Source organism: Psittacula echo, assembly GCF_963264785.1.
Source record: "Psittacula echo genome assembly, chromosome: Z".
Taxonomy (NCBI): domain Eukaryota; kingdom Metazoa; phylum Chordata; class Aves; order Psittaciformes; family Psittacidae; genus Psittacula; species Psittacula echo.
Window position 1 is genome coordinate 10145013 of NC_137742.1, and position 60948 is coordinate 10205960.

Here is a 60948-nt window from a genome sequence, read left to right on the forward strand (position 1 = left end):
GTGCAAAGGCACCTGACACAGCAGGGCCAAGGCCGAATTAGGCCATACTCATGTCAAAACAGAAATCCATGGAGATGAGCAAAAACTCATCTTGCCAAAGATCCAGTTGGGAAAACAGATGTTTAGTAATGCTTCAAATGTTGGAAAATCATGTAGTGAGAGAGACCATGTGCCACAGAGAATCAGAATAGTCCAGGCTGTAATAAATGGCTGAGAATGACTTAAAAGTTGTTGCAAGCACCATCCGTCTTCAGTGTGTGTGAAAACCTCATTGTCAAAGGTAACAAAGGACACATGAGGGGCAGGAGAGAAAAAGGCAGGGAGAACATCAGGAAAATGGGATTTACTTAGCAGACAGATTGAGAGGAAACTGAACTTAGTATTTTGTCATGTTCTGTTGAGTTCTTGCAGGATGATGTGAATGAGTTTTAGGTTGGACTTCGGACCAGCTGGTGATCAGAGAACTGGAGCAAGGTGGGTATTCCACAAACAAGGTCCACGTAGGTGATATCCTCTGATTAATAGGTGTTTAGGGCCGACCATGCTGATGTAGCCAAACAGATAGACTCTACTGGAAAACAGACAATTCCACGCAAACTGCAGTGAACAAATTTAGGAAGGGCCTGAAGAAGGATGAGGGGCACTGAAGGGCACTCAGCACCCCTCTCAGAGTAGGGGTGAAGGGCTCACACTGCTGGATCAAGAAGAGTTGTGTTTTGCAAGAAGTAGTGGGGAAGGGAAGAGGAGAAAATATGCAGAAACATGGTTTTGAGAAAAAGATGGGCTGGGTCCTAGAGATTCATGGAGGAAAGAAGAGGTTGGCTTTGGGAAATGCATGCCACGGATGATGAAGAGCTTTACATTACAAAGGTTTTCAGGCATTTACAGGTGCCTCCAAATTACCATTTGACCTCAGAGGACCTACCAAACCCCTCAGGCATTCTAACGTCCTTAAACACCTCAAACTGCAACCTAAGATTTATACTGACATGGAAAATTACCTTCCGTATGAGGGCTTGAAAGAGCGACCTGGAAGCCTGGGGCTGTGGCTCCTGCTTGGCCACTTGCAGAGCACCAGGTACCTCTGAGCCATGGTGACTTTCTCTGCGGGTCAGTTCAGAGCCAGGAGCATACACTGCCGGCAGCCTGGGCAGCTCTACTCACACCCCCAGGGAAGCTGGATAAACTTCCCTAAATAGGTCCTCAGGAGAGCAAGAATAGCTCGGACCTACAAAAGCAGGATCCACAAGTCCAAACCCATTTGCTTTCAGGGGTCTTTAGTTAATGTAAGTGACTATAACATACTAGTTCAAGGGAGTTATGCAAGTTGATCACTCAGTAAAGCAAAAGATGGGGCAGCTGATATGCCATGAAGCCAGATGAGGAGCAGGAATGTGCACAAGTCAATGGCAACAGTCAACAGCTTGCAGGACCCAAGCTGTCTTATGGCCTGGGGCTCATGGGGCCCTCAAGCTATTTCCTCTCTTCCAACCAGACCCCAAAACCAATCAGGCCTAATCTAAAAAGTGCAGTGACACAATGTCCTCCACAAACCACAGAACAAAGCCAGAGGACTCCCTAGAGCCCATGTGTTGCTGCCTCGAAATGGTGATGCAGGTCCCAGTGCAGCACTATTTCTGAGCAGTCCTGCATTTCATCCAGCATCCACCATGACAGAGAACAAATGTCAAAGCAACCATCAAACACTTTGTTCTTTTTTATCTCCTGCTTTGTAACTTCTGCCTGGCTCCTCAGAAGAGACGCACAGCAAACAAGCCGCTCCTATCAAATAATCACTGCTCTGCTCAGAGACAAAGTGACATAAAGATGTCTCCTTTTCAATCCTGGTGTTAGGATCTAGTTCCTGATTCTATCCCCACCTCAGACAAAGAGATCTAGCCCAAGGAAATACTCTGGAAGCTTCAGGATGTCTCTGTGATATGATCAGTCTGGAAGGCCACAGTCTGATGGGGAAGTCTCCTTCTTATACTGCAGATGAAAGTTCAGAGGAGTTAGAGTATTTGCTTCAAGCTCTTTAGTCAGGCATTCAAATGTCTTTTATCTGACACCTGAACCACCACACTGATACCTTTTGAGCCTGTTGTGCCCATTCTCTTCATAAATTGCTTCCCAGTGACTCTAGGCAATGGTGGAGTCAGTTTGTGCAGCCTGAACATCACAGAAGCTGAGACATGTTCTTTGGTGGCTGTGGTTCTTTCAAGAATATTGTTTGCCCTTCGTCACAACATTGCTTTTAGGAGCAGTACTCTTCCTTATTACTTTCCAACATCCCCGTGAATTCTCCTGAGTCTCTCATACTCTCAAGATCTCATTGTTCATCTGGAATGAGCTCAACCATTCATGAAGAACAAACAATTTAAATATGGACTGATTTTTCAGAGGTACTATTTTACACAGCTACAGCCCTTTTTGTTCCCATCCCTCAAGCATCTAAAACATCTCATACAACCAACTTTCAAAGCATTGCCAACTATGTCTGAGCCCAGATTTCCAAAACTGACCCACATTTATTGCATTGCTTTCTTACAAAAATCAGCTGCTTACCTTCATGCTTAGTGCTTTTACTAGCTTTGGCTGAAAAGCTCAGACTTAACAAGCAGAATTTATTCTTACATCCTCTTACCATACCTGTTTTGTAGCCATGAATAAATCTGGGTCATGTCCATATTATAACACTAGCTCAGTTATAAAACGTAAATAAACATATTTAATGGCTTCAGTATAAATAGGACTAAAGTGTGATAAACAGAAGTAAATGGATTTAAAGTTATGTGTTGTGCCCCACTCTAGGCTTGCAGTCTGACTCTCTTCTGTCACTTCTGCCTGGAGGTCCTGACAGGAGACATACCAGTGGCCATAGACACTACTAACTCATGGGTGTTGAACTTGAGATTATAGCAGGGATCATGAAAGAGAGAACTTGCCTGGTACCCCTGTGAATGCACAGTCAAAAAGTAAATTGCAGACATCCAATCTCTTATTGTCCAACAAGAAGTAAACATAAATAAATTATGAGTTACAGCATCTTCCTGTTTACGCTTTTTTAGCTAAGAGGAGGTAGATTTCCATCTGACCAGCTCCACCCCATCTGCATCTATTGTCTATTTGTGCTGGCTCCCACAGTCACTAATTTTACACCTTCTCACACCCCTGCATCATCGTATCTCCTTCCCTGTCTCTATGTTTGCTGAATGGCTGACCTCTCTTTGTTGCAGAGAAGCTAAGTCCCCTAATGGCCCATGCAAGACAACCCACCAAAAACAATGTCACACCAGTGCTACAGATTCAGTCCTAATAGTGGACCTACTTTTAGTGTTTCTGCTTTCCCCAGCACAGATCTGCTTATGAAGGTAGACCAGACCTAGCCACATTTTTCAAATGGCATCTGCAAATTGTCCTAGACCCTTGGATAAGTTGAGATCATGCAAACATCTGAATTGTTCATGACATGGATCTCTGCTCTAGCTGGCTTTCCTGCCACAGTGAAAGTTGCAAGGTAAAGGCACACCAAGATGAGGAAAGGAGAAAGAAGGAAATACAACTGTCCTTGTGAAGGTGAGGCCTTGTGAGGTGAATCCTCGCCTTCCACCATCGATCAGATCCCATAATTTCTTTCTCCATGACACTCGTACTGGCTTTGACCAATGACTTCGCATGGAAAGATGCCTTTATGCCAAAGGGAGAGGACTGACAGCTGCCCTCAGGGTGTCAGGTGGAAACTGTCCCATGTTCTGCAGGTTTGTTCTGTTGCCACAACAGAAAAGACACAGTGAACTTGGTTTTGATTCACACACACCTCAGCTCAAACTGAACTGTCTTACACCGGCCTTCCCATGGCACTTGAACTATTGGATCTTGTGTGGCTGTAGCGGAATAAGGACCATGGGCTCCAAAGAGTAGACTTCAAACATGGATAATGGGTTTCAAAAAAGGAGTAGTCACCAAACTGGAAGGGAAAACCATCTAAATCAATAACACAAGCGCAAGAGAGCCCGTGTGCTACTAAAAGACATTATGGATGTGTTTACTCATCACAAGAGATAAATTAATACATCGGAAGGCATTACTGCCAATAAACTAATGTGATAATTGTCTATGTGATAATTGTCTATTTGCTAATGACTAGTCCATAGCAAATGCGATAAAAAGGGTTTGCTTAATCCAGCCATGATGGTGTTTAAACTAACCCATTTAATTTCATAATGAGGACAGGCTCAAACAGAAGGAGAGAGTCAGCTACTATGTTTCATCTGACAGGTAATAATTTCTTATTATGTGTTGACTTAATTCTCTTGCAACCACATGAACATGACCTTAATTAAGCACACAAAGGAAACCTGTCCTGATGAGCAGGGGAAAAAGGAGTACAGTAAGAGGTGACAGTGATGGCATCAGACGCTGGTTGGTGACCTGGGAATCAAAAAGGAATTGTACAACAATGGAAGTGCTGTCAATGTGAGTAACAATGAGCATGATGGAAAGGCAACCAAGGATAAAAGAACCTGCAAGGATTAAAGATACATAAGGGGCTCTATAGAAGAGGCTGTTCAACTATATTGGAAGTAAAGGGAAGATGAAGAAACGTGGACCTGTTTCTTAAGGGAAAAGAGAATACATAGCAATTGACTTAGTGAAAACTGGGATGTCCCATGCTTCAGATGTAGGAAAAGGTTAACTGGGACAAGCTACCAAAACCAGAAAGTGTTAATAAGGGATGGGAGAAGAGTCCAGTGGGCAGAGTTTAATAAACCAGGGGTGGTTAAGGAAGCACCTGGAGACACTTTGGACCCATTAGTAATTACCTCTGAGATGTCTGAATCCCAGCTCAGTCAAGCCACCTTCTGTACCTGGAAATATCCCTCCTGCCCTGTTAACTTATCCATTTGTAAATGCTAGGACCGTAATAAGGTGATAAGTGCAGCCGAGATGGGTTTGTTGAGAAGCCACATCAAATCAAGCTTGTTTCCTGGCAGATTACCTCATGGTCTGGGAGGGATCAGGAGATGAGATACCATTCATAAACTCCTAATATAAAATCAAGCGTGAGGCTGCAGTTCTGGTTAAAGAAACCCAAACTGTTCTTGGAAACTTTGTTGTGCAAAGCATGCTCTCAAATAAGGGAACATCTCAGAGGGATGACCAGAGGAGCGCTCAGAGAGGCCAGCCTTGGGCATCCTTTTGGTCTGTACTTTTAGTGATTCCTAGGCTGAAAAAGAGAAAGCTTACAAGTGAGTCTGGGAGGACTCTGTACAACAGGATCAGGTGGAATAGAAATGACTTTAATAAACCAAACTTAGAGGCTGTAGTGCCCAGGGGACAAAAAAAGTGGCTATTGTGTGAGTGGTAAGGATAAGAGAGCCAGAACCGGGGCATGGGGAGTAATTATTTTGCTTTTTCCAGTGGTGATGGAGCTGGAGTCCAGCATCCAACTGCTAGCGCTGCACCTCTGAAACAGCACAGACAAACCAAAGAGAGTTAGGACAGATCAGCGTCAAAGGTTTCAAATGGAGAGGTTTAGTGTTGGCTGCAGACTGGAGCACAGCATGAAGACCACAAGGACTGCAGGTGGTATGGACGTGCAGACAAGTAGAATGAGGGCCCTGCAGACATCCCTAGGGTGCTGGTGGCAGTATTCGTGGTCTCCCAGCTCCAACATCTGCTGGCATCACTGACCTCAATTCACAAGCCCTCCCCAGGGTTTCATACCAGAGTCACTGTGTTCACCAGGAGCTGCTGTGTTTTGGGGAAAACAGCACTGTGTGAGCAAGGGCTTTGCATGGCAGAGATCACTTCTGCCCCCACAGATCTGGACTTGATGGTTTTCACCAGTCAGTACCCATTTATAGCACAGACCTTTTTCCCAGTCCTTCTCCAGAATAAACCGAAGAGTGTGATGCCCTGTCTGGGAAGCAGTGATGCACACATTCAGCAGCAGGCACCTAGTGGAGGCTGATGGAAAACCCACTAGAGTAAGACAAGCAGAGTAAACAGAAGCAGCAAGGAGTTACTGTTACCCTGTCGATCCAGTTCCATGACTAATGCCCTGCAGTGACATGATGCGGGTGATTCAGCAAGGAGGGATGGTAGCAGCACCCCTCTGCTCAAGCTTTCCACAGGGTCCCCATTCCCCTTGCTACCCACAGTTCTGCTGCCAGACCCAGCTGGGCTGAGACACCTGGCACCAGGGCCATCACCCACCAACACAGCATTGCCTCAACTTGTCCTCAGTCGTTCCATGCCTGAGGGACCCCATCATGACAACTCATGACACAAAAGCATTGTTCATCAGTAGATGGGAGAAAGGGAAGTCAGGTTTTACTTTCACAGTGGTATTTTATGCAGTTCCCTCCCCCAGGGGATGCCTCCACAGCTGGCGTTGAGTAGGATAAGCCAGAACCATCAAGAACATCTTCATGGGGCTGAAGGACATTTTCCCAGGCCAGGGATGTTCACCAGTCACATCAGGCTGCTGCTGCAATAGTCTGAAGGAGCTCAGCAAGGAGACCTACACAAAAAGTGGGCAGGCACTCAAGGAATAGGTTCATACTGACATATATGACATATATATGACAAGCCTAATGTCATCTCTCTCCAACTTGAGCCACGTGAGCCACCCCACCTTCTACATTTATATCCCATAGCCTGCACCTAAGCTGCTCCCCAGTGCCTCTTGCTGGTGTAGCAGAGTCCTTTGGAGATGAGTCCATCTTTCAGAAAAGCCCTCTCAGCCACAACAGGCCACTCAACTCAAAGCTACATGCTTTGCTGTGCCCTTAATCTCAATTACTTTACAGTCTTCCCCCCACTGTTGGAGAGAGCATGTGGGACATGCTTCACCATCAGCTTCACAGGTCCTTGCTCCTGAGTTTGAACCCTTCTTCCTCATGCTGCCTGAAAGCAGACAGGTTTGATCCAGAAGAAAATTCAATCCTACCCACCAACTAGTACGGCTGCTGGAATTTCTTTCAAATTGAAGAGGTAGGACTTCATGCTGCCAACCCCAATGTCCCCAGCAAACTGCTTGATAAAAAGCCACCCCAGTTTAATTCCTGCTGCAAAGAGACTCCTTCACTAATGCTTCCCAGGACATCCACAGCACCTTGTCTCTAGCTCAGTCCAGCAATAAGGAGCTCAGTGATGCTCCATGAGACCTCAGTGCTGCATCCACTGGGCCCTGGCACTCCCTGGATCTCTGATGCTAAGACCTGTCCTGCTGAGCCTCAAGACCAGTCTTTTCCCAGCTCAGAACTGTGCGCGAACTGGGGCACTGCTGGGACAGAGTTAAAAACCCCAGTCCTGGGTTATTGGTGCGGTATTTTGGAAACCATGAGGAATACAAGCTGCTTTGTACCAGGGCGGACAAGGAAACCCAGACAACCACAGGCTGCTTGCTATGTGGTTTAGGAAACTTTCTGTTAATTGCCGCTTCCCAGATGCGATGTAGTGCTGGACTGTGTAGCAAGTTAAAGGCAAAACAGCAGATCAAGACGTTCACCAGAACTTGATCACAAGCCAGAAAATAACTTTCATATGCAACTTACAGGTTATAAAACCAGGGACCCTTTGGTCCAAAAGGCAAAGAAACAATTAATGCCTTCTTATGGGAAAGCAACTCCTACACATACAAGACATTAGGTTTAGTGTAGCCATGACATCTACATGAGGAAAGCAGGCTTTGTAAGATATTTCTTTTTTCAATGAGATATTATTGTGCAAGAAATATTACATGGTTTGTTGGCTGGGAGCAAAAATGTAGGAGGGTGTTATTAGAGCCATTAGCTATGTTAGAAAAACACGGGCCTATGTTCTGCTTGAGAAAGATGCTAGTTTGAGAAAGATGCTCATTTGGGAAAGACATTTGTTTGAGAAAGGCACTAGCTTAAATATGACCAAAAGGCACTGCAGATTTTGTATGAACAGTATGTTCTTCTAGAGGTGTTTTCTGTCCCCCAAGTATCTCAAACTAATAGATGACTAGAGAAGCTCCTACAGATGTTGGTTACCTTTCTGACTGAAGATTCTAACTAGCCTTGGTTATTCCTTAACTGATTGTGGTGACAAAACTCTTTGCCAAAATTTAGTTAGGATTTTTTTCACCTTATACAAACCTTTGTGTACTTACCCCTTCATTACATTTTTATGTAATTCTGTTGCATGTGGCAAACTCCCTAAAAAAACCCAGTTGTTAGCATGATCACCACCAGAATAAAGCCTGTTCATAAGGATCGGGAAATATTTGTCTGGAAGCATGTAGACAACTTCCTTAGAAAATTCAAAAAGATCTGAAGAATGTTAGGAAGAAAAGGTGGTGGGACTTTTAGAAAGAAATTAAATGTCAAGACTTTCTTCAAGGATTACTATAATTTAAAAGACAGCTTGCATGCTGGAGGACTTTTATACAAATGGTGAAGTTCAACCAGTTTATCTGGAACAAAGTCTCCACTCAGGTAAGACCCTGAAAAATCTAGAATGGCATCTCACTGAATTGAAACCTATTCAGATCAAGAAAACCTATTCACTCAAGAAAAAAAGAGAAACAAAAATCATTTCTCTAAGAGTGAAAGAGTCACAAAGCCCTGAACTGAAAATCTCAGCAAGTTAACTGCACAAGGAGCTGACTCATTCAAAGGACATGGAGGCAACACAACAGTTTGCTTCAAATCCAGACAAGTATAAAAGAATTACATGTTCTTTCTTCTTTGGGTCTTTGGAAAGAAGCAATTGTGAAAAACTCTCTGAACAGAACATGTATATGTGTCCTCTCTCCTTATCCCTCAGCACTCATCACACCCTCTCTGCAAACAACCTTGATAAGAACAGAAATAAAAGAGTTTATCACATAGCCCAACTGTCAGGCTCAGCAAAGTGATATATCAGAGACTTCTGCACTCTGGGTGGAGCAGAGCATTTAAACCACTGCCCAAGAATCAGACTGACACCTTTACAGATGTTAATGGGGATTTAAAACGTTCTGGTTAATTCATTATATCCCTGTTAATCTCGTCCTTGGGACATTTTCCTGGAGATGAAATGCAAATGAAATTTCAATGGGAAAGAAAACCAGTAGGATTTGATTGTGAGCTGGCTAGTTACTGAGATTTGGTATCGCAAGACAAGTCTTTAGATGACTTCTGAATAACAGGCTTAGAGGATTTCTTGGATTTCATAGGACTCATTAGTAGTACCTATGTTTGTCCATTCAATTTAAGACTTTATTCTTGACACGCCCATAAGGATTCCCCAGAAAGAAAATGGTACTGCTGCCTGTGAAGCCTCTAAGCTACTGACAATAAATGCAGCAGCTCTTCTAACAATCTGGACAAAAGGCTGGGCTCACTTAGAGCTGTAATAATCCCTGTAAGGCCTTCCTGCAAACGTATCGCAGATAGCATGAAACTGTTCACTTTCTGCCTACTGTAACACTCTACAGAATAACTTTGCCTTTGCTTATGTTGCCTTTAAGTCCTGGGCAAAGACCTCCAGAAACCCTCTGGAATAGAAACCCCCTCTCTGTGAACCAGGATTGGAAAAGAGGCTGTTAAGAAAAACCAGGCAGCACATGCAAGTGCCCCAAGTGGCATCCGCATTGGGGTGAGATGCGTTTTCATCAGTGCTGTGCAGCTAATGTGGGGCAGTGATTTGTTTCATGACAGAATGACTGCCCCACTTCTAAACCGTGCTTTACCTTAGCAACGTCTTTTAGACACGTCAGGCGAGGATTTGAGAGATGAGAAGCTTTTAAAACTGCAAAGGCACTGCAGTGAATGTAACAGGAATAGGACCAGAATGGCAAAAAACATAAAAAATAAAAAAATAAAATAATAATAATGATAAAAAAAAAAAATATTCTGCCCTTGCACTGCAATTACAGAGGTCCTGAGTCTGCCATGTGAAGTACAAGTGCCTGACCTGGCCTGGCTCATCCCCATTAAATACCCTGTCCTCAAAACACATTCCAAGTCCATCAGCTCTTTCACTCTTTCTCCTGCCTCTTAGTGAGGTCCTCTGCAAGAAGTGCTGCCTGTCTTATAAAGCTACATATACAACAAGGCTTTGACATGCTTTCAGATGTGTTTTCTCACTAGCAAATAGAGGTGTTACAGTGCATAACTGCAGCTTCTGCTTTCTTCAAGCTACAGCAAGCGTTTTAGAGGAATTGGATCCTTATCAAACAGCAGCAGTAGCATAACAGCCCAGGTTTCTGCCTGCTCTTCCTGGAATCACCTTTTGTTTCTTCTTCCAGGTAAAATGGGGGACAGTGCTGATTAGAGGAGAGGTGGATGACGTTCAGGAAGGGTTGTTTGTCAGCACTGTGCAATGTTAGGATCAAATCAGGTGCTGTATAAAAAAACTATCTCAGGGCACCGCATTTACACTCCCAGAATCAACATGCCAGCCTCGTGATGCAGAATCATAGAAAAATAGACCTGAAGAGGTCTGCCTAGCAATTTGTCAATACCTGGGACTGGATTAGTGAGTTAGTATTGCTCAATATACTTTTACTAATCCAGAAAAGGAAGTGAGCAGTTAGGTGACAACTGGTTCATTGCTCACTGCCTTCTCCACTGTGTTTATGAATATATTAAATAACAATAAATTAGCAGTAGTTAGTTACACAAACATAGAGAACTGGGATGCAAAGTTACCTGGAGAGAGCCAAGAAGGGGTCAGCCCTATCCTCGTGATTACAGATAGATGGCTATCTAGCCTGTTCTTTGAGATTCCCCTGCCGGGAATTTCAAGCCTGCACAGATGACACATTCCAGCACCTACTGATCCTACTGTTCGTAAGACTTTGCTCCCTCCATCTCCATTGCTTCCATGCACTCTCCTAACTTTCCACTCCTCTAAATGACACAACAGCTTCTTCCTTGTATTCTATGGATTTAAAAATTGGCACTGGGCCCCTCTCAGTCTTCTGTATGCAAGAGCAGTGCTTTGCTGTCTCTTACTTCACTGTCGGACCCTAAATAAGCTCCCCTACAAGTGCAGATCTTTTTAGAGGTATTTTATCTGTAGACAGCTCTAAAGCACATAGAAACTTGCTTTCCTTAGCTACCCCTTCCAGACCCTTTTCAAATAGACCAGAAGACAATAGACCACAGTCCAAGAAATCACTCTTCTAGACAAAACAACCCTGGTCTCATCAGTCCTTCTCCGTGCGTCATGTCCCTTCACCCTCCAATCAAAACAACCCTGGTCTCATCAGTCCTTCTCCGTGCGTCATGTCCCCTCACCCTCCAATCACTTCTGTTGCATTCTTCTCTACTCTCTCCCACTAGTACATACCTTTCCTGAGGGCTAGCGCCCAGAGCTGGTCATATTACCACTGTGTAGGCATCGTCTACACTAACACATTGTTGGAAATACTTCATGTGTCCTACAAACAATGCTGATGTTTACACATCCCAGGGATATTTAACTTTTCCTTTCTTTTTTGCAATACCATGACGGTGTTGACTTACAGTCAGCTGATAATTACTACAGCCACCTCCAACGCCTTTTTCTATACAGCTACAGTCTATCTGACTGTTTGTCCACCCTCCCCTCTATTTGTACGGAGAATTATTCTTGCATCCATACCGAAACCTGCACCGAATTGCATTCTTTCTCTCCGGTCAGAGCTAACAAATACAACGAGAAAAGGTACGACAGGGCAGGGCATGGTGATGGTACAGTGGTCTATGACACTGGTAGATGGAACTCCATAATGCTAATGCAAAGAAAAACCCATTTTCAGTGTTCCTAACATTGCTTAGTTCACCCTCTCTGCAGAGACCTGACCACCACGGTACACAACTGACTGTCCATATGCAATGAGTAACATTGTTAATTTTTTAATTAAATCTCAGCTCCCCAGTGCGAACTTCCCCCAACACCTCCTGATTGCTTGCTCATGGTCTGCAAGAGCCCAAAAAGAGCATGTCTCATAACAACTTCTGTCTTGTAACAGCTCTGATTATCCAAGGGGAACAAGGAAGTTCAGGCACAGATTCCCAAAGCAAAAGTGCCGCCTCCCTAATGCCCGAGCCATTATCCAGCTCAACCTGCCTCACTGGAAAGATCTCATCTTGGTGCAACAGCCATTTTCACTTCACATTTCACCTGTGAGGGCAGTGACCCTGAGAGATTCCAGCAAGGTCGAGCTTCAACATCTACCTGGGGCTCTACCCCTTGGATGCTTGACAGGCAAGGCAGATAAAACAAGTGATGGAATCTCTCAAGAACAGTGATGGTCAAAACCATCAGACTCATCCTGGCCTTTCATACATGCTTCCATGAAAGCTGAAATTCAATGCAAAATAACAGCAACAAACATGTCCTGGGTTCTGCTGTGCTTAAACCATGACAAAACAGGAGGCTAGATGAAGAAGTATCAGGAATTTTTCTAGCTTTATCAAAAGAATTAAGTCTGGAGACTTTTGACTGAATACCTTTACTTTGAAATGCCCCATGGACAAGAGTTGTGCACGTTATCTCATGTAGGGTTCTGTACAGATCACAGTCCCCAGTGAGACCAGGGCAGTTCACGCCCTGCAGGGGTGCTGAGGACAACCCATGAAGGATGCCCATCTCATGAAATTACCCTCTTCTATTTCTCTTCATGCTGAAGAATATTTTACGTGGCATCAAGCTTCTCAGCTGGTTCAGGTCACAGACTAAGAGAGAGCAAATGCCTATCAAATTGTCTATATATCTTTCTTGCTTTCTAACAAGATCTCCTAATCACTAGAATCTCCCTTACTGATTAGACCTCCACTGGGTGAGGAGTGATTATTTTGGTGAGGACTTTTTGCATCAAAAAGCCCTACATCCTTCCCAGTGCAGTTTTTTGTGCAGGACATTGTTCACACGTCAGGCTCCCAGCTCACACACAGCCAGATATCAGGCTCTTCTGCCATTGTGAAATACTCTCAATTTAAGGGAATGCAAAGGAATATAAAATCCCAAGTTATTCCACATCACAGCTGCTGTAACATGAAATAGCATTGCAAGGGTCCTGGTGCTCAGGTAGTCCCACCTCACCAGGCTGGGTAAAGCCACACTTGCAGCATATTTCTGGAAATCTCAGCAAGAAGGACCCAACTTCTCCTTTAACAGGAGGGAAGGAAGGCTGGAGAGGACTCATAGGAATACAGGAAGGCTCTAGGATGCTGAAGCACCCCATCTGACCACCCTTTGAGACAACTCATGAGCTGACCACAGTGAGCCAGGGGTGCTGCTGAGCCAGACCTTGTTTCATGAGAGGGCCCCATAGCTACTTTTCTTCCATTTGGCATCATCATTGGCTGTTTCCAGCCCATTAGCTGTTCTGTCTTAGCTTGGGTGTGGATGCTTCCACTCCTGGCACATGGATGAGGCCCCTTTGATGGATTAACCACCTCAGCGGGCAGCATGAATGGCAGGCATGATTTGCATGCTCAGGGTACAGCTGCCAGGATGAACTGGGTTTTAATTTCATGCTGCAGGGGTCATATCCTCAGCTCACAGCCTGAACAACATCCTCACCTCCCATTCCTGACCCACCTTCTAGCACAATCCAGCCCCCTTGGCAAGTAAATGGTAAGGGCTATCTCCAAGCACATCACTGTGGCATCAAAGGGGAAAGCCATGCCTGAGGCTCCCACTATACCAGTGGAAAACGGGGGGCAGCTGACCCCACTTTAGACCTGGCCCTCAGGAGCACAAACTCAAACCCTGCCTTCTTTTTCTTAAGAGGAATGGTGAGACTTTATTGGAGATGGGCATGGATCAAAAGCCATCAGACCCACAGCTGCATGGATTTGCTTTCCTGGCCTTCCAACACTACACCCTTCCAGGAAGCAATCAGCTCAGAAACAGCAAACCCATATGTGAAGCTCCGCTTAGCCTTCTCCCATGTAACAGGAGTCAGGTCTGGTCTTTGATTCGGCAAATGCCCTGCAAATAAATTACACAAGAAACCTCTGATTACATAAAGTGCATTGCACAACGCATTATATAAAACCCAGGTCATGGCCCAATCAGCCAGCACTCGTCTCTCTTACCTCAGGAAAGTAATAATCCAAGGAGTAGCAAGGAAGGGAATGAAAGACGAGGATGCTCTCCTTCTCTTAAGGAGGCATGTGGCACGCACACGGCAATGGTGCCCACCGAGTGCACCTCCACCCCTGTGCTGACCTGAGAGGAGCAGAGCCCAGTCAAAACCTTCCTTTCAGCTCCAAGCCCACCTGCAGGATACCCAAATTGAAGGGAAGGTTATGTGTCCTGCAAGAAACAGCCCTATAATCACTACCACCTCACCATTAACCTCGTCTGGCCCTAATCAGCTTCCCCAGAGGCAGGAGGTATCCATCCACCACTGTAACACACCTTGGAGGGGGGAAATTAGAAACTTCTCTTGAATTCCATGTTCAAAACCCCTGGTTTTCTTTTCTGATTTCAAATCAGCAGGGAACAGCAATGGGTAATGTTTGAATGCTGACAGTAACAGACTAAGTTTCACACCACACAGTGGAAACCGAAATGAAGTGGGAATGCTATGCTGAGTCCAATGCCAGAGATGCCCCCAAGTCATACAACAGAAGCCAAAGGTTCCATTTCTGTGCCTCAATATTCAGATTTTTTCAGTAAAAGGATTTGGGACTCATAGATTTTAACACCCGAGGATCCCACAAAATCAGACCCAGCATTTCCAATCAATTCACCATAGGGACAGCAGGTGGGACCTGCTCCTTCCCTTGGAAAACCTTACTCTTGGAAATCCCTGAAGCTACCTGTGGTTTTTTTACAACCCTTTCAATCAGTCTCAACAGGTCTTGGAGAGGATTTTTGGCTTGCAAGCACTTCAGGGCAGGAAGTGTCTGTTAAACTTTCCATGCCCAGCAGGATCAGATCGAGTCAGCAGGGATCACAGTGAAATTCATTTGCTATTGCTGCTGGTTTTAATGATAACAATGTACATTACAAAGGACAAACACTAAGTCTATAGGGAATATACACAATAAATGAACAGTGAGGTTTCAGCCGTGTTTTGAAGTGCCATGGAAGGGATCAGAGGCAAAGAAGGTTTGAGAACTGCTTGGCCCACTGTGCCAGATCTGCAGAGGAGAAGTTCCTTGTGGCAGTGGGGATACTGAAAGGTGTAAGGAGAGGAAATGCCCTCTTTGAGGGCTGGTTTTGCTGCTGGGCTGGGTTTTTAAAAGGAAGGTGACTGAGATACTGAAAAGTGAAATGGGGACATAGGAACAGCAAGGCCAGTGCAGACAAGTCCTCACGCAATATTTCTGAGCCTTGGAGTGAGATAGTTTCTAATAGGTCTTCCCAGGAGAATGACCATAAAAGAATCCACAGGGAGCTGGGATTCTGTGCAGTGGCACATTTCCCTTGGGTCTCGGAAGTTCCAGCTGCACTGGTTCAGAACCCCTGGTTCAACATGGGAACAGAAAGGTGGGCCAGTAACACGCAGACAGAGGGGGTTATACCTCTCTGCACATCTCAACACAGCAGGCAGCAGACTTAGGGTAAAATAGAAACCAGGAACCTTGCCATGAGTAATAACATCAAAAGAGGTGGAAACAGAGCCAGAGCACCATTTCCTGCAACCAGCCCTGCCCAGGGAAAGAGTTCCCACCGTGTCTCCTGCAGAAACGAGTGAGTCAAGGAGAAGTTACCACAGGCACGACAGGGCATGCGGCTGTGCACAGGCAGGGCAGGGAGGCAGCTTTCCTCCTCAGGTGATGGGAATGGGGAGGATAACCCAGGAGACCTTTTCTACAGCCAAGGTCTCCATACTCTGGGTCAAAGAGGTGCTCAGGAGTGGAGGTACCACAGACAGATGGACATGCCAAAGCCTGGCCGTGGCGCCAGGAGAAGTTCATACACTTGGAACCTGCTTGAGCTCAGTGGCTGCTGTGATTGCAATGGATTTGGGCTGGGGGACAGAGGCAAAGGGGCTGCTCCTAGCTATTCCTTCCACCCATCCTCCTTTTTTCCACACAATCATGTTATCTAGGGGTTATTGAGTACACAATGGGTTTTCTGTGCCAAGGTAAGTTCACTGAGTCACTGGATGGAAAGCATATCAGTGCCACTGGGGAGATAATGCACGTAATGCAAGGGTGAGAGGGCTCTTGCACAAGGCGCTGGGTTCCCGACAATGACTGTCAGAAAGCTGCAGGCTTTTACACTCCAAGTAAAACTCCCTGGCAGACATGAGATGCCAACCCACTGGATGCTCAGTCTGGCCTCATGTCCTGCTTGTCTGATCGGGAAACTGGTTTTGCAGCATGACCAGGGGAACCGGGCCCCTGCGATGCTCACACCAAATCCTCCCTGTGTGTGAAACAGTGTTGAACAGGCACTTCCATTCACACTGTACCCAAAAAGACTGACGTGCACCCACACCGTTTGTGTTCAGGAGATCCCTGCTTACTACCAACACAAGTAGGCTTTGCACTACGACCTGTGCAAAATGAAACAATCACAGGGTCATGTTACTCTTTCCTAAGATGAGGCTTGAAGCTCACACTAACAGAAAGCTCCCATCAAAGTCGAACAAAAGGCAGGATTTGACAATATTTTCTCATAGCTGGTCCTGTCAAGCCTCAGTGACAGTCAGAATCCAGAATCCCATTCGAAACACAGGTTGATGCCTCGCAGGGTGCTTTGTTACTATGGGTAGCAGCACACAACTGAGCAGGCGCAGAGGAGAGGTGAGACCCTCTGGCTGCAGTGGAGCCCTCCATGGGCCATGGCAAGGGCAATGCAGACCGGCACCAGCCTTCCTGCACCAGGGACTTCCTGGGTCAGGGAACCAATGGTGATAAATGCACTTTGCACCAAAAAACAAGGCTCAGAGAACAGTTTCATTAGATATTAGGCAGAAGTTCTTCCCTGTGAGGGTGCTGAGGCGCTGGCACAGGGTTCCCGAAGCTGTGGCTGCCCCATCCCTGGCAGTGTTCAAGGCCAGGCTGGACGGGGCTTGGAGCAATCTGCTCTAGTGGAAGGTGTCCCTGCCCATGGCAGAGGGATGGAACTGGATGAGCTTTAAGGCCCCTTCCAATCCAAACCATTCTATGATTTTATGGTTCTACAACACTTCAAAATCTTGGGGTCAAACCATTCCCCAAAGCCAAGCAATGTAAATTACTAATGGTGTGCTCTTGAAGAAGCAACAACTATGTTGTTACAACATAGGCACTGCACAAGAAGGATTCCTGGCAAGACACTGGTTTTGTCAAGACATAATGCAGAGGAGTCAGTGCTGACCTCCTTCACCCAGTGTTCTTCACCTGATGATCAGGGGAATCCATACTCAGACCCCTTCTCTCCCTAAAGAAATCAGACCTAAGACTGAAGAGATCAGCCCCTGTGTTAACAGTCACCCTGACCATCAGATGGTCAGGGGTGAGATATCCATACCTCTCTTTTGGAAAGCTTTCCCGCTTCGTATGAAGTAATCCAAAAGAGAAAGTGCAAGTCACCTCCACCAGAAAGGGCATGGCAGAGGGCATTCAGCAGGAAGAGATGGTGAGACCCCTTCACATCAATGCCCTCCCAAGTCCACTTCAGCTTTCACGAGACACCTGGGTTCAGGTCTCTGCAGATGGGGAGGGACCTGAACCTGGCTCTCCTGCAACCACAGGGTGGGATAGAGAGGCAAAAAAGGTGAAAATAAGGAAGTAGCTGGGGAAGGAAAGGAAACGAAGTGCAGGAGAGAAGGGACCAGATTATAAACCCTCTCCTGTCTGGACTTAAAGGGGATGGAAATGGTGGGTAGTTGACTTAAACACATGTATTCTCAAACTGGAGCATCTGGGGAATTTGGGGAATTCCCCTGCTATCCACTGTATTGAGGCCAGGGCAATTAATAACATGCTTCCTAGATGAGAATGGCCACTGGAGTTAGAGGCATCCCTGTCCCACAGCAGTCCCCTTCCCCAGGCAGCATTGGAGGCTGTCCGTGCCTTGAGACAAGCAGCAGCGACATTCACAGTGATAGTTACCACTTCACTTAAGCATACAGACATTGTTGTATGTTTCTTGCCACCTTAAAACATTTGCAGCATTTCTCTGTCATATATATTAGTTACCACAAACATTGAGGCATTTTCAGGGCTTTGACAACACGCACAAGGTTAGGCACAGTGTGAAGCCATGATAGAAACAATCCACACCATGTGAAGGGAGGAAGCCCAAGGGATTGGTACCAGGCAAGAGCTTGGCTGCTTGATCCAACTCAGACTTCTGGTTTTATGCCACTCGTCCTGCTCAGAAACTGTGTCTTATAGGGGATCTATTGCTTGGTGCAGACTCTACAAAAATACTTGCATGCCTGGGTTTGACCTGAGCAGAAGCAGCAGTGTTCACCCACAGCTCATGTGAGGAGTGCTGCTGAGCCAGCCTGGTGATGCCCTACGTATGGCTTGTAGCCTGCTCTGCAGGATGGCTCTTGCTGCTTTCGTGCTATAGCATGGGAGACACATCAACATAGTACCAAAGGCTGTGGAAGTAGGTTCTTGGGCAGCTCAGAAAGCAGATCTTTTCCATGTCATCTTCTTCAGCCTTTTACCTTTCTCAATCTATTGCTCATCTGCTGCTAGAGCTTTGGTGCACCACTTGCTGCTCAGCCACCCCCTTATCTTCCTCTATACAGCTCCGCTGGCCAAGGCTAATGAAGTGCTAAAAAGCAAGGGAAGTTGATATCTTCTCGAAGGCATCAGCTATAGGCAGCTATGGGCAGAGTAGATAGGTTGCAGATGTAACATGGGAGCACTCACCTTCACTTCCATGGGTCAACAAGGTCTTCTTTGCACCTTCAGTTGTTGCTCTGCACTCTCCTATCTCGGGGGGGGGGGTGGGGGGGGGTGGCTTCTTCTCACATTGAGATCAATGATAAAAGCAAGGAATAAATAAATAAATTGAGAAAGATCAGCTTATCAAGCCAAGTGCAAACACTATCTAGTCATGCAGAGAACATCTTGAAACGTGCAAATGGGAACTGATAGAGATCCTCTTCCAAGAGCTGAGCCTACTCATAACTGGCAGATTCGCTCGGCCAAAACCACCTCCTTGCATATCCGGGTGTGAGCTCTGCTATCTACTGCTGCATCGTGCACAGCCCAGATCTCTCATGGGCCGTGGGCAATTCTCAGATTAGAGAGAATGGAAGTATCAACAGCAGCAGGTCTGTTGCCTTCGGTAGTCCAGCATGTCAGGGAGCATTTCAGGATAAAAGTGGGGAGAGGAACATGCATCTTTATCTTGTTGCATTCTTGCATATGGAATGGAAGAGATGAATCCCTGTGATGACCTCTGCCTAGCACAGCAAGCCCAACTGGAGGACCAGCCTGTGGATGTCATGCTACAGCCCACCAAAACAGCACCTTGGGAACATCTCTTGGTGTTTTCACGCTACAGAAGGGCTCAGTGCCTTGCAATGACAACTACAATGGAAGAATAACGGCCTCACTTAAAAGAGTCAGGGCTCTCAAAGCACTTCATCTCTCTTCATAGGTAGTCTCACCACTGAAAGAAGCTGAGTCATGGGAAGCCACCTGAAACCTCTCATAGGAAGTACTGGGATGGGGAGGATGCCCAGGAAAGGTGGTCTCACAGCTCACCTCCACTGCACAGGGCACAGCTGAAGGAAGGGGCAGCTTGAGATCAGTCAAGGGGAGGATAATGGGGAAAGACAGCAGCAGGATGAAGCAACGATGTGGGCAGCACAAGGCATAAGCAGGAAAACCTGTTCTTGGGTCAGATTGCTTAGTACAGGCCAGGACTGTATGCTCTGCTCCATTCCTGGCATTACTGGTGCTGATGCCTGCAGAGCAAACCCCAGCATTCAGAGATGTGCAAGGCAGGTGGACAGTAACCATCAAGGCTGATCGCTGGCATCACCCATCCATCTCCACATCCAGCAGTTCCCATCCTGGGCTTGTCCATCCTGCTTGGTGGAGGGGGCTTTGCTTTCACAACCACACCAGATCCTGGTTGAAAGGCTGTGCCACCCAGTGCGGTGCAGGGCAGGGACACCTCACGCAAGCACTGCTTGATGGAGGATGGTGGTAGGAAGGAGGTAAGAGGTGGCACAGGCAGAGCAGGCAGTTAGCAGAGGGGTACAGCACCCAGTGGCCAGTCCTGCTTGTTCAACCTCCTCTCAGCCCCACACAGCCCCCTCAGCACGCATGAGGTGCTCAGGGCAGAAGAGTGAAGGAGCAGCAGGATGGTGTGACTGTGCTCAGCTTGCTTGTGAGGGGCTTGGATGAGTCAAACCTGCCAAGGATGGATAATGCTTTGCCTTGAAAGTGTAAAGCAACCATTTATTGGCCAACACACATACACAAAGGATAGCTAGGACCTTCTGAGCTCCTAAGCTACCATGCTCACCGCCTTGAAAGGGTGCCCAAAAAGCCTTTGCTGGCCAGGGACTGTCGGTTGGTCTTCACACCTCTTAGGGATGGTCCCACCATGGTGCCCAACAAACCCTCTGACTCCCTGCATTTTTCCCTTAGGACTTTACACCTTTCCTTGCTGCTGCTTGACCATCCCACCTCCATCTGCAGTCTTATCTTTCCCAGCGTGGCCATTTCCAGAACGTGGACAGGGTATGGCAGGGACACAGATGGGGCTTTGGATTCAGCGATCTGAGAAGTGGGAACAGGGTATTGTCCATAGATGGGGTTACAGAGAGATGGGGCTGGGGTGGAGAGGAGGGGCAGCCTCTCTATGCCTTTTGCTTGAGCTGTTCGACCTCACAAGGTAAAAAAGAGTCCCTTGAACCAAAGAGCACATAAGAGCAAGCACAGCTTCACTGTGAGTCATCTCTGCCGTAAGACAGGAAGGTGAAGTTGATGTTTCCCACCCTCTGAACACAGAGGACAGTCTGTCATTGCCAATTCGTGCCAGGACAGCATCTCTTGTAGGGTAAGAGACACAGAACCTTCAGGGACTGCACAAGACAAAGTGCAGCCGAAGAGGAGCAAGCACCACAGCAAAGCTGATATGTGGTCCCCAGCTGCATGTCCTATGTGACATTCAGCAACATCCCTTTGATGTGAGGTATCCCTGCTCATGGCAGGGGGGTGGAACTGGATGATCTTAAGGTCCTTTACAACCCAAACCATTCTATGATTCTATGAAGTCCCTGCTTAATGGGGTCAGGGCAAACCTGCCTGCAGAGCCAGGACCCAACCTGCACATAGAAAGCACAGGCAATGTTCAGCTATCCGCTGGAGACCACTGCTTGGATGTGTCACCACTGCGGTTCCGGGTGGATTAAAGATGAATACAGGAACTTCACACTGCTGCCACATTCCCACTAAACTCACACCTACCTCTGGAGCAGCCTATGTTCTTCGTGCTGCTGCAGAGAGACGTTGCCACCAGCTCTTCCTATCCCAGCCTTTCCTCTGGTATTGCAGCAAACATGACACAAAGGCCTCTCTGCTCCCATCCCATGCCCAGACGATGGTCACGCAGCTCCACTTGAAGGTTGGTGGGAAGGAAGATGCTGCCCTCCATCCTGCCTGGCTGCTTCCCCAGCCAAGTGGACACACTCAAGGTATGAGCTGGATGGGCACTGCTCATGCAGTGGGTTCTCCTCTGAGGGCTTTGGAGGTCTTCCTGGGTTCAGGCTGTTCTAGCACGCAGTACAAGAGTAACCCAAAACACAAGGGTTCAACTGAAGATGGGTTTTCTACAGAAGGCAGCATGGGCAAAGCAGGGCAGCGCAAGTTCTTGATGTTACATCTCTGCCCATCATCCTCGTTACCAGGTTAGGTATTTTTGTTGGCAATACACACGGGCTGGATTCACATCTTTATAACTTGGTGTGGGTGATCTCCAAACAGACCTCACCTCCCCTGGCACCAGCATGTTGCAGCACCCCTGCCCAGCACACTAAGCTCCTCGTCATTGCTGCTCAAACCCAGAAGTTCAGGGACAAGCAAAACAGTTTTCTCCTCTAGGGAGCCCCAGATGGCTGCTCTAGCAATAAACTCACCTCTGCATCTCCCAGTGGAGACTGTTGAGTTTCATTTCTGGGAGGACAACACCTTCCCAAAGGCTGCAGCCCAGACCCATGTGCCCCAGCGGTACCTGTTCAGACTGCAAATCCCAGCCCAAGAGAGGCCTTGCCAAAATTCCTGAGGAAACACTTAACACCAACAGTTACGGGATTGCTGGAAGCGCTGGCACGAGCACTGACGTTGGACGTTGCTGAGCTTTTCACAGAAACCTACCAACAGCGCTGTGGTTTCACGTGAAACTCAAGACACGTGAGTCTGAGTTTCACCGCAGGGTTTCGGTGTCACCCTCAACAACAGGAGCTGGACACCGCTGCGGGACGTGGCTGAGGCAGCACCAGGACATCAGGATGGTGGCAGGAAGCAGGGGCAGCCTCTGGCCTCTGCAGGGCTGGGGCAGTTGGTTCAGGAAGCAGAGGGGATCTGGTCTGCCCTGTACCTGTGATAATGGGGTGCCCTGGCAGCCGGCAGTCCCAGGTTTCAGCTCACTTCCCATGGCAGGGAGGCAGTGCAGCCCTCTCCAGCTTGCACTGGGAATGCAGCAGAGGCATGGGATCATCATCCTTGGAAGTGTTCCCAAACCGAGTAGATGAGTCCTTCAGTGACACGGTTTAGTGGTGGTTTTGGCAGTGCTGGGGTAATGGTTGGACTTGATGATCTTAAAGGTCTTTTCCAACTCCACTGATTCTATGATTCCATGTGAGGATGGGACCTGGCTCGCAAGCCACAGAATGCAGCTGGGACCTAGGCTGGCAGCCCATGCACCTCTCCACCACCAGCCTGACCCGCTGCGATGCTCACCGAACCCAGCACACCTCCATGCTGACTGCCTCCTCCATCCCTGCCACCAGCACTGCCACTGCAAGCAAAAGCATCACGCAGCCTCCCATCTCTCACCCTGCATCCCCAAAACACTGTGGCTTGTGCATTCAGGGCTGCTGGCAGGCTCATTTCCCACCATCAAACACAATACAGCAGCCCCTATTTCCAGAGGTGATTGCCTTGAAGGGGCAATCCCTCTGCTCAGACAGGGCTGTTCTGCCCTTACTGCAGGAGGTACAGCAGCTTTGCAGCGTCCCATGCCCATGGAGCTGCACGCCAGCTGCCCGAAGTGCAGAAAGAGCCTCGCAGAAGCGTGTTAGAGGCTGATAGTTTATCTTGGATTGCTTCTGAGCACTGGCAATCCCACACCCTTTGGAAGAAAACCCCCTTGGCGGCTTCGAATGTTGTTCTCCAGGAGCAGCAGGAGGCACATGCAAGTACCTCCATGCTCAGGAACAAGCTCTCTGTGAGCTGCTGCGCTGCTCTTTCCAGCCTGCAAAGACCCGAGAGAGTGCCAGCTCCTTGGAAGAGGGGACAAGAGTGGCTGGAGCCATGTCCCTGCTCCCAGCCCTGAAGGCAACTCTCCCTGTGACTGAGTCCCTGTCACTTTATAAGCCTCACAGCAGACAGCTGAGGTGGGAAGATAAAGGCAGCCACGTCCCCACACCACCAGACCACGGCTGCAAGGCGTTTTCATAATGCTTTTCACATACAGGTAGAAAAGAGCGCAGCCATGCAGGGGAACTGCTGGGTTTGCCTCCCACCTCGGCCCTGGGGACATGAGGGAATGGCTGCTGCACTGGGGAAATGATGCAGGCATGGCAGGGAACACAGGTTTGGAAAACACCAATATTTTCCACAGCGGAGTGGCAGGATCAATGCCACAGTCCCACCCTGGGATGGACAGCACACTGATGGGGGAAGACACACTGCTGGATGCTTTTGTTGAGGTATGAGGTGAAGTCCACATCCACAGCAGGTTAAAGAGCAGTGGAAGGGGCCCTGGAAGTCCATCTCATTGTGAGCCAGGATAAGTGAGAAAGGGACCATACAATCATAGAATGGTTTGGGTTGGAAAGGACCTGGAGATCATCCAGTTCCAATCCCTTGCCATGGGCAGGGACACCTCACACTAAACCATGTCACCCAAGGCCCTGTCCAACCTGGCCTGGAACACCACCAGGGATGGAGCATTCACAACTTCTCTGGGCAACCCATTCCAGTGCCTCACCACCCTCACAGTTAAGAACTTCCTTCTTATATCTAACCTGAACTTCCCCTGTTTCAGTCTGAACCCATTACCTCTTGTCCTGTTACTACAGTCCCTGATGAAAAGTCCTGTCCCAGCATCCTTATAGGCCCCTTTCAGATACTGGAAGGCTGCTATGAGGTCATCACACAGCCTTCTCTTCTCCAGGCTGAACTTTCTTATCCTGTCTTCATACAGGACCATCCTCCTGCCTCAGATGACAGAGACAGGTTTCCTCCATTTGGAGGTTGGAAGTAGATGAGCTTTAAGGTCCCTTCACACCCCAACCATCCCTTGATTCTATGAAATTTCCCTGTGTCCATGCAAGGGAGGGACATTGAGAAGTGCACAGGGGAAAGGAAAGGTTCCTGCAATAGGACTGCCAGGGGTGGCACAGAGGCAGGAGGACTGTAACCTTTCTGGAGCCCCAGGTTGTCACAGCAGGAAGCTCGGTGTTCGGTTGCCCATTATTCCACCTGGCTGAGCCTTTAGCAAAGCTAATCCCCACCGACAAGACCTAACAGAGAAATCTGGCTCAGCCCTGTGCCGTAGGACAGCCTCCCACACCAGGCACTCCTGCCCTGTTAGCGCTCATCCCACTGGATGAAGGAAAGACCCCACCACAGGCCCCCTCTGCTCTTCCTTTGGTTTGGGAGGGTCAGGGTTAGGACAGGGTCTGCTGCTCCCTGGTGTCACTACAGAGCTGTCAGCACACCAGCAACACAGCACCCCTCATCCCTTTGCCCTGTAACACCATCAGGATCTTCACGGACACAGTGACCTGATGGCAGCACCTCCATCGTGACCATGGCCTTGCTCTGCATTAACACAAAGCAAGTCAGCATTCAGCAAAACCAACATGCTTTGACAGGGAAGAGCCAGCAAGTTACAAACTCCCAGCCCAGCAGAGCCACCGCTGTAGTTTTCCTCCCAAACACTGCAATTCTCAGCACTTAACACACATGGAAACAGTGGATGACTAACCCAAGAGGGAGAAACTCCAGCTCATAAATCAACCCTGTTCCTCACTTCTGTCATGTCCCTTGTTAGCACTCCCTCAGCCTTTTCGGGCACATCAAGAAGCAACACGAACATGAACAGTTTGCCTGGTACCTCCAGCAGCACAGGAGCCACCAGCACAAGGTGTGAGTGTTTCTGTGCTGGCTCAAGGCTCAGCATCCCGTTAGTGACTGCAAACGAAGCTCCGAGGAGCAGATCTTCTCTCTCCCACTCTCTGGTGGGCAGAGGCAGTGAGTTTGCTGAACCTGATCACAATGCTCAGCAGGGAAGAGAAGTAATGGGGAGATCCTTGATGCATCCCTGTTTCATTCCTCTGCAAGAGCCCACCACAGCATCACCAGTCACGCAGCCATGCTCATGGCCAATGCTTACTTTTCTCCTAGTGGCTGCTGAGCCTTTAGCACTGGGGTCTGCCACAAAGACTCCATGGCACTGGAGGCTCCATCTTTGCACCAACTCTTATGGTTTGAGCAACTTACAGCTTCATCCTGCTCCCTGGACAGCCAGCAACCAGCATCACTTCCCCCATTGCCAAACTGACCTTTCTTTCCCTTTCCAGACCACGTTTCTCCCATTATTTCAAATCCCCCATCAGACCTTTCAACTTCCGCTTCCCTATGGTGCATCCTGCACTTGCAAAGTTCCACTCTCACCACTTGAGCAGCATCTCTCTGCCTTCCCTTGGAGCCTAGGCACGGCAAACGCTGCTGCCTGCCAGAGCCACTTGGCTATTGTTGCTTCCTGAAAGCTGCTGCTTCGCCTGGGAAAACGCCACTTCAGGTCCAGAATGTTTTCCTGATAAGAGGAAACAAGCCATCCCACAGCCAAGTAGCGTGGCCACTGTGGGACCAGCAAACTAGGGGAGAATATTCCCTTTCTGTGCCAAAAAGCAGGCAGTCACTGCTTCCCCAGCCAGCAACAGGAATTTAGCCTAAAGACTTTCAAAAATGATCAGTGACTGTGAGTGCCGGAGTGCAATGGAGACACGTGTTTGCCTCCAGGATGTAAGCCTGAAGTCAGACACCAGAGAGACCCCAAACCACATCTGAAAAGATCTAGGTTTGGGACCCCAGTGAGCAAGGGCTAAACAGCCTTGGGTGACAGGGTTTAGTGTGAGGCATCCCTGCCCATGGCAGGGGGCTGGAACTGGATGATCTTCAGGTCCTTTCCAACCCAAACCATTTTATGATTGTATGATTCATCAGGCAGGAAAACCCCATAGCACTCAACCTGTTCTGATCATCCCATCACCCCAGCTGCATTTCATCCAGCTTCCTCTCAGAAATCTTGTGATTGCCACCCAAAGATATCAAGGGTGCTTGGCAAGCAGGGGTCTGGTGGCAGAAAAAGGGTTCCATCCATCACCCCTTCCCCTGAACCAGCACCTGCTGCCTCCCAACAACTGCTTTTTCAGAAAGTATCCTTGCAAAGTGTGAGCTGATCCTATTAGGAGAAAGCTGCCCAAAGGGAGGCTCAGGTGGACATAAAGCTTTTGGGAAGGTCTGCTAGAAAGCAGATACTCTGAGCACTGTCTTGACTGACCCCATCCACCCACTAAGCACATCAGTGTTGCTCCAGCCTTGCATTTGAAAACACATCCCCAGTTGTGCTTGCCCCCCATGCATGGAAGACTCGCCATAAAGAGCTTCAAAGGTAGCTCTGCAAAATCAACATGCTAGCAGTGGCAACATGTCAAAGCCCATTGCTATTGCCTCAGCTCCAGCACTTCCCTCCCTTTCCCCTCATCCCACCTCTTGTGACACGACGAGGCATGGGCTTTTCAGGGCAGCTCTGTTTGTACAGCTCTTGTTTACGGACTGGACCATGGCTAAGCAAACACCTGCAAGCAAGCGAGTGCCCACTCACTGCTCTGGAAGTGAAAACCCAGCACTGGCTGTCAAACAAGCGTGCTCTGAATAACCCAGGCCCTGCCCCACGTTTCACAATAGAAATTAGTCACAGAGCAGCAACTAAAGTAGTAAATCACGCAACAGGGGATTAAGTTCCAATGGGGACCTCATTTATCCTCTCCTGTGTACCCAAGACATGTCTTTCATTGGATCCGGCCTCGTCAGCCCCCCCTAGAGGCACAGGGACCCTGTGCTCCTGAGGCAGAGGTGCTTTGCATTTTGCTTCAGGTAACAATCATTGCTTAAGGAGTCAGAAAGCACCAACACCCAATTCCTAAGAGCAACCCCAGGCTTTCCAGCTAAATCTCAAGGTGGTTTTGTCCACCCACATTGGCCACAGGGATCTGGCTTCAGTGGATGATAAAACATGCAGTGTCTGACTGTACAAGCAAGGGCTCCAGAATGGCGCAAAGGTGCCTTTAAATATTTGGATCCTGGGGAATTTGGGGCATTGAGAAGTTATTCTTCGCCTGAAAGAGGAGGCAGGAGCCAATGGATCAACCCTGGGTTAACAGTGGTCAGTTTTGCCAGTCTTGAGTGCATTTCTTTTAAGGACTTTGCTGAGATACCAGCATCTGACACCAAAATGGACCTTAACACCAGCAAACATCTGCAGCACAGGCCTAACCTGGGCTCACATCTGGATGCTGAGCACAGTGGCGTTACATTGTGAAATACTAGCAGGTTGGTACTTGTAGGAGGGTTTGGTTACCAGTGAGTTCATTTTAGAGGTCCCTTCCAACCTGGGCTGTTCTGTGATTTTATGATCTATCATCGGTTAACTTGGCATTGTTATTTCTGCAGACGGGTAGCCTGGACACTTCCTGGCCCTTTGCTGCATGCAAACGGCAGTGTTTTAACCAAGAATGGAGGAGCAGAGAGGGATCCAATACAGGGTACCTTGAAGTTAAACAGTTTTACATCATTTTAAAGATAAAAAGGAAAAGGAGCAGCGACACAATACTTGATGGTGTAACAGAAGCAGATAAAAGTAGAAGTGCTGCAGGGCTACCCCTTCAGGGTATATCCTTCACATACCCCATGAGCTACCCCACCACCAGTTGGGCTGGGGAGGACAGAGTAGGGGGAATTATGGCACTGCTCGGGTGCAGAAGCAAAGACCATCTCTCTATAAATACTCCCATGCAGGGAATGAGTGGCTCCATCCCATGACAGACCTGGGGAAGGGGAAGCACGACCTTCCAGTCCGCCAGATGTGGCAAGGGGCTGGAGCTCTGCTCCCCTGTGAGCTAACACAGGCTTCAGCATACACCTCTGCCCTAGGGAAAAGCACAGATACATGCAGGGAGGAGAGCGCCCTGGCCTCAAACCATTCACATCCACAACATACAGCAAGGGGAAAAGCAAGGGCAGGACAGGACACGGAGGGAACAGGCAGAGCTCTGGCACAGGCACCAGTGCAGCAACTCGAGCGTTGTCCAATAGTGGTGATGGCAAATTTGCAGGCAGGAACCCAGTGTCAAACTGCGTGCTCAGAAGGAAGACAATCACAAAAAGCAGCAACAGACTGACTGCCAAGGAAAATTACAGCCCCTGCTGAAGGTAGATTGGGTGATTCCAACATTGTGAGGATGACAAAACAGAACAAAGAGGAGCTTAAAAAATAATCCCTACTTCACCACTTCTGAAAGATGTTTAAATCACTGCCTGCATCTTGTTTGCTAATGGACCTGTCACCAGCTTGTCAAGCTGCAGGGGTCATGGTAACAACAAAAAATACTGCTTCGTTCTCAGGTTTGACATATGCTTTTGATGTTTTCATTTTAGGTGTACTCAATCTATTGCAAGTAATGGATTTCACCCACAGCCTTCCTCAGCCGTGGGCACAGGGAAGAGAGAAAAATGTTTCTTGCAATTTTAATATAGCAGATGTACCCCAAAACCAGAGAAGCTGTATACATGGATCTATTCTGTAGGACTCACTGTACCTGCAAACACTGGATCAACAGGCACTAGGTAGACAGCACCAGCCCGTTGCCCCATCTCTGCCACAACCTGCTTTTAGATCCTCCAGAGAAAAATCGAGAATCAAGTTGTGGATGCCCTGCACAAAGACTCAGACCCACTTTCAACAGTTGGAAAGGCCAGTAGGCCTTGAAGAAACAGATTTAAAATATCATCTGAAATGCTGCTTACAAAGCAACAACTGTCTAGTTAAACTGCATGAACATCCACTTGCTGTTCCAAGCTTGATCTGGTTTTGGTTTCTGTACTACCTACATGTCATGAAGTCTGTTTTCTTTATTCCACATGTGATTCCCTAGTGCTTTGCTGCTGGAATATCTGTGTGCTGCTGCTATCAGAGGAGAGAATGGGGTTAATGTATTTGTTCCCTTTTCTCTGTCTCCTTCCGTACCAGGAGTTCCCATGATAATTTCACACAAGAGAAATAATCCTGTACCCCTGCTCAGAGTAGGGGCACCACTGGCACTAGGAACCACATCCAGCTGGATTTTGAGTATCTCCAAAAGATGGAGAATCCACCACTCCCTTGGGCGCCTGTGCCTGTGTTCAACCACCCTCATTGTGAACGAACTATTGTAAGTACATTTTCCTGCATTTCAACTCATCCCACCATTGGGCACCACCAAGAAGAGCCTGACTCAGTCTTCTGCACTCCACCATCAGGTATTAAACACGTTGCCAAGGTTCCCCGAGCCTTCTCTTCTTCAGGCTCAGCAAGCCCAGCTCTTGCAACTCTCCTCGTAGGATGGAGGTTTGCATACCAGAGGTGTCTCACCAAGACTGCACAGAGGGGAATAACCTGATCATTTTTGAATGGCTCAGTGTTTCTCTGGTTTTGTTAAACACTACAATAAGCAGCAGATATAAACTCTCTACTGAACTAGGAAACTGCCTTTCTAATGCACACTTCAGATGCAATTTTCAGGCCTTGACATTCTCATGTGAACACAGTTTTGTTTCCTACAACGAACAAGAACACCTTCAAAAGCTTTCTCCTCTCTTTATATTTTCTTCAAAATAAAAAGGCATTTGTATTCTTTAAAATAGGAACAGGTCTCGTCAATTTTCTGAACAAGGCATATAAAGATAAATAGAATAAAACACACAGTTCTGGGATTTAAAAAGCCAAAAGCCTTTCCTAGGACTGATTTATAAAAAGGAACAGTTCCAAAGTGAACAAACTGCTTCAGGATAGGTCCCTCTGACACCTCAGATAGTGTGGCTCACACAATAGCATGTGAGCAGTGACCTCAGATACTCCATTTCTCCGTACGAGCCTCCACACTCTTCACCAGGCCTTCTCCCAGAACCTCAAAGTCCTCCAGAATTGCTTCCACGTTGGGAACACAGACGAGCTTGTCGTTCAGAGTTGTCACCATCCTTCCTTTCATGTTGGATGCCTGCAGGACACACACAAATATTGCACAAATGGGAGGACCAGCTCAGAACTGCTTTGCAACCTCTGCAAGTCCTTAATAAGAGAACTGCTCTCCTGCCTCATCATATCCAACCCCTGCCACACCACTACACCCCATTCTCACTTCTCAACACCATCAGTGCTCATTATTAGAGCTAACAAAGTTCAAGAGTGGCTCTTCTAGCCTCTTTCAGGGTTTACTTCTGGAGCCACAGTCCAAAGACCACGAGGGAGAGAACTAATGGCCAGGAGCACAGTGGAGATGGGAACAGTCTGCAGACGCATGGCAGAGCCTCTCTAAGCAGAGCAGATGGACTATGCAAAAGGGACCACACTGTAATGCTAAGAGCTGCTGTGGCTCTGCTCTTTGGTGAGTGCAAAGACCTTGAGTAGGAAGAGACCCTTAGCTCCACCAGAGGACAAACTCTCCATGTTTAATCAAGCCACCCTCAGCTCAGACACAAGCATCTCCTCTCATTTCACTCCTGTGAATAACTAGGTTTCACAACTTCAGCTAGGCTGAATGGCCAATGTCCTCTGGCCATGAAGACAGGGGAGGTAAATCACCCAGAGACTGACAGTCAAAGAGCCTGGGCTGCCAACTCTGAGCCATGAGTCACTGGTTTCTTTGCGTCTTTCCTTCATAGAAAGCAGCATGAATCACTCCAGCATGCCTCACACCTAGCCACCCTCTAGTTTGCCAACCCACACAGTGTAGCTGGAAAATATTTCTATCCATCGATAAGACTCAGGCTTGACACCCTAACTTCTTGTGGGTTGGGTATTTCTGGGTAAGATGCCCAAAGCCACTTGGATGGGACAGCCTGCTGTACACAAGAAATGTCTCTGGCAAACAAGGCATGACCCACCTCCTAGGAGGTGACCAAAGAATTGCATCTGGGACAGAGATCTCTGTTCTGACCCATGATTATGGTGCTGGGGCTTGTCCAGCGACAAACGTTCCCTTCTCAGCTCTGCTGGTGAGCCCTGTCTTGGTTTCACCCTTTCTAAGAAGGGACAGAAGTATGAGCTCCATTTCTCAAACAGCCTTTGGGCTGACAGGAGTTAGACAAAGCAATTACAATGCAGAAAAAGAAAAGCTTTCAGGCCATAAAATAACATGAAGCTTGAAGCAGTCAAAAACTCACCTTAAAAGGCTGAGGCTGAAAGCTCAAAGGTTTCCACAAAACTGCAATCACTTCTCCACCATGCTTGTCGTAGAAGAACAAGGCAAGATCACTGAAGGCATCCTGGATAGAAAACAGAGACATCCCATAGCCAGAGCCCATCCATGATTCAGTCTCCTTGCACAGGGACACACTGGACCTCCACAGCAGCCAGGACCAAAGCTGCAACTCTTCCAGTGACTTCCCAACAAGGAAAGCAACTAGCAGTCCACAGACAAGACTTAGGTGCTTCTCGCTGCCTCTTTTCCCCCAGCCTTGATGGATACAGTGCACTGCCTCCAAGTTTTGCATGCAGACATCACCACTGGCTACCTCTTGCTGTTCTAGAGAGCACAAACATGATCCACCACCTCCCATGGTCTTGCAAGAACACCCAGAAATCAGCATCTAGCTTTAGGACACTGAACTCATTAGGTGACAACCCACTGAGTGTTCATCAGTCCATGGTCCCCCATCAGATGGATCTGGCACTACCTGTCTTATTCCAGTGGCCCAATAGCCACGTCCAACACTTCACAGTGCATCAGATGGCAAGAGGTGGGTTCCTGCCCAGCCTGCAATCCTGCCACAACACATCCAACTACCTGGCAGCAAAACCAAACCCCAGTAAACGACCTTCACTGGAGGCCTGCATCTCAAGCTCTGCAGTATGCACAACCAAGGTATCAAAGCTACTTCTTCCCACAAGATAAATCCCACATCAGAGGGTGCTGTCAGCACACAACATCCCAAAATGAAACATCAGCAGAAAGGTTAAGTAACACAGTCTTCTGAGGTGCAAAGAGATGGAATGCTCAATGGAGGCACTGCAGAAATCTGCCCTCCTTGCCTGTGTTTCAGCAGCTGTGTCAGTGAGTAGCTCCTTTGGTGGTGCTGGGCAGCAGAGGTCAGAAAGAGACCCTGCAGAGGGAGACAACTGAAGTTGGCAGTCTGGTTTTCCCCAAGCTGATGCAAGCTGGATTCCAGTGCCACAAGGAGGCAGGGATGAGAACTGTAGGAAAAGCAATGCTGTGTGCAAGCAACTTTCCTAACCTTAATGTCTGGCCTTACAGCTCAGCACCAACACACTGGCACCTGGAGAGATCACACCCTGAGCACAGCTGACCAAGACAGCTAAGAAGCTGCTTTCTGACACTTGTTCATCCTGGAGGTTAACATCAGGCAATGGTACATGCTTACTGGGCTGAGCGAACAGCCTCCAGTATCAGTACAGGACAAGTTTCTCTGCATGGCCTCACCACTTCTGCAGCAACCTACTGGAAGAAATACAGACCCTCTGCTCCCTCTTCAGTTTTCTCCCCTATCCCCTTAAGTTTCCTCAGCTGCAACTCTGCCATGCTCTTACAAAGAGAGGTCTCTGTTGGAATCACTGTATCATACGGATGAGCATGAAAAAAAACATCAACCACAAAGGCAAGCTTGGAAGGGTCTTGTATGGGCGTACCAGGATTGCACTAGGAGGAGAAAAAAGTGGATTTGGCTGGTATCCCAAAAGGGATCCCAAAGGGTGGAGTAGCATTTTAAGAGTAAAGACCTGATAAGCAGGGAGGAGTGGTGCTGTCTGCAACCTTCAGAGCCAGATTTATGAGTCTGGACTTGAAGCATCACAAACAGAGGGCAAAGAGGTTAGGCCATCAAGCTGAGAAGAGACCAGCCAGCTCACCCAACTTCATGGGATCTTCACAAGGGCAAGGCTGGTCAAGGCATTATCTCACCAAACTGGCTAGGAAAACCACTGTCTAAAAATAAATTGAGAAAGAGGCAACCCGCCCTGGCATTTCTCTGCTGACAGCAATGGGTTATGCTCAGAGCCCAGGCAACAGGGGAAGACTCCTCCTTTTACCGAAAGGCAAACAGTGACTGGGAGGGAAAGCTCAAAGAAAGGCAAGAAAGCTCAGGGCACACTGACCGCCAACATGCTTCTTTCTGAAACATGGGAGCAGAGCATGTGAGAATCTCAGAAAGCCCCTCTATGGGATAAGGTCTTGAGTGCCATGCAATGCTCCCTATGAGAATGGTGGTTTTTTATAGGCATGTCTTGCTGGGCAGGAGCCAGAATGCCAGGAAAGGAGCACTCCCAGCTCATTTCCCAACAAAACCACTGTGCAGCCCGATACCCAAGCACCTTGTATCCAGACAGCAGAGAGCAGAGGGCAGATGTTGAAAGGATGGCTTTGCAGTCATGCTGCTCCCAGCATCATACCCCTGGTAGGGCTTTGGGCTGGCTGCACTGAGCTGTGGAGATGCACATGCAACTCTTGGGAAACTGCAGTATTAAAAGGGTCTGGTGTATTAGTCACTGTGCTTCAGTTTGTACAGAGGCTTGGGGAATAAAAACAAACAGTTCACCTCCCTTTCCACATCCCATGCTCCATGCCCAGTGCCACTGGGCTTGCCTGAGCCTGCTAACACCTTCCTTAAGGGAAAGTTTAAGAGAAGAGAGAGAAAATGCATGGAGTGCATTTAACCCCTATTCCCTTCTCAAGCTGCTGTATCTTCAGTTATACTCCAGCTTTAAAGGCTTAGGGAAAGCTCTCCCTGCTCAGGAGGATCCCTGCCATCAGCAAAACCTACAGCAGGTCCCTATCTTGCAGAGACATGGGGTACTTGCATACTCAGTGCTGTGTTTAGGAAGAGCCTCATTGTCTGGGGAAGGGGTACATGCTGCTTGGAAGAAGATTCGCTCAAGGTCTGTAAGGAGCCATCTGTGCTGTAGGAATGAAAAGATGGAGAAAGGTGGTGAGTAAAACAATACCCTGATCTAAAATGGGATTACTGGATTAAGCAGCTCCAGCCGAAGCGTGGATTTTGCAATGAGGTAAGCGCTCACTGCTAGTTAAGCAACTCCACTGTTGTTGTTTAGGGGTGGGTTTTTTTAACCTAACCATTTTCCCACTCATTTTTTCACTGTTCTTACCCAGAGATCAGGCTCATTGCATAACAGCTGCTGAAAAAAGAACATATTTTCAGAGAGGTCTCCACACCCAAAATGCTCAGGTGTCAAACACATCAATCAACATTTGCTCAGTGCTTAGAGCATTTTAAATGCTCTCAGCAAGGGAGCTACCAGTATAAAACGCTATTAAAGCTACTTAATTCAAACAAACTACATTTGTGGTTAACACTTTGAGGTCCTTGTCATCCCACTGCAACCTGCCCTGATGCTCATAGGCTATGTGACACAGACAGAGCCTTCTCCCACACCCAAACAGAGCAAGGAGCACTGTCAAGAAAACCAGGCTGGGGTTACTTCTGCATCAGATGGGTCTTAAAAGAGAAAAGAAACCTGGGTGTTTGCTTTGGGATTCAGCTAGTAAAAGATATTTCAAACTATCCAAGCTTTTTCATCTCAAGTGCCTCATCATAGCCACATAAGCATCCTTGACCCAGAAGTTTGGGGCAGCAGCAAAGAAGTATGGCACGGAAAAAAGCCATCCATGTTCTCCTGGTTGTATTAGCAAACATGCCTTGTCCACTAATCCAGAAGTCATCCAAGACTAATGTGTTCAGTCACTTCCTACAGGACAAATCCTACAGGACCTCTGGGAAAGCATTACCAACACAGAAGAAATGCAACCACAGGTACCCTCAGGGCTCACCAAGGAGCTAAGCCAGTGTGTGCCCACATATGTGCCACACACATGTGCATCCACTTCCAACCCTGAGCACTATGCTAAGGGTTGTAAGAGCAGGCAATTTCCTGTCACCTCTGCTCCTCCAAGCAAGCAGATCCAAACAGGAATGTCTCCTCGATGCTACCAAAAGTCCACAGAGACTTTCAGGTCATCTCTGCATGTCTGGAGCTGCCATGGGAGTCAGCCCTGTCAATTAAAATAGGAAGGGAACAGTCTGACCTGAAAGGATTTCACCAGTTCCAGGTACATCCCATAACCATAGCTTATACACTGTAAGAGGCCGAGAATTTTCAGTATCGTTAATTCCTTCCTAACATGCAGTAGCAAGATACACATTCCTACACCATGGGAGGATGAAAGGAAAGGGCTGCAAGTATTCCAGATAGGTCTTGTCTGAAGGTACAAGAAATGCAAACATTGTTTTAGAGGGAAGGATGTTTACAATAAAGCAGGAAACACCCCCAAGCACAAGATAGGCAGCTCCATTGCCAGGAGCTCTTCCACAGGCACATGCAGCCAGAGAAAGCTAAATCTCAGTTAAAGAAAGCACCTCACGTTCAGTGACCTAGTGAGAACAAGACCAAGTACGAAATGTTAGCTTTTTTAACAGCCATTACAGAAATGAAGATGGACATCGCACAGGCAGCTTCATACGAGTTTCCCAACCATGAGAGAAGAGCTCTGGACCTCAGGGAGGTAAGCAGGGCCTTTGGGCTTTCTGAGCTCCTGAATGCACGCAGATGGGCATGGCAAGTATATCTACGAGTCTTGTGTCCTCTTAAATCTGGAGGACAGCCAAGCCACCTTGGTGCAAAAGCAGCACTGACCTGAATTGGTGGGTGAGGCTCTGCAGCTAAAAAGCCACCACAACACAAGACCAGCAGACATGGAGCAGATTCTCCTGGAAGGCATGCTAAGGCACATGAAAAACAAGGAGGTGGTTGGTGACAGCCAGCATGGCTTCACTAAGGGGAAATCCTGCCTGACCAATTTGGTGGCCTTCTATGATGGGGCTACGAAACTGATGGACAAGGGCAGAGCAGTTGACGTCATCTATCTGGACTTGTGCAAAGCATTTGACACTGTCCCACACGACATCCTTGTCTCTAAATTGGAGAGACATCAATTTGATGGATGGACCACTCGGTGGATAAAGAACTGGCTGGATGGCTGCACACAAAGAGTTGTGGCCAATGGCTCCATGTCCAGCTGGAGACCGGTAACGAGTGGTGTCCCTTAGGGATCAGTGTTGGGACCGGTCTTGTTCAACATCTTTGTCGGTGACATGGACAGTGGGATTGAGTGCGCCCTCAGCAAGTTTGCCAATGACACCAAGCTGTGTGGTTCAGTTGATACGCCAGAGGGAAGGGATGCCATCCAGAGGGACCTCGACACGCTTGTGAGGTGGGCTGATGCCAACCTTATGAAGTTTAACCATGCCAAGTGCAAAGTCCTACACCTCGGCGGGAGCAATCCCAGGCACAGCTATAGGTTGGGGAGAGAAGAGATTCAGAGCAGCCCTGCGGAGAAGGACTTGGGGGTGTTGGTCGATGAAAAAATGAACATGAGCCGGCTTCAGTGTGCGCTCGCAGCCCAGAAAGTGAACCGTATCCTGGGCTGCATCAAGAGGAGCATGACCAGCAGGTCGAAGGAGGTGATCCTGCCCCTCTACTCTGCTCTCGGGAGACCTCACTTGGAGTATTGTGTGCAGTTCTGGTGTCCTCAACATAAAAAGGACACGGAACTGTTGGAACAAGTCCAGAGGAGGGCCATGAGGATGATCAGGGGACTGGAGCACCTCCCGTATGAAGACAGGCTGAGAAAGTTGGGGCTGTTCAGCCTGGAGAAGAGAAGGCTGCGTGGAGACCTCAGAGCAGCTTCCAGTATCTGAAGGGGGCCTATAAGGATGCTGGGGAGGGGCTATTCATCAGGGACTGTAGTGACAGGACAAGGGGTAACGGGTTCAAACTTAAACAGGGGAAGTTTAGATTGGATATAAGAAAGAAATTCTTTACTGAGAGGGTGGTGAGGCACTGGAATGGGTTGCCCAGGGAAGTTGTGAGTGCTCCATCCTTGGCGGTGTTCAAGGCCATGTTGGATGAGGCCTTGGGTGACATGGTTTAGTGTGGGGTGTCCCTGCCCATGGCAGGGGGGTTGGAACTAGATGATCTCAAGGTCCTTTCCAACCCTAACTATTCTATGATGGAGATCCAACTGGAGCGTCATTTGAGACATTTAATTTAGCCTCGCAGCAGAATCCCCACCGGGACCCGACACAGGATTTGCTCAAGGAGGTACTCAGGACCATAAGCAGTTGGGAAGCTGCTGATGGGCTGAAACTCCAAGGAAGCCCTCTCTGCAGGATGTCTGGCACCTGCTTTCCTTCAAAAGCGTACGTCTGCGAAGCCTTCTCATCTGGACAGACTCCCAGAACAGGCCTTTTCTACCAAATCTGTCCTAGAATAGAAGAATTTGCTGTCTGAATCCCATGACCAGCCTTTCATCTCTACCCAGAGGCTCCCAGGCACCAGAGCAACTCAATCAGACCTGTTCCTGCAGCACATCTTCTTGGAACAGGAAAAATTAAATCAGTCAAGACTCAACACTTCCCCTCCTTTCATTTTCTCTTCTGATTAGACTCCCTGTGGAAGCTACACAACAATCCTTTGGTTCCAGAGCACTCCTGCTTTGCTAAGCCGTTTGATCTGAGAAAAACATGGACCTCTCACAGGAGCAAAGAGGTTGGACAGGAGAAAAGTGGGTCTCCTGGTTACTGGGCCAAGGACACTGAGGAAAATGCTACTCACTGCCCTCTCAACTAAATCCATATACCCAGGCATTTAAATCCCTTTTTCACATTGGAAGCTCAGAAAAGCACAGATGTTTCTTTTCTGCCCACGGAAGAGAACAAAATCCCACAGCATCGCTGTGTGGCAGATGTCTCCCTTTGTTGGTATAAACCCACCACAGCTGCACTGCCAGCCTAGGCTACAACCCTGTTGCTCAATGCTGCGGTTTGTGCGATTAAGGGATAGCAAATTACTCTGAGCCAAAGCCAGCCAGTTCTGCATCCAAGTTCTTCTCATCCAAAATCTCTCGTAAGGATCCACTGCTGTCACCACACTCCTTTCTAGCAGCAACTTCTTACTGTGTTTAGATCACCCTTGGGCTGACCTCCCAGCCTGCAGAATGAGGAGGAGCTGAACCCCCCTTACAGCAGAGAAATACAAGGGTGCTGCAGAGGCTACCAAATGAAGCCAGGTCAAAGCACAAAGCCAGTGCAAAAGTCTTGCCTTTAAACAATCACGTCAGTACACCAAGACATGAAGCCAGATGATTTCTGATGAAGCAGTTTCTACAGATAGCTCAGCACAACTGCTTGTTGGTGAACCTGCAGTGCAAAGTCAGCTTTTGAGGCTTTCCAACACAGGTGGACATGACTGAGTTATCTGGGAGCATGTTGCAGCATCACCTCTTCGATTTTTCCAGGAGCAGAAACACCCATTGGCCCAGAGAGATACTCATCAGCCCCTTCAGGTCTGCCTGCTGCTGATCTGGAAGCTACAAGAAATAAGTGAACTGGTACTGCAAGATACCTCCAATACAACAGCTGCAAGGGAACACAGACATACCTATCTTGGAGCCTTCAAGAGGAAGAAAAGCTCCCAAACTGGGTTGCTTAGGCAGATTTCAGGCTCTTTACTCGGTAGCTCGCTCTTCAGAGAAACCTGTGACCAGTTCCTGTTCTGATCCCATCTGAGCACCCTCAGGTCTAAGAACATGACACCAAGTGAACACAACATTGCTTCTAATAAGTGAACGTGACCTTTGCTCATATCCATATTTCTTCATTGGGACATTAGCATACTGGATTTAGAACCAGCTATCATTTGTAACCCAACCAAACCCTAGTCCAAGTCTGTTATTACCTGTATTAGAGAAAATAGGCAGAACAAATTCAGGCAGCTGGGATGTCACTATTGACTGGACCAATTAAGTCATAATTGCTTAAAGGATAATGAAAGCTGCTTTCCAGGGAAGTCTCTTCTGCACTTTTTACTTCTACATGCTTAGACAGAGTTGACTAGAAGCACAAAAAGGTCCCATAAACCGCAACACACCCCAATGAGTTTCCTAATCGGGTGCCTCAATACACTGGCAGATTTGTGGCAAGCAGTTCACAGACTCCTGAAGGAGCCTGCTCTCCTGATCACCTCATCCATCAGTTTCCAGTTCCTCTCCAAGCAAGAAGTCAGCCTCCTGCCAGGTATCCATGAGAGCTGCTTAGCCCTGAACCCTGCAGAGACACAGAGACTTCAGCCACATGCATACATGCACCTGCAGCACCTTGGCAGCTGCTGAAAGGCTCTGTTCAGCTCTAACCCTTGCTTCCAGCACAGGGTGGAGAAGGATTTCGAGCTTAAGAAACTCCATTTCTTAACCACATCTATGCCTCCTGGTTGAGGTTTCATGGCAGCAGGTCAAATCCTCATTATTTAGGGAACAAATGAGACGGGCTGGTATTGATATTCCTCCTCAGATCAAGATACCAGGAAGGAGTGAAACAGAAGAATTACCACTTTCGAGACTTTTAAAAGCCTTCTGCAAGGTGCTTCTTGCACTCCTTGCATATCCTGGACACCAAGAAATTCCCCAGTACTCTCTACAATGCTCCTGCAGGACCTCCAGCTTCTCAACCACCTTCCTTTTCAAAGGCAGGAGAGCACTGGGCCTTCTCCTCTCCTCCATGTCCTTGAAGCTAAAGCAGCAGTGCTACTTGCAGGGAAATCGTAGGACAATTTTGAGGTCTTCCTCGATTTAAAGAGGCTTGCATGCACCCCTGTCTTTCATCTTCTCACCCCTCAAGACTGTCCAAACCTACTGTGGATGAAAGAAGGACTGAGCCTGCACCTTGTTAGACCTGGCAGCTCTACTGAAGCATCTGGCAGGCAGCTTGGGAGGCAAAAGGGTTGTGCCCACGGTGAGGAAACCTTCAAAGAAACCCTTGCACGTTTTCTTTGCTCACCTCCTAAGCTACCTGGGTTAAGGTGAAAGGGGAGCTCAAACTGAAAGGGCCCAGCATCTTCCAGACTGAACCTGAACTTCAGTTCTGGCACCTCTTTCACCATAGTGACCAAACACTGGGACACCAAGGTGAGAAATCTCCATCCCTGGAGACAGTCAGCAAACAGAACTGGGCTCTGTGCAGCCTGCTCTAACATCAAAGCTGGCTCTGCCCTGAGAGGGGAATGGGCTGAAGACCTCTGCAGCATGTCCTGCCAAACCCAGCCTACAATTCCTACATTACTTCTGACACTGTTTACAGCACTTCTGTGGGTAACGAGTGATGGCACTTGAAAGTCAAGCCAGGCTTTGACAAAAGGTCATGGTAGCCTCACTTCTCTGCACATTAACATTTAACTTAGCCACCACATGTAAATCTGGTAAAATCTGGCCAAAGAGACAGAGGCTGCACATCTGCAAAGCATTGGCTGTCCAGATCCGTGTGGATCACCACTGCCTCTTAGCATCTTGCGTATCTCCTCAGCTTGCTAAGGCTTTGGCACGGCCACACAGTCAAATATAAAGGGGTTGATGACTTTGGATACTGATGTTCTCTATATACCCACATTAATAACTTCCTCTGTCATCATGCCAGTATAACCAGACACAGAGTAACCACCCTATGACCAATATTCAGCTGCCATTGGCCTAACAGCAGGAGCCCTAGTGGTAGCATGCCTCGGACTCCTCTACACTCCCCAGGAAATACAGGTACCTACTGTCCCATCATGCACCGCAGCTAGTGCAGCCATGAAAAGTCTATTAAATAACTAGATACAAATGAGATAAAGATGGTTTTGCACTGAAATATAACATCCTTCAGCAAAAGCTCCAGGTGCTTTATATCTAAGGTCACCCTCATATCAGCACCACTCTGATTTCCATGGAATGAGTGGTGCACTCACCAGGCCTTCTGCTGAACAAGTGATTTCAGATGCACACAACGAGTAGCCATCCCATGCAAAATACATACAGATGTCACCCACTAGGTGCTATAAGCAACCCAAATGCCAAAAGGCAGTTCACCCTTAAGCAGGTAGCCCCCTGTGCTTCCCCAACAGGCTGTGCTTACTCTCAGCTCCCGGAGGTAGCACTGTACAGGGTCATAATCCACCACAGGAAAGAGGATCTTCTCAGCAGTGCTGTTCTTCACCACACCCCGGGAAAACGACTTCACGGGCTGGTCCACGCTCTCCAGATGCCGAGGAATCTGGTTTGGATTCAGGTAGATTAGGACATCATAGAAGTCCAAAGGAGGGCGAAAGACCATCTGCAGGGAGAAAAGACCACTGTTACTCAATATAGGACACAGGTGAGCAGGAGAGGTGAGAGATGTTTCCCAAGTCCTTACTTGCATTTTATTACCTCCTCCTTAGACAGCAGCAAACCAAAGCTAGAAATTTTTTGTGAGATTAGTACCATAAGTTTGCCAAAACATCCACAGGAAAAACATGGCTGTGGTTGAGCCACAGAGAACTCCAGCCCACACTGGCCACCCCATTTCCTCTGGCCTGAGACACATTCCGTTCCAGCATGGGTTTTCACTACTCTACACCCCTGCAAGTGCTTTAGTAAGGACTTTGTTGACAGCAAGGTGGTTGACTGAATCATAGAATCAACTAGGTTGGAAAAGACTTTCTAAGATCAGCAAGTCCAACCACCATCAAGTTCCCTCACGTCGGACATACTCATCTCCCTTATGGCCATCTCCTGATAGAGCCTGGATAGGCTAAATGTTCTCTGGGCCACCAAAGCGCACCAGGAAGGACACACTTGATTGCCACAGCCCTACTGTTCAGCAAGCTGAACACTCAAGAGAAAGGAGCTGCTCTCTTCCCACATCAGATGTCTAGTCGGAAGGAATATGGTCTCTATCCTATTGGTTTCCCAGGTGATCAGAAAAATCTAATTGCTGTCCCCAGGACTCAGAGATGGTACCTGGGGAAGAGTTTTCCATACAGCCAAGGAGGTCCTCTCCAGCCCTGACCACAGACCTCCGGAAGCCAACCTGAGTGCACAACTGTGGAGCGTGTGGGCAAAAGAGACAAGGACAGACAGTGAGCAGAGACAGGTAACTGTGCCACATGTGGCAGAGTCCCAGGAGTGAAGAGGGAAGTTAAGAAGGTAATAGGAGATGAATGACACCCAGGGGACACAAGGAGCTGTGCAATTACAAGACAGTCCCATCTGTCCAAAAGAAGTTGCCCCAAGAGCAGCAGCATCTTCCATCAAGCAGACAAGAGGGTAACAGCAGACGGATACCCTGGGGGTGGGAAAGGATCACACTGCAATGGCCAGGTGGAGGGGAGAGGGAAGGAGGACCAAGGAGACTGAGTCAAAGGGTTGGGAGGATGCTATGGACAGGCAATAGCTCATTTTGGAAGCTAACCACCCCCAGCTCACACTGCACCTCTTGCATTCCGGTCTTGGGTCCACGCTGAGGCACACCAAGCACATCTCTCATAAGTACAATACTACACCCCTTCACAGCCCTGTAACACAGACTGCTACCACCTCAAGTAGACCTCATCCCAGTAATACTTTCCAGAACTGAACACAATGACAGTAAATCCTTTTTATATTGCCTAGGCAGAACAAACAATCCACTATATGAGGTTGGTTGTTTTGCTTTGCTGATGTGAACCTGTCATATCTAACCACTGTATGGCTTTTTGAGTCCTCTCAGCTTCAACTGCCTTGCTGACCACTTGGTACACATACAATCTCCCCTCCAAAACACACATCTCTCCTCAATGTGCAAATAAATGTGCCTACAGCTCCCAGATCCATTTCAGCAAGGGATATTTTAACTTAAAAATTAAATCACTGAGCAAATTAAGACATATATGGCCTTGCTCCTCCACTAAAACCACAATAACATCTTCCTAAAGCCTTTGTCAGCATCCTGGCAAAACCATCCTGGGCCTGGTTAGACCCAAGCACACAGTCCAGATTTGCACAGCTACGCTCAGACTGAGTCTCTCAGAGAAGTCTTTTGCTCCAGCCATAGACATGCAACTGATTTGGTACAGGAATACTGCACATTTGCTCATGTCCCAAGAAAACCAGAGAATACAAAATAAATCTGTGCTAGTCAATAATATTTCACCCCAACTTGCTATGCAGAGCTGGGTCCCCCAGAAGCAGGGTAGGGCAGCGGGGCAGCAGCCTCCACAATCCCATCTTTGCTGTTTTTCATATCCCAAGACAACCATGTATGGGCACAGTATGAATCCTACAAACACATCCTAGTGATCGTCACCGAAGACCAGTACACTTTGCCAAAGAAAAACCCTTTGTGCTAGCAGCCCAGGGGAATACCTTCACATCCTGGGTCTTGAGTGGGTCCATGAGCTGCTCCTCCAGGGCACGGAGAGACTCTGAGGCCAGCACAGTAAGTCGCTGCAGGATCTGGGGAAGAAAAAAAGCCAGAGGGTGAAACCTGGCAGTCCTGGATGCAGCAGGGATCCCGCCCACCCAGAGGGCTGCTGGAGCTTGCTCCAGCACTAGGAGCAGGAAACATTCCCAAGCCAGCAGCTCCCAAGCCAGCTGCTCCCGCAGTACAAGGACAGAGGGCACAGCTCACCTGAGCAGAGGGCCGTTCTTGGGTCCACATGGAGCTCCACCGGTCTTTGGGGGTGGCGATGAACATGACAGGGAGATGGGAGCGAGCAGCTGCAAACTTGCTCTTGATCTCTGTGCAGTCAGCATCTGGAGAGGGAAGGCAGGTGGGTGAGATGCTCTGCCCATCGTTCAGCAGTCCTTCAGGCTCCCCACTCACGTACTGCAGCCCAGACAAGGGCAGTACAACAGGCTTTCTCCTCTCCTACCCTCTGACCCCACATCCACAGGCAACCAGAGCTCCATTCCCTTGTATCCAAAAGACAATCAACAGACCAAACACAAGAAGAGGCCAGGACTGCAGGTCTGCTTGGGTGCACCAAAGTGCTCCTTTGGAAACTAGAGACCTTTACCAGGAAATTCTTAAGGCTCAGGATATAATAAAACCTAGAGCACTGCAGCCCTCTTCCCTTGCAGGTTTTGAAATTGAAGACTAGCAGATCATTTCCATAATCTGAGTGGCCCAACGAGGCTCTCAAAGCAGACACAGCACAGGAGATGGTAAAGCTTCAAGACAGCAGCTCCTATCCCAGCACAACTGAAGGTTTGGCCCCAAAAAGCTAGGGCAAAGCCTTGAGCAAAAATGCTGACTACAAAGTAGCAGAAGGCCTCAAAGACACCACCACATCCAGCATCACCCAGACTCATCACAGACTTCATCAAGACCAGAAGCAGTAGAGCATCATTACCTCTTCAAAGGCAGGCAGGAGGGAAAAAAAAGCCATGCCACAACAAAACCCACCCTGAAGCCAAGTTAAGCATGGCAAGAGAAGAAGAAAGGAAAGGAAAATCTCCTTGCCCATTGCAGAAGCTGTAATGCCTCCATACGTCCAAGACCCTGCAAGCCAGGCACTGACAAAGGACGGCTCAAGAACCTCATGCCACAGCTCTCTTGTGTACTGCCTACTCACCTGTCAGGCCAGCATTCAGGTTGACAATCAGGGGGTTGTTTTTCCAGTCAAAGGTTGCCAGCAAATCAAGAAAACGCAGAAACCCCACCTGGGGAGACCTGCATGCAAGACAGAACAATTTAACACTGACATTTGCTCCCCTGGCCACCAGAGGGGCTACACTTGAGGGTGCCTTAGTGATGCCCAGCACACACACAGCCAAGGAAGGGGCATCTGTGGTGAGAAAGAGAAGTCCAAGCCAAGTACAAGGCACTTCCCCTTCTCCAAATCCCCAGACGAAGTCCTTCCCACTTGTTCCTCCCTCACCAAGTAAAAGAAACCTGTAGAAAGTGAAACATTGTCCCCTATTTCCTGATGCTCTCCCCACCCTGAATCCTGGGGTTGGAGCAAGGGGGAGGTGGAAAGAGAGGTGCTCCCATGTTTGGTACAGATCTGAACAGCAACCACTGTGCTCTTCCCTTGCAATACAACATGGCTGTGAAGCCGGACAGCTAGGAAGAACCGAAAATACCCTCCTCTGGTGGGGTATTTTAGGAGACAGGAAAGCACTGTGGGCATCAGGCTGTTATTCCTGCTACTTTGCAGGAGAGGGGGAAACCAGATCCTGAGTGCAGAGCACAGTAACCTTTTGGCTCCACATGGAGCAAAATCACTTCCTTTAACTTCATTTCACTCCCTCTGGGCCACATCTCATCCACTTGCCAGGTGTCAGCAAGGAATTTGCTCTGTGGAGTTATTTACTAACATGTTACTCAGCTCAGCTTTCTGCAGCTGAACTCCAGCCCTTCCATTGGGCATCCTCTCCAGGAGGCAGGCTGCAGGTACATATATAACATTGTAACATGCCTCCTGCGGAACCCAGGAGCCCCCAGTCTGCCAGAAGCCACAGTGCAGCCCTAGCACCTGCTTCTCCTGGCTACCACCCGCAGGACAAGGGGCCTGACAGTCCTTAATAAAGGACAAGACGCCCTGTTGTTGTTCCACCACCACCCAAAGACCACAAGAGCACTTGTTCCCATCCTTACCTACTTCCTTGTCTTTCTCTGCAGCACACAGAGTAGGGGAAGCCACAGTCCTGCAATACCAAGTATCTCCATCTCTTTTGGCTGGCCACTCCTAACAGGGCTTGGGATAGCATTTTAGCAGCACAGCTTCCTGCTAAACCCTCTCAGCAACTCCTGCCCTAGCAGTATCCTATCCCTCCTTCATTCCAGGTAAGGGAAAAAAGCACTAAATCCCCACTGAGGCAGCGTGGGATTCTCATCCTCACCTGGGCGGTGTGAAGGGGGCTGGGTGGAGGAAGAGAAACGCCACAAGGAGGTCCACACACTCCTCAGAGATGCTGTCACTCAGGAGCTGGGCACTGACCCATCGCTTGGCCAGTCGGCAAGCGCTGCCGAAGACAGGGTGCTGCTGCTGGAGCCTGCAAGGAGGGAGACAAGCCACTGCTCAACCCACACATCCCGGGACCTAAAACAGCGTTTTGGCATCAGCAAGAGAGAACAGAGGGCAAAAATCTGCCAGGAACACGAGCACAGCGTCTCTGTAGGTGCTGAGACTCTGGGGGCACAAAGGCGAAATGCTGACAGATGCTACTCTCTAATCATCCATGCTGCTCTCTGGTACTTGTCTCCCTGTTAACAGTGACCTCAGATGTCACAACAGGTGCCACCCCAACCCACATTAGTTCCCCCATCCTCCCACAGGACCTCTCACAAGGTGAACTGAAGAGCCACTTCCCACAGTGAGCTCCTCTCCCCATCATCACTCTACAGCATTCAAGGGCACCTCCACACTGGCTTCCAGCCACATTCCATGTCCTGGCCCTCCAGGCATCCCCCTGCCTCACCTACCCATGCAGGGAGCTGGTTACATAAGGCATATGCTGTATTTCCAGCTCCAGCTGCCGAGATTCTTCTGTGTCCTGGTACTTCAGCATTCCTTCCGGGGTGACCACTTCTTTCAGGATCAGGGGCTCCCGGTGGTAGGCTACTTGGAGACGGAAAACATACCCATCCTGAGATGGGACCAAAAAGGGAAGTCAGGCTTGGTGGTAACATACACTATGCTGCTTCTCAGGGCTGCAACAGCAGCATCCCAGCATCAACACAGTCTCGCCACACTCTTCCCGAGGCCCACCATCCAAATCGTGGTTTTTCGCAGTGGGATCACTGCCACAGCCCCTTGCCTGCCTCCCAGGTCACAAAGTCAGGTCTGGAGAAGATCTCGGTCACCCCTTTACCTTGTACACATCAGTGTGGGTCACCGCAGGTCTGCAAACCAGCTGGTGCTGCTGCTGGAGGAGCTCAGCCAGCTGGAGGTGGAAAGCTGCCTTGATGCGCTTGATGGCATCTTTGTCCTGTGGCCACTGGCCACTGCCTTCCATGTGGCAGATCACTGGGGACAAACAGACAGCAGGAGGCCAGTGAGTCCCACACTGAAATGAGGTGTTGGGTGGGGATTGCTGGGATTAGAGGTTACAGCAGCAGAGCAGGAGAAACTAGGGCTCTGCTTCCACCTGCAGCACAGCAATGCAGCAGTTATGGAGCCACCATCATTGTCTGCCTTGGCTTCCCCACACCAAATCATCTCCTGATCACACCTCTCTGACTTACTCTTCAAAGGGGTTATGTAGGCCGGGCAGGGCTTCTCCTCTGAGGGAAGCAGCAGGTGTTTGGTCTTGATTTGGGTATGGAAGGAATAAATTGGCTTCATGGGAATGGGAGGAAAGACCTGGGAGAGAACAGATGTCCAGGAACTGAGAACAGACAGCAGAAAACCCAGGGCACCATGCACCCCCTCACCCCAAACCTCCCACCCCAGCAAACCCCTCTGGCACAGAGGGCTTGTGCACAGCCAGCCTGAGGGGCAGGACAGCAAAGAAGAGGCACCGTATCACCCTGAGGGCTCTCAGGAGCCACAAAAGCAGAGTGACTGATTCTCTCTGTCCCCCTTCACCCCAGGGCATTTCCCAGCTCCTAGCAGACCCTCATGCATGGGCTGTGCCCAGGCACACTCACATCTGTGTACCGGAGGGCTGGATGGACACCCTGCACAGACGTCACCATCAGCGGCAGCTCCTTCAGGTGCCAAAGCTTGCGGCTCAGGTCATCGTAGGAGCGGACAACACTGATCATGGCTTCCTCACCCGTCCCTGATGCCTGCAGATACACAAGAAGCCTCTCTGTTCATCTCTTCAGCTCCTGCATGAGTGCCCACCTTGCCTCCCTCTGAGGCTGGCATCACAGCCAAGCTCCAAGGAGCCAGCAGCTTCTGGCAGGAGCACTAGGCAAAACTGGGAGGTAAGAGAAAAAGGGAGGACAAGGGCAAGACTGTCTGTGACTCCTCAGCAGCCACGGGCATCCCAGAGGCTGCGTTTCAAGTGGCAAATCAAATTATTTCCTGTGCAAGACACTAAGGCGGCACCAAGAGCTGTACTGGCAGCAAGCTACCTAGGAAGGTAAAAGCTAAGAGTGATCTGGGAATAAAGAGATCACGTACTGGCAAGGTGAGAGCTCTACTACTGCCTCCCTGCCAGTTACTATGGTGCCAAGAGACGCAGCGGTTAACAGAAAACTGCTCTGACTGTATCCTTAGCCAAGGCAGAGCTGTGAAGTATGGCAAAAGCAAAGACAGAAAACAGCCAGAACTTTGCAGAAGCCCTGGGGAGGGCAGATGAGAAGCACCAAAAGGAGAGTAGCTGTTGCCCTTGCTGCTTCCATCTCCCCAGAGCACAGCAGAGGAGCCTGAATGAGGAGGAGACATCAGTGACACCAAACCACTCAGCTCAGAGGCATTCAAACTGAGTTGCACACATCCAGACAGCCTGGGCTTTCCAGCAGAGCAGCAGCACCCTCTGTTGGGTGCACCACGAACGACAAACCCTGTTCTGCCTGTCTCTAGATCTGGCTGCACTGCCTATTCCCCTCGTCCCTCATATCCCTTGACCACTGCAGACTTCCCAGGGCCCCACAAACAACAGTGAGCTCCTCCAGAGTTTCTCCTTCGTACTCCTAAATGCCTCTCAGACTCCAGTAAAGCGCACCCCCTCTCAGCACGGGGTTTATCAGCCCTGCTCACCCCAGGCTGCCTTGCAGGGACAGGGGACACACAGATTTTGCTGCCTCAGCACACAACAGGCCATACAGACTATGATATCTGACATGTAGCTCTGCCCAGACAGCAACTGATCCTGGCACAGATGATTCTTTGGATCAGATTTCACAGAACCATAGAATGGTTTCAGTTGGAAGAGACCTTAAAGCTCATCCAGTTCCAACCCCCCTGCCACAGGCAGGGACAACTTCCACTAGAGCAGGTTGCTCCAAGTGCCATCCAGCCTGGCCTTGAACACTGCCAGGGATGGGGCAGCCACAGCTTCTCTGGGCATCTGGTGCCAGCGCCTCAGCACCCTCATAGGGAAGAATTTCTTCTTAATATCTGACCTAACTCTCCCCTCTTTCAGTTTAAAGTTGTCCTCCCTTGCCCTGTCACTACATGGCCTGTAAAAACCCTCTCTCCAGATTTCTTGTAGCCCCCTTTAGGCAGTGGGAGCTGCTCTAAGGTCTCCTTGCAGTCTTCTCCAGGCTGAACCAACCCAGCTCTCTCATCCTGTCTCCAGAGCGGAGCTGCTCCAGCCCTCACCGCATCTTCGTGGCCTCTTCTGGACTCACTCCAACAGGCCCACATCCTTCTTATGCTGGGGTCCCCACAGCTGGACACAGTACTCCAGGTGGGATCTCATGAGAGTGGAGCAGAGGGGAAGAATCACCTCCTTTGACCTGCTGGCCATGCTCCTTTTGATGAAGCCCAGGATTTGCTCCCCTTCGCTCTTAAAAATGGCAAAGGGAACAACCTCTTCCTCCATCCAACAACTGTAATACCAATAATAATAATGATAAGGGAAATAACAAGGGGAGAGAATATAAAACTAAAAGGGGGAAAAGAAAAGCAAACAATAAACACAAGTGATGCACAATACAATTGCTCACCACTCACTGCCCAACCCCAGCAGCAACCTGGGCCTTCTACATGACTCCCCCCAGTTTCCATACTGGGCATGATGTGCTGTGGTATCGAACATCCTTTTGGCTAGCTTGGGTCAAGTGTCCTTTCTCTGCTTCCTCCCAGGTTCCTGTGCCCCTTCTCACTGGCACAGCATGACACTGGAAAGTCCTTGATCTGGGCGTTACTTAGCAACAACTAAGAACATTGGTGTGTTATCAGCATTGTTCTCAGACTAAAGTCAAAAACACAGCATTGCACCAACTACTAAGGAGGAGAAAAAAACTGTTACAAGTCAAACCCAAGGCATGGACACAAGCAGAAAGAGAAGGCCAGTGGGATTTTTGCAGGAGAAATGGGGTGCAGGGACTGCCAGAGCAAGATGACTTCAGCAGTGGCCTTGGCTGGATACAAGAATTGGAAGATCCAAGGAAAGCACCATGCTGCCCACCAAAGTACCCACAGGCAGGAATTTCCTCTTGGGAACCACCCAGCTGCCTCAGGACCACAAAGCTAAAATGAACTTCCTATAGTCCTCCCCATACCACCCTTCCTCAAGAAACTTACAGCCCCACTGGGGAAGCAACTATACCTCTTTCCCAGTCCTAACCACAGACTCCAGCAGGGCTCCCATGTAGCAGATGGAGGATTCGGGAATGTCTGCATGGCTACAGGGAAGACAACAGCGCATTAGAGCTACAACACGCCAACTCACCAACCCATCCATCCCAACACTATATGCTGTGCCCACAGGCAAGGGTCAGTCCAAGGATGAAGACTCCCTCCATACAGAAAGGTCACGGTGAGACCAACCTCTGTGTATTCCTCCCATGCCCAAGTTACCCACACAAAGGAGCCAGACAACTCATGCAGCTCCACAGGATTCAAAGCCATAGCTGCCAATGTGCAAGCACTTCCTCACAAAACCCCTCCTCAATTCAGGACAAAGAGGCTCAGGCAACCTCTTTGTATTGTGCAAGAGGATCTCATTTTTGGCAGAAGGTATATACTTCTACACAGAGGCTTTTCAGTGTTATAGGGAGACCCAACCTGCGAACCACTACAGGGTCTCAGAGGATTCCACTAAATATCCTGCAAGCTCCAAAGAGCTTCTCTGCCCACTCTGCCACGGAGTGTCCCAACATCCGGTCTGCCTATAAGGGCAGGACCACACTGCCTCCTTGCCCTTAGCATTACCATCAGCAGAAGCTACGGCACCTGCCCTCCCCACCTTGTCTTGGGAAACAGCTCACAGCATCAGGACCACAACTGAAATGACTTCCAAATTTTGCAAAGCCAAAACAACCCACAGCATCCCCCAAAGCATGAAGTTGGCAATGGGGTTACCAGGGACGTGGCACAAGCAAGGAGAGCAGCAGTGATCCCCACACAGCTGCAGGGTCAGTGCAACTTACAGCTTCAGCAGGTGCCTGACAATCTGCTCAGGAATGAGGCGTTTCTGGTAGGCAGTGTTGGCCTCCCACACCACTGCCTCGCGGATGCTGCCATCCTGGAACCGCCGCAGCTCTGATTTCTCCCCCCAGAAGGTCCGAAAGTCCAGGGCCTGTGGGGGACATTGGCCAAGCCAGGCCAGGGACACAGGTCAGCAGTGGGGCTGGCTGAATCACTCCCATGACCATCAGCTAGCCCCACAGCCATCTGCAACCATAGCATGGAAGCTGCTCTGCTCCACCAGGCCTGGCACGAAACAGGCCCCAAACAGGGCTCCCCTCACCTCAGGGTGATCAGCCTGCGGTCCCTTCTCCAGCACGCTGGCAGCGAAGTCGGGATAAAACAGGAGCCCAAATGTCAGGGGCCCAACATCCTTATGTTTTGGGGGCTCAGCATCAATTGGCCACTGCAGGACAATAAGGAACATGGAGCACAAAAAGAGAGAAAGTTGCAGGAGCAACAACTGCTTGGATATTGGGCTGCTAGATGAACCTCCTGCTACATGCTCTCAGGTGCCTGGATGAGCACATATGGAGAAAGCCCAATGTAATAGGTCTACCTGGTGAAAACCACAGTTGTCTTCACCCTTCCCCATTAAGAGGCCAGGACTTCCACTCAGACCAAGCCTCCCAGTGGGACCCGACACTCCATTGTAGAGCTTCAGATCGTCTACTCCCCACAAAGAGGATAGACTTGTCTCCTCCCACAGAGGGAAAAGATCCCCTTCCCATGCGCAGCAGTGCCACAAGGGACACACAACACCCCATAATCTGCAAAGGATGCAGTATCATTGCCAATCTGCATTACCTCAGGGATCTGTGGCAAGGAGTGAACCACAAGCAGGGCTCTCCCAGATAGCCCACGAACCAGCAGTGAGACAATGAAGGGAAGGGCTGCAGCCACATAGTTCCCACCGCGATCCATCAGGTCATTCAGCAGCTCCATCTTCCTGCAGGCACCCTGCAGCTTGGAGACATGTTTCAGGCTACAGGAGAAGTAGAGAAGCTAGTCATCCACCTCTGCCACCAAATCCTTTCTCAAAGAGGGATATGCTAGAGGATGCACAAGGTGGGGAAGTGAGGATCCTGACCTACGATGGCGGCTAAAAGAAGAAACACTGCATTTTGGCATCTCACCACAGGAGATGCTGATCCTTGGGACAGGCATCATTCCCAAAGGCCAAAGCATTGCCCTCTTCCTCATGGGAGGCTACCTAGACAGTAAAAGTGGAATGGCCAAATGCCAACAGGCACCACCTATCTCAGAGATAGCAGGGCCATCTCCCACGAGGCAGGTCCAAACCCATGCCAGTCCAAAGCCAGAAAGAGCCCAATTCTCTCCAACCAGGCGTCTCAGCATTACCCCAATTATTCCTCAGCACAGCAAGACCAAGACTCACTGGAAGACATGGTCAAAGGCTCTGAGCATGGGCTTTGCAGTCATGAGCAGCGCCTGAAAGCCATCCACCATACGATCATCCAAAATTTCCATGGAGTACCTGGCTTCAAACTGGACCTGAGCAACGACACAAGACAAAGCAAGAGCATGAATGAGAGCGGAAAGGAAAGAAACCCCTCCAGCAGTGGTCACCACGCTCTCCCATCAACCATGGCCACCCATGGCCACCATGGTCACCAGAAGAACATGAACCCAGACAGCCTCTTTCCTCAGCATGAAGCCAAGTCACTAATAGCTGCTGCTGCCATCCGTTGATATCCTTGATATCACTCCCATCAAGCTGGATTTTTTTCTGGTCCTAAACAGTTAGTTCTGCTAAACAGTTGTTTGGCTTCACCCAAAGGTGAAGGGAAACAACCTTCCTCCATCATTCAAGCATGACAGGTAAAGCAGCAGTACATCCAAGTCCTAAAATTCACTTCTAAGTTTCAGAGCTGTATGGATGTTAAAAGTTTAAAAAGCAACACTGAACACTCCCCATGTCCAATGCTCTCCTCCAAGACACCTAAACATCCTCTGCCTGCCTCAGATCACTCCTAAGACAGCATTTCAGGATGCTATCACAACCTGCTCAGTACCTGGTGATATTTGCTGGCAGTCATATCAGCGCAGAGGTTCACCAGCCCGGAGGGATCCACAAAGACCACTTCAAATGCCTGCTGGAAGTCGTCCAGGACAGGCTGCAAGAGCAAACAAGGTCCTTGGTGCCATGGTGCAGCACAGACACCACCACCTCATTGCCACTGACATCCCTTAACAGGCACCACCCTGCCCAGCCAGTGCTGGCAGGACACCCAGACACAGACAGGAGAGCCCCTCCGGTCAGCTGCTTACCAGGGAGGGATCCACATCCTTCACTAGGCTGATCCCTGTCACACTCAGGTCAGTGGTGGCTGTGGGCAGACAGGAAGAGACAAGTTACACCACCATCCACATCTGTCCTACTGGTAGAGCTATGTGCCAATACCTCACAATATTAACAGTGCTACAGTGCGATGCTGGCCTCCACCCTGCGATGGGATCCACTCACTTTGCTGCAAGCTGCTCCATCCAGCCCTGTTCTGCTGCCTCACCCTTTCCTGTCCATCCCACCCACAGGGTCTCATAATCAGAGAGAGAAAAGCCACAATTCCCCCTTCCCCCACTGTGCTCAGGCTTTGAGCAGAGATTCTGCTGACACCAGCCTTTCCCCGCCCAGAGGACCCTGGAAACTCACCCAGGAACTGCAGGGTGCTCCTCAACACCTGGTACCCACTCATCATCTTGACAATCTTACGCTTCATCAGCAGATAGGCAACCAGCATGGAGACCAAGAAGCCACTGAAGCACCCCAAGCCCTGTCAAAACAGAGAGCCGAGTCAACAAGAGCTCCACAAGGCACCATGAGCACCAGAGCCCACCCACTTGACTGCTTCTGGCCTCTGTCATCACCAGCAGGGCACACCCCAAGCCCCAACCCCATCAGGAAGACATGGAGGAGGCAAAACACTACACAATAAGCAGAGATATGGACCCCTTGCAGGAAGGCAACACCTCAAAATTCTTCAGAAAGTGCAATGAATAAAACCAAAAAGCACCCAAAATCCCACTACATCATTCCAGGGATAGTAAAGAAGCATGACTGTCCAGCACACACAGACACACCGCAATCCACAGAGTACGATGGAGCTCTTTAAAACCTAACACAGCTGAAATCAGTCACAAGCCCACTCCACCACCCAAAGCTCCAGCATTATACCCATAGGAAGGAAGAGCAAGCCAAAGGAAGGTTGGCCAAGAGAGCAGAGCCTGCCCTGTCCTCTGGCACAGGACACACCTTGCTGAGCTGTCGCTGGTTAAGCCAAACTTTGAGAAGGGCCACGCCATCCTTCATGCCTGGGAAGTCAGTGGCTGCACTGGACAAGAATTGCAGGTGGGAGAGCAGCATTGTGTCACAGACGATCGAGTTGTTGTAGTGTGGGGTCGGAGGCTCGGTGGCTCCTGTGTGAGGAGACAACACATTGGATGCAACGACAAACCTCCTGCTCACAGGAAAGGGCTGCAGCAAACCCACCTCTGGGCACTGGGTGCAGTCTCTGGCTGAACAAAGCAGCTTCATGTTCCCCCAAGCCCTACCTTCTTTGGGGGTGCTCTGCTCCACAAACCAGGCTGTCCGGATATTGTTCTTGCTAGGGTAGAAGCGGCTCAGTTTGAAAAGACCCGGGGCAGGACACGCATGGAGTCGGACAGTGACCATCTTCTCATCCTTGCCTGTAACCACCAGAGGGTAGATGTGCATGAGGAAGAGTGCCAGAGATTAACTTGAGAAAACAGGAAGCATCCCCACTTTGGTGAAAGGAAAAAGCTCTTTCCCAGGAAAGCTCAGCAGCAGTGGAAATCATTGCAGAGCAGAGACTGACCATATCCCCAGAGGCAACAATAAACCTGCAGTCACAATGCTCATGTACAAGTCCCATCTTCATCCCCACTGTCCAGTCTGGTACTCCAGCACACTGGAGTGCCACATCACTGCCTGACCGCACTACCACCTGGGGTCTGCAAAAACAAGCAGCACCTAGCAGCCCATGCATCCCTTGTCATCTCAGACAAGAGCCAGACTGCACACAGCTGCCCGGAAAAAGCAGGAGGATAGCAGGGAGCAGGGGTGGGGAGAGCAGGCAGGGAGGGCAGTGCTAGACACAAACATTTTGATGCAGGACCTCCTTTACTCCCAGAAGTACCTACAGGATGGACCAGCCAGCAGGGCCAAGGCTGGATAGCTCAGCCAAGCTGGAGAGGGTATTGGAAGTGGAAGAGATCATGCGGGCTAGGCTCTGTGTGGAAACGGTAACTGGGAGCATCAAAACTTCAAAATTTATCACTAATTGTGATGACAGCCCCAGACTGACTGCTCTCCAAAAGGGACACGAGATCACCGCTACCCCCTGCACTTAACACCAGTACTCACTCACAGTCCCCACCAGAGCACAGCTTAAGTGTTACCTTGAGGCCTCAGGAGGAGGATGGGCTTGAGATGGTTGCTGTTCATGTAGGCAAACTTCACACTGCCAAAGAGCCGCTGCTTAGATAAGTGCTGGGCAATGTGGGCCAGGTACAGAGCTCTCTTCCGGTGGTAGCGCTGATTTAGGTTGTCTTTGTCCTGGAAGATTTCCTGGGAAGAGAGGGACAGGGCAATCCCACCTCACTGGCCTGCAAGAGCCCAGTTCAGCCCAAGAGACACCACCACCCACTACCTTCCCTAGTCCCACAGGCATGTGGCTACGGCCTCAAGGAGCTCCAAGTCGATTAGGAGCGCTACCTTGCTGCTAGCACACCTGGCTCTGGAATCACAGGAGCCAGAGTAAAGACATGTAGCCAAACAGGGTGTCACTTTGTCTCAAACCCCATAAAAGCAAGGGGGGAGCTCTTGCACATAGTAGCCTGCAAACATCACCCTCCCTGTCTTGGGAGCTGGGCAGAAGTGCAATGGGGTACAAAGCAATACAGCATCTATCACCCCAGCAATGTGGAAGGGGTTCAGCCCAGGCAGAAGGAAGATCTTCATGAGGAACTAAAATCAAAGCAGCTGCAAGCAAGTGGTGAAACCACACTCCCTAGCTCCTTGCAGGAATCACCACACTGCACATCCAGGTGCTGTAGACAGAGCAAGGGAAGTGGGGGATAGGAGGGGACAGGGCCACTCCACAGCAGGCATGGACAGACTCACCCGTGGCATGGTCACAGCCATGTCCACATTGATCTCTGGTCTAATGCAGGTGCCCAGCAGGTAGCTGCCCACCACCTTCAGTTCAGTTGGGGGCAGGAAGCGGAACCTTCCCTTCACATTGAATGGCACCTGCAGGAACGGGACCTTCACATCTTTGGGGAGCCACGCCTGGTCAGTGAGCTGAGAACAGACAGGACACACAAAACATTGTAAGCATCAATCGCAGATGTGCCAGGACCAGGACCCCTCTTCCCACATAGCTGCAAGTGTCTGCACCCACAGCTTAAATACAGTGTCCTCCTCTCTCTTCCAAGATAATGCAAAGTAGTATTTTTTCGATTCCTAAGGCGGATTGTCCATAAGGACCTCTGCCTGTACAGCAACAGCAGAGCCAGCTCCATAAATGGGTGTTGCCACCTCCGCCATCTCTTTGAAACATACTTCAGTTTCTGGTGTCTCTGGGATGGCACTCAGCAGACTGTTAATTTCATGTAGGAAGGCATCAATCTTCTTCTTCTTTGTCTCCTTCAATGTCACCTCCTTCAGAAGCTCCTCAATCTGTAGGAGGAAAGGGGACCATCAAAGGCAGCTGCAAAACTGGAACTGATTTAGGCCTTTACCTTGTCCCTCAGCATCAACCACAAGCCTTGTAAACAGGACAGCAGATGAGCTGCGGAGCATACATGCACCCCTCTGCAAACCCACTCTGGAGCTGAGAGTCTGGGTAGCCCATGGGCAGGCAGATAACACATCTCCTATGAGGTCCTGAATGGCAACCAGCTCCATCCCACTGGCTTCTGCGTGAGGTCCATCCACAAAAAAAAACCCTGGTGTAATTCACATAGGCACAGAAAGGCTTTTGTATGGTACAGCATCAGCAACAAGGAGCAACCATTCAGGCTCATGCCATGAACCAGGCCCTAAAGATCCCACCACCAACATCAGCAGGTAGCCAAGAGATCAAAGCCACTCTTCACAAAAATCACAAACGTTACAACCAGTAGAAGCCATCTATCCACCAGCCTGACCTCCCCTTAACACAGTCAGCCTGCTTGCCTGTAAAAAACATCCTCCTGTCCCATTCAGAAGCTGGTCAAAGACAGCAGCCAAGCACAGACAGTGATGTTACTTCCTCACCGTTCTGTACCATAAATCACTGCAGGGAGGGATGCAATGGTCACTCTCCAACCATACTGCAGTTATGTGCTGGAGGGGTTCAATTTTAATGGTGTAAAAAAGGCACAGAGCCTGGAGCAGGTCGGCAACAGTAAGTACGATGGGAAGTACCAGCAATACACTGGGTGCATTGTGAAGCCTGTTCCTCCTGTCCCTGCCCCGTGCCGGGCTCCCGTACAGAAGCGGCCTATGCCGGATTGACAGGGCAGGAGGGCTCAGGGGCCTGCTACAGAGATCAGCTCCTGGAGAGCTCGGAGCCCGGGGTCCCGCCGCTCCCCCAGCTTAGCCCGCGAGGAGCCTCCCGGCTGACCTGCAGGCGGAGCAGGCTGGAATGGAACAGATCCTCGGTCTCCTTCAGCCGGTTCAGCTCCTCGTTGGTCGGTGGCTTGTAGAGCTCGGCGCGGCTCAGCTTCGCCGGCTGCAGGGCCTCGGCAGGAGCGGCCCTCTTCCCTTTCCTCGCCGCGCCGCAGCTGGCGGGAGGTGGAGGGGGCTCCTGGTCCTGCTCCGCCGCCTCCGGAGAGCCCTGCGAGGGGAAGACAGCACGGATGGACCGCGGCGCCCCGGTCCCGCATCACGGGCCCTCGGGGCGCCGACCCCAACATCCCCCTCCCTGCCGCCGCCTCCTCACCGCCATGGCCGCCGCACGCGCACGAGCCGCACTGCCGCGTGCGGCACCTCGCAACCTGCCGGCCGCCAAAGCGCCGCTCCCCATTGGCCGCGCTGTACCAGCGCTGGGCTCCTATTGGCCGAGCCTGAGCAGAGCTCGCTTGAGGAGAAGAGAGAGAGGCGGTTTTCTTTCTCTGCGGCAGGTCGTGCTTGGAGCGGCGCGTTTTGCAGCAGCTGGCGGTGCTTGACGGCAGTGACGCTTCCGCCCTTTATGGGTGTGAGAGGGAGGGTTGCGCTGTCTTTCGTCGCGGCCCCATCGTGGAGCTTAGGCCCGGGCTTAAGCACCAGCACAGGCCCTCCGCGCCCCGCTGAGGGGACCGAGAAACCCGCCTGGGCCGCCCCGGCCCCCTCCCTTAGCTGGGATGGAGCTAAGAGCCGCCATATCTGCCAGTTGTCCAGCACCAGATGGGTAATCCAGATTCGCAACTTTTAGCCTCAAAAATACAGTTCGTTGGGCAGCCCGGCGTGGTTTTGCATTCAGGAGGCCCAGGCCGGCTCACGTGTGGGATGAAACTAGCCTGGAACCAGCACTGCCCTGCTCACCTCTTGGGGACCCTGGTACAAGCAGGACGATGTTTTCACATCACATTCAGATAACTGAGGAAGGGCAGATGGAATATACTGGTGTTTAATAAACACACCAGACTCTATTGTTCAGTGTGGTGTGGATTCAGGCGCAGGTTTAGGACTGTTTGGGGTTAGGTGGGTAACCAGGGCACCAGCTGGGCTCAGAGCAGCTGATGCTAAAGCTGTCAGCTGCAGATAAACACACAGTAAAACAGGCTGTGGTTTGCACAATACACAGATCCTGGCAGAAATCTGAACCGGGGCTGAACAATCACCCCCCTGCTGCTTCTAGCCTCGGGTGGCTCAGGGACAGGGCTCTATGTGCCTTATGGCTCGAGGATTTCCAATTGACCCCGAGTTCCTGGACCTTTTCAAGGTACAGTGGAGACACAACCATTTCTGTACCCAGAAAAGAGCTGCATTCCCCAGAGCAGCTGAGTTGATCCAGGGTAGAGCTGCCTGCAGAACTGGCATCTGGTGCTTCATGATTAATCGGGGTGGACGTCCCGTACGTGACCTGCAGAGAGCACAAGGCAAAGCTGCAGAAGGATGACCTGGCTTGGCCAGCTCCCACAGGGGCTGGAACAGGCACCAGGAGCACTGGGCCAGCAGCAGCCTGTGTGTGGATTATTGTAGTGTGAAAAATACTCCCTTTATATATTCTTTTACATATATATGCCTTTAAAGAAGCAGCTCCGAGGGCAGGTCCGACCTCATATGAGCCGTCAGGGTATTTAAAAGCTCACCCCATCTGTGTCCCTGAAGCCACAGATTTGGGACTCCGATAATTTTAGTTCTGTTCCCAACAATTTGACTGGCTTCTGCATCACTGGAGACAGTTCAATTCACTTCTTCGCACCCTGCTGTGAAGCAGGGATATTGTGGCTCCAGTGGGACTGACCTTCTTCAGGAGGACTCTGCTGTATGGTGGCAGCCCAACCTGTAGTGTGTCACCTCCACAGCAGGTCCAAATCCTCCCTGAGCCCTGGTCATGCTCAGTTCATTTTTTTTCCTGCCCTGGGGGAATGCTGTATCAGAATCTCTTCAAGAGCAAATGTGTAGGCATGTTAAGACAGAGGTGGAAGATTACTTATCCATTCTGAACGTAAATGTAGAGAATTCCTCCATAAGTTGTGCTGAGCTCTGTCCCGCACTGTTCACAGGCTGTGCTTGCAGGAAATATGAACAGATTAAAGGAAAAACAGATTTGGCTTAAAAATAAAGAGGCTGGGTGTTGCAGGGGACAGAAAAAAACCCAAACTGTGTTTCAGATGATGTTTGCAGTCATTTTTGAGTCTGCCCTGCAGGTCTTTGCTGCATCTGGCTTGTGATGGAGCAGGGCAGGCTCTCACCTCTGCTAGGGAAAGCAGAGCAATGCTGCATCCACCAGCACCCACAGCTGCTCAGTTTCATCCTGCAGAGCTCATTTCCACATACTGCTGCTAGCACCTCTGCCTGGGAAATCCTGGTGCTGAGCTCCTGCTTGAGGCCAAGCATCATTTCTGATCTGAAGAAAGGTTGACATCAGCCCATGTGGCACCTGGCCTGCTGCCTAGCTGGACACAGTCGTCAGCATCATTTCCAAGAGCCCCTCAAGCCTCAAATCTCTGGTATTTAACAAATTCCATATGGGAAAACCTGCTGAAAGTGGGCTCTCACAGTTGTATCAACCAGGGGAGCAGGGTTCCTGCAAGTGGGCATTTGGCTTCTGCTTTCCAAGGAGAGTCTTCTGAAATCTGAGCTGACCTAGTGTTGTGTTTGCACACAAATATTTGTGGCAGGGATGCAGGTGGCAGCTGTAGGTATGACATGAGGCTTCTGGTTCCTGTTACTGCTCATGGCAGCTCCTTCCTGGCTGTTGTATCATGCCTCATTCAATCCCAGCCACCAGCAGCAACTTCCACATCCCTCTCCAAAGCATCCCAGGAGAGGATTTTTTCCCATTGTAACCTCTGAATGGCTTCTTCCTCTATCTCAGCAGCCTTGGTCAGATCCCACAGGCTTATCTCTTCCCCTTGAGTGGGATATGAACCCGCTTCATCCATTTGTTCCCATGCACTCTTTGC

General features: G+C 49.4%; 1 protein-coding gene across 3 annotated transcripts; it reads right to left on the minus strand.

Moving 5' to 3' along the window:
• Window positions 1-30002: 30002 nt before the first annotated feature.
• Window positions 30003-58353, minus strand: NOL6 (nucleolar protein 6). Of its 3 annotated transcripts, XM_080637654.1 has the most exons (26): window positions 58278-58353; window positions 57960-58172; window positions 56915-57031; window positions 56474-56653; window positions 55750-55918; window positions 54883-55017; window positions 54584-54747; window positions 53984-54104; window positions 53602-53660; window positions 53346-53447; window positions 52709-52824; window positions 52117-52294; window positions 51593-51715; window positions 51273-51421; window positions 50450-50525; window positions 47874-48014; window positions 47469-47586; window positions 47096-47250; window positions 46707-46870; window positions 46124-46276; window positions 44854-44951; window positions 43908-44032; window positions 43643-43732; window positions 41394-41591; window positions 31584-31685; window positions 30003-30418 (listed from the first exon to the last, which is right to left on the minus strand). In XM_080637654.1, the coding sequence occupies exons 1-26, from the start codon at window positions 58281-58283 to the stop codon at window positions 30269-30271; spliced, it is 3402 nt and encodes a 1133-aa protein (XP_080493780.1). In that variant the 5' UTR covers window positions 58284-58353; the 3' UTR covers window positions 30003-30268. The 3 variants fall into 3 exon arrangements, with proteins under 3 accessions (XP_080493780.1, XP_080493782.1, XP_080493781.1); XM_080637655.1 differs by lacking the exons at window positions 30003-30418; window positions 31584-31685 and adding an exon at window positions 38928-39029; XM_080637656.1 differs by lacking the exons at window positions 56915-57031; window positions 57960-58172; window positions 58278-58353 and adding an exon at window positions 56754-56891.
• Window positions 58354-60948: the final 2595 nt, after the last annotated feature.

Bases quoted from the DNA above. Each gene is read 5' to 3' on its own strand.
- NOL6 (XM_080637654.1), bottom strand. The intron at 47,251-47,468 runs GTAAGTCAGAGA...GTTTGTCCCCAG, and splicing joins CTACATAACCCCTTTGAAGA to TGATCTGCCACATGGAAGGC. The intron at 44,952-46,123 runs GTGAGGATGAGA...TCTTGCATGCAG, and splicing joins GCCCCCTTCACACCGCCCAG to GTCTCCCCAGGTGGGGTTTC.